The sequence below is a fragment of the Emys orbicularis genome, chromosome 2 (assembly GCF_028017835.1).
Source record: "Emys orbicularis isolate rEmyOrb1 chromosome 2, rEmyOrb1.hap1, whole genome shotgun sequence".
Lineage (NCBI taxonomy): Eukaryota > Metazoa > Chordata > Testudines > Emydidae > Emys > Emys orbicularis.
The window spans coordinates 180,095,580-180,167,668 of record NC_088684.1 but is presented as its reverse complement, the minus strand read 5'-3'; the positions used below and the strand labels follow the sequence as shown (position 1 = coordinate 180,167,668).

Sequence of the window (72,089 nt, the reverse complement as noted above, 5' to 3'; positions counted from 1 at the left end):
CACAGCAATGCCATAGAATTAACTGCTCACTTCTCAGGGAAGATGATGCTGGATAGCTAGTACCCAGAGAGAGAGTGAGAGAGAGATACAGGACAAAGAGCTTCATCGCCAATTTCTAGATGTCCAAATTCACATTTGAGATGAACTGAAGAAGGTGATACAAAAGGTCTTCTATGCAAGACAGTCAGTTTCCCAACAACTGGGCTTCACGGAGAAGCAATGTGGTTTACAGGATCAAGCACAGGCCATGGGACGAGGACTGCAATTTTGTAATCTGGGCTTTACCACTAATTTACTGTGTCGTTTAGCAAATTACATAGGACCTGATTCACTATGACTCATCACCTTGTATAGTCATTCACAGCAATGTGTAAAGTGGACATGTAACACTATCAAGCCAGAATGGTAGCATTTTACACCTATTTTGCCCTGGTATAAGTCACTACATTAGGTTCAGGGGAATAGTGAATCAGACCTTACTATCTTAACCAAGGATGTAATAAATTCAAGATAAGAAAATAATAATACCTACGTCTTACATAACACATTCCACAGTAAATCTCAAACAGCTTCATGAAGAAGTACACATTATTATCCCTCTTTTACAGATGGGAAACTAAGGCACAGACAGGTGAAGTGACTTGCCCAAGGTCACCCAGCAGGCAGTGGCAGAGACAGGAATAGAATCCAGGTTCCCCAGTCCACTGATCTATCCACTAGGCCATTTAGGAATTTCTAGTTCTAAGTCTGATGTTGATCTTCAAGGTCACTCAGGCAATATTGACTCTGGCCTTTTTCTCTCTTTTTGTCTTAGTTTCCCTAGCTGCATAAAGGAATAGTACTACAATTGGCCTACGTTGCAAAGTGTTATGAGAAATAGTGTTTGTATAGTGCTTTGAAAAGTGTTTGTGTGTCTTGACCAGAGCTGCATGTTGCTGTGAAGTGATATTACTGTTAAAAAACAAAGTCCTGATGCACTGAAATTACAATGCCAGTTTTAATTCAATGAGTAGCCTTTTTGACTTGTATACATTTCTTGTAAAATCCTAATAAAAGTAATGTAAACAGCCCCTGCTTTGAATGGTATTATTATCTTAAAACTACATTTAAGGAGAATCTTTAGAAAACTGGCAGAACATCCAAATACTTTACCCTGTGCTTGCTTCACATAATAACAAAGTTTTGATTCACTCCCTTTCTTTCAAAACCTGCATTAACTATGATTACTGTGTTACTTTGCCAAGAATCATAAAAAAAGACTTTGGATAAAAGACTCTTTAACCATTTAATCCATGGAATAGCAGCTTGGAATTTGCATGAATACGTGTACAGATCAGGTTGGCTATATATTTTACTTGGTGCATTCTATCCTGGACAAACCATACTCTGGGCAAAATCTTCCTGACATGAGTTCCTGTGAATCTCTGTTCACCAACAAGTCTGAACATCCCACCTAAAACCTTCCCGTGCCTATGTTTATTGTGTTTTGTGTGAGCATGTGTGCGTGCTTGCACTATGGGTGTTGTAGTTCTGGCTGTAGAAAGGATTTAGGACAGTGGCATTTCCCTTTCACCTAGTTAATGTTCACTCATTTGCATCAAAACAATAAACCAGCCCCCCGCCACAGTCTGCGTCCCCGGTTTAAAACATTCCCGCGAAAACAGTAAGAAAGAGAACCTTGTTCAGTAACAAAACGGAACAGATTTTATTTGTTGGGAAGGTGGGGAAGGGGGTATGTAACTTGGAAGGATAGTCAACAGTAACTGGGTAAAGAAACGGGGGCAGGTTCAGTATCTGTGTCCACAAAGTGAACAGTCACTGGAGACCCTGCTCAGTCAGGAACCTGGCTTTCAAAGCCTCCCTGATGCACAGCGCGTCCCGCTGGGATCTTCTAATCGCCCGGCTGTCTGGCTGGACGTAATCAGAAGCCAGGCTATTTGCCTCAAGCTCCCACCCCGCCATAAAGGTCTCCCCCTTGCTCTCACACAAATTGTGGAGCACACAGCAAGCAGCTATCACAATGGGGATATTGGTCTCGCTGAGATCACAGCGAGTGAGTAGGCTTCTCCATCTCCCCTTGAGACGGCCAAAAGCACACTCCACCACCATTCTGCACTTGCTGAGCCGGTAGTTGAATAGTTCTTTCCCTGAGTCCAGTGCGCCAGTGTAGGGCTTCATGAGCCAGGGCATTAGCGGGTATGCAGGGTCCCCGAGGATGACTGTAGGCATCTCCACATCCCCAACAGTTACTTTGTGGTCCGGGAAGTAAAGACCTTCCTGCAGCCGTCTATACAGACCAGAGTTCCTGAACACCCTAGCGTCATGAACCTTGCCAGGCCATCCAACGTAGATATTGGTAAAACGTCCCCGATGGTCCACCAGTGCTTGCAGCACCATGGAAAAGTACCCCTTTCTGTTGATGTACTGGCTGGCCTGTTGGTCCGGTGCCAGGATAGGGATGTGAGTCCCATCTATAGCCCCACCGCAGTTTGGGAATCCCATCTCGGCAAAGCCATCTCTGATGAGCTCCACGTTTCCCAGGGTCACTACCTTAGATAGCAGTAGCTTGACGATTGCCCTGGCTACTTGCATAACAGCAACCCCCACGGTAGACTTGCCCACACCAAAGTGGTTAGCGACGGACCGGTAGCTGTCTGGCGTTGCGAGCTTCCAGAGGGCTATGGCCACTCGCTTCTGGACAGTCAGGGCTGCCCGCATCCGGGTGTCCTTTCGCTTCAGGGCAGGGGACAGCAACTCACACAGTTCGAGGAAAGTCCCCTTCCGCATGCGAAAGTTGCGCAGCCACTGGGATTCATCCCAGACCTGCAGCACTATGTGGTCCCACCATTCTGTGCTTGTTTCACGGGCCCAGAATCGCCGTTCAACAGTATCAACAAGACCCAGTGACAGCGAGATGTCCTGGGCGCTGGGTCTCATGTTCTCAGAGAGGTCGGAGCTAGTGTCCGACTTCATGCCGTCACGGTGGTGCCGTAGCCTCCTCTCATGATTGATCTGCAGCTGCCTCTGGTACAGGTGGAGGAGAAGCTGCGAGGCGTTGAGAACTGCCACAACTGCAGCGATGGTCGCAGCGGGATCCATGCTCGCACTGCTGTGGCGTCCGCGCTGTCAGTAATCAGAAAAGCGCGCGAACTGATTTCCCACCGGCGCTTTCAGGGAGGGAGGGAGGGAGGGCGTGAGTGACGGACGGATGACGACAGGCGCCCAAAAGCACCCTCGACACATTTTTTTACCCAGAAGGCATTTGGGGCTCGACCCAGAATTCCAATGGGCAGCGGGGACTGCGGGAACTGTGGGATAGCTGCCCACAGTGCACCGCTTCCAATGTCGACGCTTGCCCCGTTAGTGTGGACTCACAAAGTCTCACAAAGTCGAATTACTGTCCTTAGTGTGGACACACACGTTCGACTTAGTAATATCGATTCCACATAGTCGAATTAACTAAAATCGAAGTACTCTCGTAGTGTAGACAAGGCCTCAGTCTGTACTCTGATGTCTGGGGGCTTGGGATAAGGTACCTTTTCTAGTTGTGACACTCAAGTATGTTGATTTCACACATAACGGCATCATAACTGGGTCCAGCCATGTGTGAAGTAGAGCTGGGCAGGAAAGAGTTTTCCCATCGTGGGAAAGTTTGAGATTTCAAAACCGTTTCTATTCCCCATCAGGATGCAACTGAGACATTTTCAAATTTTTCACAAAAAAACGAGAGACCCACCCCAGAATGGCCAATAGCCACTGTGGTTAGGACACTCACACGAGATATGGGAGACCTCAGTTCAAGTTGTCGCTCCAAAACAGGAAGAGCAGAAACCTGAACACAGCTCTCCCAGAGCACAGGTGAAGGCTTTAACCACTAAGCTATAGGCTATTCTAGTGCAGTAACTCTCAACCTTTCCAAACTACTGTACCCCTTTTAGGAGTCTGATTTGTCTTGCGTACCCCTCACTTAAAAACTACCTGCTTAAAAATCAGACATTAAAATACAAGAGTGCCACAGCACATTATTACAGAAAAATTGCTTATGTTCTCATTTTTAACATATAATTATAAAATAAATCAATTAGAATATAAATATTGTACTTACATTTCAGTGTATAGTATATAGAGCAGTAAAAACAAGTCATTGTATGAAATTTTTGTTTGTACTGATTTCACTAGTGCTTTTTATGTAGCCTGTTGTAAAATTAGGTAAATATCTAGATGAGTTGATGTACATCCTGGAAGACCTCTGCGTAACCTCAGGGTTGTACCCCTGGTTGAAAACCACTGTTCTAGGGGACAGGTGGGGTGGTGGTGTTATGGAGAAGTTTCTTTCACTTTCATTTTTGACCGGAAATTTCAGTCTAGACCTGAAAAACCTTCCTAACAAAAGTTTCATCAAAACCAACCCTTTCCTGCAAAAACTTTCGGTTTCAACAAATTGGTGTTTTCTGACCAAAGAAAATCCAAAAAGCATTTTGTCAAAAAATTCCCACCCAGCTGTAATCAGATGCTCGGGTATGTGTATGGTTATATGACATGCACTAGATCAGAGGTGTCAAGCTCATTTTGGAGGAGAGGGACAACTTTCATGTTTAATCATGGTTTGTGGACTAGGTTATAAACTCAGGACTAAGTACTCTGCACAATATACAGTGAAATGTACAGAAGTTTTCACAGAGATCAAGAAAAGAATGAGTTTTTTATATTGTAACTAAATGTTTAGTTTAGTTATTTATTATTTGTTCAGAGCTCAGTGGGAATATCTGCCCTTTTTGGGGAACTGCTATTTCAGCCCTTTGTTTTTTCTCCTTCTCCACCCTCCTTTCCCTGTATCTCTCCCCATTTCCAGTTATGGTGAGCCTCATCTGTTGTTTTCTCTGCATTTCCTTCCCCATAGTAACTCCTAACCCAGTGTGCTTCACTCCTGCCCACTACCCCCATTCCATCTGCTAAAATGATCAACAAGAAAATATTAATGTTGACACTCAATTGTCATCATTAGAGATGATACTCCACTAAGATTTATAGCAAATGGGGAGTTTGCTCCATTTCATTGTTTTAGGCTGATTGCTGACTCAGGCAGATATCACTGTATCAGTTATAGCTGGTTCCCATTTGGAAGGTTCTCTCTGCAGACATGAGGGCTGGACGAGTCTCTTCACCATAGGCAGGCCTCCTCAAGGCAAAGCTTTGCATAGTAGCCTTTTCTCATTTGTCACCCCATGCTGACAGCCATGCTGGCACTTAGCTTGTCTGCCTCATCCTGTGGCTCAACCCTCTGGCCAGGTCACTTTTAGTCCCACCCCTTCTGGGATAAACTGAGTCCAACAACACAGCAATAGTCTGGCAGCACCACACTAGAGATTCAGCCCAACTTCTTGCTTTGTAGACTTTCAAGTCCTTGGCTCCAGGGTCCTTGCACCACCACCCAAGGTGGGTGGGTAGGGGAACTCAGACCCACCCCCTACTTGGGGCTTCAGTTCAGGGACCCTGTATGAATGGAGAAGGTCTGTTTGGTCAGCTCCTCTGCTGTATCCCTTGGCTGTTTCCTACCATGGCCTGCAACTAGGCTTTTCCTACAGTCTCTTACCAGGCTGACTCTTCCATAGATCCCCAACAAGAGGAACCACACAAGTTATGGAGAACAAAAGGCCCCACACCAGGCCTATCTACCCCAAGGGGGCTCTGACATTTAGGAGTCTCTGGTTAGAGTCGGGCCCCAGAGGCCTTCCTTCACAGGGCTAGCTCAAGAGGTCCACTCCCTCTCCCAATCAGCCTCTACTGAGATGGGCTTTTCCTCTTTTAACTCCTCCTTCCAGGTTTGACACCTCATCCAGGTTTAATAGGGGTGGGCCTCATTGGGCCCACAGACTCTCATTAATCCCTTCTTAGTCAGTGTGGGATCTGTATACCCCATCACAGATGTTGGGTTATGTCCATTTTGTATGTTTTGTATAATTTCAGGAACCCATATTGGTTCCCAAAATGGAGTTTGTGCCCAGGTGACCCAGCTGATCACAGTTTTCACGCTTTTTATTTCTCCTCAGAAGTGGTAAACAACTTCTGGATAAAACTGGGTTTTTTTACTGCCTTTTCCACAGGGTTTCCCAGAAGGGGTTTTCTGCTCCTTCTACAGGGTTACCTGGGCAAGGTTAGATACGTCTGTCCTGAGCACTGCTCAGAGGCTGTCCATCTGAGTGACAGCAAGGGACTGTCGCGGGTCTGACTTGCATTTACCTACCCATCCTAGTGGTAGAGGGGACTAGGGTTTTCTTTTCACAGCTCTGCCTCCACTTGGACCTGCAAGGAGAAGAGAAGGACAGACAGCCACATCCCACTTACCATCATCCATCTTCAGCTACTGTCCCCTGACATACCATCTACTCTTCTTCAGACCCAGAGGAACATCAAGGGACTCCCTGGAGCTCCTCTCCGATGGCTTTCAACTAGCCGGAGGATTGAGGTCCCAGGCAACAATCGAAGCTTAATCTATAGAAGAAGGTTTCTATTGAGGGGTTTACTTACCTGTTTATAGGGTTTATTTTGGGGAATCACTGTATTGCATAATTTTACTGTTTACTCCCTCCTTTTCTTTGCCCTATTTATTGTACACCAATTCTTCAATACACTTTATTTGTTTTTCACCTTATCCCAACTGACTCCTTGTTATTCGAGGTGGGAGGGACCCTTTGTGGGAAAATCAAACCTACCAGTTGACAGATGCTGGACAGGGAGGGTCGAATCTAAGGAAACAGGAAGCATAGGCCCACATATATTTCTTTGTCTTTCTGTCCTTTCCTTTAAAAGTGGTGACCGCAGCAGGACCTCTCTTTAGGTTTTCTTTTCCCTGAGAGGTCCTGTGTTTTGTTTTAATTTGCAATATAGTGATTGATTAGCCCATTGGCTCAGGGTGGATATTGGGAAGGTTGGTCTGGCCTTGGGTGTGTCAGGTTCCTGCTACCTAAAATGGCTGTGTGGCCTGGACACAGTGTCCTTAACAGAGTTCCGGGTAGAGAACTGACAGTGGGTTAGAATAGCTGCTTTTCTCGGATTCTGCTCAAAAGGCCTTTTAGAATCCTGCAGCAGCTATGGTGACCGGACCCGGAGTCTGCCCCTAATTGGCTCAGGTAGCCATTTCTGCGGTACCCGAAACAGAGCGGTTAGTGATCAGCTGCTTGGTGGTCATGGGAGAGATACCTCCATATTTGTTTAAGGTTAGCTTCGGTATCTCTCCTTCGTTTCTTTTATGTTGGGGAATGTTTTCATTGGAAGTGTGAGTCAGGAGGTTCTCACAACTGGGAGTGGATTGAGGAGGCTGGACGCAGCTTGCCGGTTCCTGGTGGCAGCCTGCTGCGGCCAGTCTATTTTTATAGTAACCATAAGTGCCTGCTCTGAAACTCCAATACACCCTCCCATAGCCGTGGAGGGGCCATTTCATTTTTTGTTAGTGGGCTCCTGGAACAGCATAGTAGTGAACAGGACACAAAAGAGACCTAAGTTTTCTAGAGGATTGGTAAGGTCCTTAGGTGTGCAACGATGGGCAGAGTCTTCAGCCTCAAGGGATGGGAAGCTGAACATATTAAACTATCTGTGGACCATGATATCAATTCCTTTGGAAAAGGGTGCAACCCATGGAAACCAGGCTCTATTATCAGGGTGGAGGCTCTGGAAGTATTTAACACGCTATGGGAACGTTACAATCTAAGTAAACCTGTTCCCAAGAAAAGTGAGCGACATAGTGCTCTCCTATATGGCCTTGCCACTGTTAGCAAGGAACGTAACAAACAGATTCTCCTACTTAATCAGATCACCCTCCTGAAAATTGAAAAGGAGAAGGGTGAACAGCTAGAGAAGCAGCATTTAGTAGACCTCAACGCTGAAAAAGGTAAAATTACCTCCCTTACGCATCAGGTCTCCCAGTTGGAACAACAAATAGGGGAAGTAGGCGAGCCTCTGCTGCTGAAAAAGCAGCAGAAGTAGAAGCAATTGAGCTCCAAGAGGCACAAGCAGCCATAAGGTGGCTTATGAGGGAAGTGCCTATGCTCCTCGTTATTCGAGGTGGGAGGGACCCTTTATGGGAAAATCAAACTTACCAGTTGACAGATGCTGGACAGGGAGGGTAGAATCTAAGGAAACAGGAAGCATAGGCCCACATGTATTTCTTTGTCTTTCTATCCTTTCCTCTAACACAGACGGACAGAAACTTTTTTTTTTAAATGCAAGCTGAGACTCTGCACAATCTGGATCTATCAGGCAGGCCACATAAATACAAAATAATTAAGATGTATATCTATTTGGCCAACATTTATTCAGGTGTGTATTGAATTTTCTCTTCTGAGTCTGAGGGCTGTATTATGTCCAGCACTACATGTGTGCACAAGGGGAAGAAGACACAAGGAACCTTCCTCCTTATATATGCCCCTGTGCCAGTGTAACATTCTGGTGTGCATGTGTTGTAGAACCTTTTCTGTGCTGAATCTATATAAGTCTACTATAGCCAGGCTTGGCTCTCTCTAGCTCAAGGTGTAGCTCTTCATACTTTTAATCCTGGAGGTTCCCCAGTTCAATCCCTGGTGTGCAGATCAAGAGGGCAGCCCTCGTGCAAGGATAGGGCACAATCTGTTCCTTGTGCTTGCCTGACACAAGGCTGGCAGTAGGATTAGCCTCCCAAAACTAGAATGGGAAGGGACCAGATTACATCCCCCCAGACAGCGGAGTGAGCTTTGCCTTAAAAGTAGTGTGTGCTGGATGCTTCCAAAGCAGCTGGAGCTCTGGGAGGCACTGTGGCTATGTTAGGCTCAATGCCTCTGGGAGTTGATACATCTTCATCAGACATACAAAATGGGACTGTGCATTAAAGAGACACTAATCATTTTAATCAAATTCAGGGCAATATCTACATTTTCTCATGAAGATTTATTGATTGCAGTTTAAGGTTATAAGTTTGTGATCATCTTTTAAATCTTGTGACTGTGAGAGAAAGTTTTTCTATTATACACCTCTACCCCGATATAATGCGACCCGATATAACACAAATTCGGATATAACGCGGTAAAGCAGTGCTCCGGGGGGGGGGAGGGGTGCGCACTCCGGTGGATCAAAGCAAGTTCGATATAACACGGTTTCACCTGTAACGCGGTAAGATTTTTTGGCTCCTGAGGACAGTGGTATATTGAGGTAGAGGTGTATCTTATTTATATTTCAAAATTCTGCAGTGATGGAGACATTTTGCTTTTGTAAGTGCCTTTAAATAAATGCAGTTTTTAAAAGGTTACATTGTGAGGACTTCCCAGTTCACCATCCACAGATAAAATAGGTTGGAAGGGGGGAAAAAACACCTTACATACTTTGAATTCCATTCACTCGGTCCACTTGTTTCCCTGTCAACATCACGTTAGCTCTTGGTAATTGTCCTTTCTGCAAAGTAATTTTTAATCAGCTCTTTGGCAATTTCACATAATTATTTTCTCAAACCAAATTTCATCCCATGCTTACCTGAGTGAATATTCACTCTCCACTATCACTCTTTGAGGTCCTTTGCTTTTCTCCTGTCTATAGCAGATTGCAGTGCTTTCAGTACTTTGGCACAAAATGCATCTGAACTGGAGCTGATTGGTTATTGGCGATCCCAGTGAAGCTGATTTTGTTTCAGCTGATCTGAGTTAGCACTCCCAGAGTTTAACTTGAAATTTGGGATTAGAATGAATACTAAAATGTTTGAAAACCCCTTTGGCAAACTTGGACCATGTTCTGAAAAAAGCCTTAAATCAAACAGTTTAGAGTTATAGTGTGAACCCCAAAGGATCTGTATTACTGATCCCCACATGCCCTGTTTCTTGACTTCTTATTAAGACCCATGTCAGTAGCAGTGCGTTAGTAGTATCCCAACATGAACCTAACCAGGAATGGGAAGTAAATGGATTTTTAAGTGCAACTTGCAAGGGCCTAGTTGACAGAATTTAATCTCTGGCAAATAACTTGCTGTAACTCTCCCTGTAAAGAAAAACTTCATACAGCAACTTGATTCCAAAACTACTCCGCCATCTGCAAAGCCAAGGTCACTCAATGACTTTCTCTGATATCAACTAGAAGTTTTGGAGTGTAGACAAAACCAGAAGTCTGTACACAACATTTCATTATAAAATCAATTACAATGATTAAAAGAAAAAGTGCTAATACATCAAATGTATCACATACTTTACCAGCTAAAAAACCCTGCTTATGGTGACATATGGAAAGGTGTGTACAGTTATCTTTATTGATGGCAAAATGGATTATTATCAGTCTTTAGAAATCTAAATTAACACCCACATGATGGCATTAGACCAATTAATGACTGGACCTTGTCCCACTCGAGAAAGCCTTCTATTGTTCCTGGAATCATGCCATAGATCTTGGCCTCACTGGCCCTCCTTTCTCCTTTTATTATAAAAGGACAAAATGTTTAGGCAAGGCAGCTTTGATATTCATATGTAACCAACTTCAGTGGTTTTCTGTTTCATATATAGTCAATTTCAGGTCTTCTCCACACCCTCCTTTCCCACAATAACACTTTGGTTTCTTTCTCCCCTCCCCTGACTTGTGTGAGTATTTACATACTTTATTTTGATGTTATCCTTGTGCCAGCTAAATAGAACCTGATTCGTCTTTCATTTTGACTGATGTAATTTGTCTTGGTCAGTCCAAGTGAATGGATAGTTCCTATATTTCTTATGTTTTCTGAGGTTTGTTATCCCCTATTAAGGCCTGATTAATCTGCATAAATTAATTTTGATACTAAATTATCCATTCAAATGGCTAAAATTCTGTGGTAGATGAAATATTCCTACCAATATTTAGTAAAAAAATCAGGCAGAACGAAGGGGAAAGAATTGGATTTTTATCAGGGTTTAAAATACCAGGAATGGATGTTTTGCCAAAGAAGGCGATTTAATGTCCTGATAAGTTTTTGAAATAAAAGAGCTAATTTGGGGGAAATAAATATTTATATGATTTGAAAACAGCAAAGCCATCAGACCCTAGTCATTGTGGGTCTAAACATTGTATCACTGAAGTCTAAGACAGCTTTGCCCTTGACTTCAGTGGGCACAGGATCAAGCCCTATTCGATACCATGTTCATTAGTCTCTATTTTGTCTTAAGCAATGGGCGTTTTGAATAGTTCCTTATCAGTTTCTTCCACATTTGGTTTAATTATTTCTTAAACATAGTTTTCACCCTGTGAGTTATCGTCAATTAATTGAAAAGCATGGTATAAAGCCCTTTGTAGTTGGCAAATATTTTACGTATTTAGTCAGGATCATGAATTAAATGGCCTTCTATGTTCTTAGTGGATGCAATTGATTCTTTTGTTGCCTATACAGCATTTCTACCTATAATTTGTGGACTCAATCTCCATGTTCAAAGAAATATTGTCTAGGACTCAGAAGTGTTTCTGAACGGTAGTCATCAGAGGAATTTTGACTTTCCCTCATCTTTTTCCATGCCTTTAAAAAGAATTTAACCACTTTCTTGATTTTTCCCCAAGGACCAGATTCTGCCATCCTTACTCACACTGAGTAGTACCTTACTCAGGCCTTGTCTACACTACAAAGTTTTGTTGACAAACACTGCAATGTGACTTTTGGTGGCAAAAATGCTGTTTTGGCGACAAAATAAAACCACCCCGACAAGAGACATAAGGCTTTCTGTGCAAAACTTTTGTCGACGAAGTGCCGGTGTAGACACCACGCTTGATTTTATCACTTTAATTGGCCTCCAGGAGGTGTCCCACAATGCCCATCCTGACCGCTCTGGTCAGCGGTTTGAACTCCACTGCCCTGCAGCCAGGTAAACAACCATCTACCCCTCCCGCTTAGAAGCCCCAGGAATTTTTGGAATTCCATGTCCTGTGTGCTCAGTGTGGAGAGGTCTCTCATCGCATCTTCCCAGGTGACCATGGCAGGTTATCGCAGCAAATGCTCTCCCACTTGGACCACTGCGGAGCTGCTGGATCTGCTCAGTACTGTATATGGAGAGAGGAGGCTGTGCAGTCCCAGCTGTGCTTGAGCCGTAGGAATTGGGCTACCTACGGGCAGATTTCTCAAGGCTTGTGCGAAAAGGTCTATGATCGGGACAAACTGCAGTGCAGAGTGAAAATAAAGGAGCTGTGGCAGGCGTACCATAAGGTGAGGGAGGCAAACCATCGCTCCAATGCTTCACCTAAGACCAGCCGGTTCTATAAGGAGCTGAACGCTATCCTCGGTAGCGACCCCACCTCCACTGCCAAGAGCCCCGTGGATGCTTCGGAGGGCTTGTAGGCAGCGGAAGAGGACCTAACCTGGAGGATGAAGTCATTGATGAAGAGGTGAAGTGAGATGATGATGTGGAGCTCCCAGCGGGGTCGCTCAGTGGGGCAGGCAGCCAGGAACTGTTCACCACCCCAGAGGTATCTAGTCAGTCGCAGCAATTGCTCTCCGGTGAGCAAGAAGCAGGAGAGGAGATGCCTGGTAAGTGGCTGTGGTTTGTGTAATGCGGAGGTGGGTTCAGGATATAGAAATGTAGAAGGCTGGCTGTGTTTCTGTGTGCAGGTACTCGACAATCCTCTGCTGAAAGTTCCTTGGCAGAGCTGCTTTCTTTCTTCTCCCATTGTAGGAAATTTTCCCGCGCCATTCGGCAATCACTTGTGCAGGGACCAAAGCAGCACACAAGTGAGCAGCAAAGGGACCAGGGAGGAAGCCACAAGCGTGTAGTAGATGTACCCTTACTTCCCTGCTTACCCTCAGCAGTGAGATATCTGCTACAATGACCCGCCTGTGGAAAAGTGTGGGAGAATTTTAGATTTTTCCCCCTAGTCGGCTGCAATGCAACCCTTGCAGAGTGCTCTTTTCCCCATGTAGCGCGCCCCCACTCCCAGCCACCACTCACCATGCTTTGGGTATTCACAGAGTTGTGTGCTTGCCAAGGGTCAGTGAGAAAGTAATTGTTATGTTACCAGAGGTGTATTATATTGAAATGTTTCAATACTGTGTGTGAACTTAACAATCATGCTTCTGTGCACTGTTCCTTCTGCTTCAGCAGATGTGGCCTTCAGGAACACCCCACACACAGCAGCAAAGTGTCTCCGCCAGATAAGAAAGCGCCCAGTATGGTGCAAAGAAGACATGTTCTGGGAGGTACTGCACTTCTCCAATGCAGAGAAAAGGGAACACAAGGAGTGGAAGGAAGCCGAAAGGCAGGACAGAAAAGAAAATCAGGAGTTTGTTAAGGACACTACTGAGCAGATGATTATAGTAATGGAGGAGCAAACGCAGATGCTGAAGTCCTTAATAATGCTGCCCTCTCCTGCAGCACATCCAGAACTCTTTTCCATGCCCCCCCAAATTCCGCCCACACAGTCCTTTCTGCTTTCCGGGACTTCTCAGTTTCCCATTCACTCCACCCCCTCAGACAACTTTTAAAACGATAGCTGGACCTACGCACAGCTCTGAAAATCTGCCCTTTCCTGGTACCTCCTTTCCTACCAAGCATCTTTTTGTGGGTGGGTGTTGTTTCTTGTGCAATAAAAGCAAAGTTTTTGAATGGTAACTCATCTTTTTTTGTTTCCTACAAATTGAGATAGCAGACACTACCAATACATACACAGGCAGTTTAATCATTTGCTTACTAAGCAGTCTGCCTCAACACCCCACCCTTGAGCAAATCTTTCACCTTTAGCTTCACAAATTATGCAACATACAACACGCAGCTATGACCAGGGGAATATTATCCTCATTGAGGTCTAACCTGCCATAAAGGCATCGGCAGCGCACCTTTAATCTGCCAACGGCACATTCCACTGTCATATGGCACCTACTCAGCCTATTGTTGAACCACTCCTTACTGCTGTCCAGATTTCCCATGTAAGGTTTCATGAGCCACTGTAATCTTCTGGTCTGGAAAGAAAGTCCCTGCTTATAGCTTTCTATACAGGCCAGTGTTCCTGAAGATGCGTGTGTCATGCACCTTCACAGACCACCCCGTGTTGTTGTCAGTGAAACGCCCCCTGTGATCCATAGGCGCCTGCAACACCATGGAGAAATACCCCTTCCTATTGATGTACTCCATCACAAGGTGGTCTGGTGCCAAAATTGGAATATGTGTGCCATCTATCACCCCCTCCAGTTAGGGAAACCCATTTCTGCAAAGCCGTCCATTATTTCATGCATATTTTCCAGAGTCACAGTCCTTCGTAGCAGGATGTGATTAATTGCCCTGCACACTTGCATTAACACAGCCCCAACGGTCAACTTCCCAACTCCAAATTGATTCATGACTGACCAGTAGCAGTCTGGAGTTGCCAGCTTCCTCACAGCGATTGCCACAGGCTTCTCTACTAATAGGGCAGCTCTCATTCTGGTGTCCTTGCGCTGCAGTACTGGGACGAGCTCCACACACAGTTCCAGGAAGGTGGTTTTCTGCATCCGAAAGATCTGTAGCCGCTGCTCGTCATCCCACACCTGCATGATGATACGATCCCAACATTCGGTGCTTGTTTTCCGAGCCCAGAAGTGACGGTCCACACTCTGCAGCTGTTCCGTGAATGCCAAAAGCAATCTAAAGTTGCTCCTATCCATATCATGAAGCATGTCAGGCAACTGGGAGTCTTCTTTAGTTAGGAACTTTGTGATTAACTGCACTGCCATCCGCGACATCTTCATGACAGTTATCAGAGCATAGGAGAGCAGTGCAAGATCCATCCCATCTCACAAAGATGCCGGGGCGCACAGCAAACAAGGGCCGTTGAAAAATGCCATGAAAGAAAGCCGGAAGCCCATGGAATGCTGGGACAGAAAGCAATGCATCATGAGACATTGAGCCCGGTCCCAAGATGCGCCGCAATCCACTCCGCCTTCCCACAAGACCTAGCGGCAGAAGGTGCCAAGCTGGACTGTGGGATAGGTATCCACAGTGCACTGCTCACACTGTCGATGCTAGTGCCCCAAGTGTGCATGTGCTCTGCTGACAGAGGGAGTGAGTGTGAACATGCAAAGCGATTTTTATTATAGCGCTTTTTGAGTGTCAACATAACTTTTGTCGACAAAACTCTGTAGTGCAGACAGGGCTTCAGTGAGTAGTCCCACTAAAGTCAGTGATTTCATCAGCACACAATACAACTTTACTGAACCTACTGTTAACCACTATCATATATATATATATATATAGAGAGAGAGAGAGAGAGAGAGAGAGATACCTATCTCATAGAGCTGGAAGGGACCCTGAAAGGTCATTGAGTCCAGCCCCCTACCTTCACTAGCAGGACCAAGTACTGATTTTTGCTCCAGATCCCTATGTGGCCCCCTCAAGGATTAAGCTCACAACCCTGGGTTTAGCAGGCCCATGCTCAAACCACTCAGCTATCCCTCCCCTCTCCCTCAGATATGTTGCATTAAAGTCTATGGGATTCCTCATGGAATAAGAGGCAGAATCTGGCCCTAATTTTGAAAATTCTTTTAGAAGTTCCCCCATATTCATGTAGTTTTTGCTACTTTCCAATTTGACTTTCAGAACCAATTTCGCTGCATCTTATAAAATGTCAATAGAAGCATCTGGGGTAGAGTTAATTTCAGAATACTCTGCTGTATTTTTAACTGATTGATGACAAGAACATACTGGAGTAAAATATTTCCATTTCCAGAATCTGAGAAATTTTTCTGATTGTGCTTATTTGGATCCAGTTTGGTGCATGGCCAAATATTCATAGAGCCTAAGTTGATTAACAGATTTTTTAATTATCATCAATGAAAGAGAGAAATTTTGGAGTATGACTCGCATGGTATTTCACAATGTTTTGTAATTCATTGCATTTACTAACACTTTTAAACATTCTTCCTCCATAAACATTTGATTTCTAATACCTTATTGCAACATAACTGACAGGGTTAACAGTAGGTTCAGTAATGTTTTGTTCTGTGTGCTGAGGAAAGCTTTGACATCAGCTATCCATCCAAAAAGAGCCATCCTAAGAGTAGCTGCAGTATGTTCCTGCAAGAACTCTTGAAATGCAAAATTCCATAGAGGAACAACATGAGGACAGACATGACATCATATGGCATCACTTACAAACTGCTTGTGGGCATTACTAGTAAAAACTGGACATCCCTTCTGTAATTTTTCCTGTTATCTTGGGAATATTATATGCTCTGGGCTGAAGTCTGAAATTAAACAGTTTAATTCTCATTATTTTTAAGGTTTTCATACAGCACTTAATTTGTGTCAGGGCACCTCTAGGCTTAGCAGGTCATAGCCCCGGCACCTCTGGGCTTGCTGCATTGTTGTGAATGTAAAAAAATGGCTTGCACCCTGGCATCTCTTTCATTACAAATTAAGCACTGCTTTCATATTGTTCTCCCATAAGAATTCCATTGTTCTTCATTTAACTCTAGGCCCTTCATTCTCCACTCATCTCCAACTTTTCACCCCATTGGCTGTACAGAAGATTTGAGCCAGAATCAAGCATTTATATGGAATAATTAAGAGTTAAAGGGCCAGTTCCTCAGTTGGCATTAACTGGCATAGCTCTGTTGAAGCTACACTGATGTACACAAGTTGAGGAGCTGGCCCAAAGTCTCTAAGATTCTACTTCTGCATCCTTTGATTGGAAAGCTGTATAAAGTTTGTTTGTAACTGTAAATATTTTTTTTAAAAATCAGTGTTTGCTTTTCATTTGCTCAGAAGATATAAGTATCTCTTTGAAACAAATCCCCAAGAGCCAAGATTTCAGTTTTTATCTATTCAAATGTCTATATGTTGTTTGATCATCCAACTTTAGGCCATAATTCCTTCATTGAGAGGTCTGTCTGTACCAAGGATCTACCAGTCCTGCCTACATTCTAACTATTATAATTGTTAAAGAAAGATTTATTTCTAAATATTTTTTGCAAACTAAGGAAAGAGACACTTCTGATTATTTCAGGTTTCAGATCAGTGTTCAAAGCCTGTTTTAAGCTCTGCCAGGGGTTCATGCACACTTTCTAAGGTATGCAGCATTTAAGTGCAGCAGGCATTCCTCCTGATTGTCTAAAAAGATCCTCTACCCACTTAAAGGGCATTAAGAAATCCAGAGATGTCAACTAAAAACGTATTAGTATAGTTCTATCAAGCAGGAGAACATTATATTCTAATTAACACAGCTGACATCTCCAGAAAGGAATGGAATGTACATGTTTCTGAAAGAGTAAACAGCTCTCTATGGCAGGGATTCCTGTATTTTTCCTTGATAGACTGATTGGAAAGAAGTTTTCTCAAATTATAGGATCAGCCCTATGTGGGAGTTGGACAGCGTCTGGTTAGGGCCTATGCAGAGGGAGTTGCTGGTTAAACTGGCTTTAGGGCCTCTCTGAATGGCCATTGTGGCACAAGGGAGCCAGAAAAGAATAAAGAACCTGACCCAAAGTATAAGTAGACATGGTCCCTGCCTTTTAGGAGGAAGACACAACAAATCAAGGAATAACAGACCATGGTGGATGGATGGATGAGGGAGGAGATGAAACAACAGAAAATTATAAAGAGCTACTTAAGGATTGCAGGGAAAATATAAGAGCAGCAAAATGGCAGGATGAGCAAACAATGCCATACGGGTGTTGTTAATAGCATTACAGCACTGTGGCTAATTAACGGCTTGCATTGTGTCTTCCAGTAGACAACTAACCAAGCTGTTACCGAGCCTAACAGTGGTGCTGCTGGGTTTTTTTCTGTGTAAGGTTCTGGGTTTTTTGTCATTTCTCCTATTATACCTAGGACAGTTAAGTAATGCTGGTGACTGGTCAGTTGCTTTCTAGGTATGCAAGACAGAACTGTGGGGGGAAAAACACTACCTGAAATAAGAGAAAAACTCACTCTCCAGCATAAGCCTTAGAAAGTCAGCAACCAAACTTCCCCCTGGTATGCAAGAAAGGCATAGCATCATAAATTTATACAAAGTTTAATGAGACAAACGAACCTACTCCAGGACACATACCTGTCAACCAACTTCTGGTTCCTTTGTCACATTTGAAGCACCAATGTGGTAGCCAAAAGACCTGATTCTCCTCAAGTTACACTGCTTAAAGCAGAAGTAACTCCACTGAAGTTAAGGGGATTTCCCTGTCCCCCATTGCCCCCTCCAACCCCCGGTGGTCACCTAGTTACATCCAGTTTTGTCAATTTAGTCATTTTTCAACCCAGCCCTCCCCCCAGTAAATTCGAACACCCCTCTAATTTCAATTCCTGGGGAAAACACAACTGTCTATAGTGGTGTAAAACCAACATAAATGAGAGGGGAATCAGGCCCAGAATGTTTAAGAGTTTATAGATATGCAAAGCAAGAAGTAGACATTAATAAATAAAAAGGTATTTTTTTTTTAAAAAGGTCTTTTATAAGAACAATGAAGAGGAAAGGACAATCACTACATAATTAAGATCTTTAAGACAGCTGTTGGTAAAAAGCAGGTAAAGGAAGTCCTGGAGAAACTAAATATATATACACATCAACATTTGGGTTCAAATAATAGGTGTCCCAGGGTGATAAGGATATTATTTGAATAAGGACTCAATTCCGCAAGGGTGTAGGGAGAGTTGTGAGAACTGCCTGGAGCCAGAGCAGTTGTCTATGAAGAAATACTGGTGCATGGGTAGGGTGACCAGATGTCCCTATTTTATAGGGACAGTCCCGATTTTTGGGTCTTTTTCTTATATAGAGTTTATTAATCCCATATATAGGCTCCAATTACCCCCCACCCCATGTCCCGATTTTTCACATTTGCTATCTGGTCACCCTATGCATGGGGCTGGTTGAAAGCATTTTTTGTCTGTACCTATCACTGTGATAGCCTCGTCTCTCACTTTCTCCTAAGGTTAGCTATTCTACACTAAAAGCATTCTAAAGTGTATGCCTCAAGAGTACCTTGAAATAAGGAAAAAGGTTGTTATACAGACATTTGTGCCTTAACATAATTATACTTTAAGACACTGTGTCCTGACCATGGCCTCTGTCCACACACTGCACCAAGGCTTATTTCACTCTTACTCAGCAGTGCTTATTTCTGTGAAAACATAAATTTTTACTACATTACTTAGCTCAGTAAGTACCACGGGCCCAATCTTGCTCCTGTTGAATTTAATGGGAGCAGGATCCAGCCCTATTTGGAAGCTTATTTTTCTGATTGTGCTGAGAAAAAGCTGAGTGCTCAGCACTAGCTTCTCTACCTTTATTTTATCAACAGGCAGCAGAACTTTGAACCATAATTTAGAAATGGTTCCAACACCCACTAAAGTCAGCAGAAAATCTCCCATTGACACCAGTGGGAGTTGGATCAAGTCCTTACAGAGTATTGGGCAACTAATTTTTAAAAGACATATAGAAAGGGGGGACTGAAACAAACGTGGTACCAGTCTTAAAAAGAATAAAAGAGCTGTTCTGACAATCAATGTTCAGTAAGTCTGACTTCACTTAACATCGTTGTTTAGAGAAGGATGGAAGGGGGTGCTGATGAAAAGGCTAGCTACTTTAAGATGGTCACACACAGCTTTTCTTTTGCAATGAAATTAAAAATTTGATCAAGTAACAATTTAAAAAATTTCAAAATCTCATTTACCTAAACTTGAGACTAAACCTGTTGTTACAAATTGGAATTTAGTAAGACTGAACTTCACCTGAGGTATTCAACAAAGTAAGATTTATAAGCATTCATCTGTACTGAATTCCTAGATCATAAAAAATATGTTGAGTCACAATCATATTGTTCCAGTTCAAAATCAATGCAGACCAAAGTTAAAATATGTCTCTCATAGCAATATTCCATGGCTAATGACTTCTTAGATAGCTTATCTTTCTCTAGTGTCAACAGAGAAAATGTTTTAGGAAAATCATTTACAAAGGTTAGTGAACAAGATTGTTAAAAAATGTAAGAGCATATCAAAAGGCAGAAAGACAGAGGTCAAAATTCTTCACTGATTCACACCTGGTACTATCTCATTAAAATTAATGGAGATGCAGGGAGTGTAAGCCAATGGAGAATGAAACTCATTGTATTTCAGGACATCAGGGGGGTCAGAGGAATGAAAACAGACAACATTATTGGTTTCTGCTTTCAGCTTCTATTTTCTTTTCCTTTATTATTTGATTTTTAATAAAGGAAAGGCCCATTGCAAAATCTTAATTTTGTGTGAGCTATATTATGCAGAATTACATCAATACCTTCATATGACACTGAATTTTAGTATATTTTTTCTCATTTTGTTGCTGATATAAAGTTTTTTTCTCCATCCAAGTTGTATTTTGACAATTCTTTTAGCCATTCCAAATATGCTAGAGCTGTGTTAGATTTCTATTTTATGAGAATTTCTCATTTTGCTACTAAGAGACCTACTAGTACCCATTTCTTGGCATATGTTGAAAGATTTAATTAATCTACTAAGTCTAAGTATATAGACCAGGAGGCAGAGGAAGTTATATCTATTCATAATTGTTACCTTTGCATATACTGCTCCAGTACTTCTGTAATTTGTGACAAAAATATTATGTGGGACAGTTTTTAGTTGATGATTTGTAGCATTTGCACAGTTTACTTTGATTAGCAAAACCTGAGGTATTTTGACAGTCTGGTACCCAGTAATATCTATTTAAGATTTTCTTGTGGAAAATTGTAAAGATAATGAACTGGATGTTCTGCTATCTTTCTTCTTGATCTTCTTCAGTCAATGAAATATGTTTCCATTTTACCTTATATCTCATGTTAGTGCGTACAACAATGTGGTTTGTGTATATTGTCCAAAAGGTATCTTTTAATACCAAATTTAAGAAAATCTTTAAATGGAGACATTTGTTTGTTTTTCCACATATGGCCTAATTGCTATTATATAATTCATAAGAAAAAAGCCACATAACAGGGACAAGGCACAAATGATATATTTTGTATAAGAAATGGAACAAAACTGCCAGTAAAAATTAAAGCTGTTACTCTGTATATTTGTCTTTGCAGTCACAAGTTTGTAGTATTTGTACTGTCAACTTAAACTTTTCATTGTTCCATATGAGGCTGAATATTGAATTTGATAAACCTCAGTAATACGTTTTATAATAAAAGAGCTAATTTAATCTTTGGAATTACTAGGTTTTTTTATAGATATATTTGGGATGGTTGAGCTATCTCATATTTAATAAAATTCTACATTTTTAGTCACAGACTATTTTGTGAAATGTGTACTGTCCTAACTGTGACATTGCATAATCTAAGAAGACCATGTGAAACCGAAACCAATGTGAGGAAAAAAAGAAACAGGAATGTCTTTGCTCTTAGAATAGATGGTTTCCATCACATCTCAAGAGGAAGACGAAAGCTCTATTTTGAAAATATTGGATATTATTTCAAATTACCTAAGAGACTTAGGAAATTCAGGTTTGGCTATGTGTATTTTTTTCATCCCTGGAAACTACTATTTTGTAAAAATTATGTGTTGGTAACTCATCACTATCTGTTGTTATAAAGAATAGAAATTGATTTTTAATATAAAAATTGTCAGAGGGCAAAATTGTTTAATGGGCAGGAATGACAGTCTGAAAAAAAATTAATCAGATTTATCTTCACACACGAGGCTACTTAGATGCCCAGAAGCAGGGCAGTTATTTTTCCAACCTAATCACTGGTCGTAGCTGGACTTCCCCTTTGGATTTGGGATTTTTGTTTTTGGATTTTTTCATACTCCAAAATACTCTTTTTGGGAAGTCAGTGTTGCTCCCCCTATAAAATAAATAAGCCAATCAATGCCCAGCGAGCCAACAAGAGAAGCACAGCTGGGTAGGGGAGGTAAGGCTCTGGTCTAGGGGCTTGCTGCACATTGATTTCAATGGCCCTTGGAACAGGCTCTCAACCGGGGAATCCACAGCCCGCACCCTGGGCTACAGGCTGCCCCCAGCACAGGGTTGGGCACAGACACGTCGGGGGAGCAGCTGCAGCCCTAAGCCCCGCCCCAGCACTTCAGGGGGCTGCCGCCTGCAGCAGGCCCCACCCCTCAGCGCCCCGCCCCCGCCGCTCGCGCTTCCCCGCGGAAGCCCCGCCCCCAAGCCGTGTCTGGTTGACCCTTCAGGAGGCTATTAGCATCAGGACGTCAGGGCGCATGCGCAGTGTTTGAAAGCGATGGCGGCGCTCACGGAGGTGGCGATTCGGGAGAGAGTCAATCTGCGGCATCAGAACCTCGGTAATCAGCTCCCATCCTGGGGGCGCTGCTCCTCGAGGAGGGGGTGGCAGGGATGGTAGCCGGGGGCAGGAGCCTGGAGATGAAGACAGTAGCTTCCCTCGCTGGCGGTTAAAACCGTTAATCCGGCGGCACAAGGCGGGTTGGAAAACAAGAGGCGGGGCTTGTGTAGTGGTCCCGCCCCCAGAGCACCGCTGACCAATGGGGGGAGACGATTGACAGCAGCTGGGGCTCCCCTTTCTCGCCCTCTCCTACCCGGTGTGGCTGCCTCAGGCAGGCCGAGGGTCTGTGGGGGGCGGGGCTAAGACTCGCTGCACGCGCCAGTCAGGCGCTGCCCGACCCCTCCTATGGTGGTGTGTGAATGAGGGCGTGGCCACGCCTGGGCGGGGCTGGGGTCCCCCATCACGCTGCTCTTGCTGGTGACTGCTGGGCCCTGTGGTTGGTCAGATGCCCCCCAGCACCAGGTTAGCAGGGATGCGGCATGGGGCAAGGTCCCTGAGCAGGGACACTTTGGAGACCAGGAGCCCCCGAACAGGGACACGTCAGAGGCGGGAGCCTGCAGCTTGGCCACGACGCCCAACCCTTCTCGCAGCACTCGGCTTTGCCTGTCACAGGGCTGTGCCCATGTCTGCTGCTAGTGGCTGCCCGGCCTGTTGCTATGGCACAACAGGGGAGGGCATAACCGCCGCCCCAAGTGGTTGAGGCTTGGGACCGTGGTGATGGTGGTCAGGGTTTGATTGCTGCCTGTGATCCTGGTGGTGGCCATGTGCGTGTGTGGACGTGCTTGGTTACACAGGTATTTGCTGTGAGCCCACCCACGTGTTCAAACTGCCCTGGATTTTAAAATGGCAGCTATTGTGATCGGAGCAGCCTGAATCCCACATCGTAAGGGAGGGGGCAGAGATGACTTTATACCACCTTTAGAGCTCCCTGATTCTACACAGGGGGCTGGTCCTTTGAGCGGCAGACAGATACAGCTGTCATAGTCCAGCTGTGCTCTGGCCATGCCCCTCTTCCCTTGACCATGCTCCCTACAGCAGGGACTGTGGAGGCAGTATATTACTGGTTAGGTGTTTAACTAGGGGAATCCCCAGTTAACTGATATATGGTGATTTTACAGTAGACTGTGTAGGAGGATCTGGCCCCCTCTCATGTTTCTTGTTCCATAAATATCTGGTGGCCTCCAAATTATTAGAGCCAGAAACCATTGCTTTATGCCGTCTATTAAAGCTGCTGGGAAGCCCCACTTTCAGGCAGAAAAAAGTGGAGTATTAGGGTACATCTACATTGGAATAAAAGACCCCAGCATAGCCACAGCTGGTCCAGCTCAGCTAAATTGGGCTGCAGGGCTAAAAATTGCTATGTAGACATTTAGGCTTGGGCTGCAGCCCAGGTTTTGGGACCCTCCCCCCCGCATGGGGTCCCAGAGGTTGGGCTCTGCCTGAACCGAAACATCTACACAGCAGTTTTACAGCCTGAGCTCTGGGAGCCCAATTCAGCTGACTTGGGCCAGCCACGGGTGCTTAATTGCTGAGTAGATGTACCCTCAGAGTCCAATACTGCTGTCACTTAAACTAGTTTTAATCCAAAGTAACTTTGATAAAATTAAATGTATTACTCTGGTTATACACCAGTGTATCTCATAGCATTATATAGCTCAGCAGCTGTAGTGGCTCATGTCACGATGAGCATAATCTTCCACTTCTTTGCAACTCATAGTCATTTATTCCAGTGCAAAGCAAGTGTAATACTCTGCAAAATTGGAATCGGTAGATGAGTACATAAGATGGAGGCCCATTAGCCAGTAAAATTACCTTTCCTTTCTCACTTCACTTCCAGTCAGGATAGTGTAATCAGACTGATCTTTTTGCTTTAATTGGTATACCATCTGTGCACTTGGTACTATATGAAATTAGAGAAAGATCAGTTGCTGGTTTGAGTACCTCACAATCCTAATTAGACTAGCACGGATAAAACATAGCACACTGACTTACTAAGGGTATGTCTACACTACGAAATTAGGTCGAATTTATAGAAGCCGGTTTTATAGAAATCGGTTGTATGCAGCCGATTGTGTGTGTCCCCACATAAAATGCTCTAAGTGCATGAAGTCGGCGGACCGCGTCCACAGTACCGAGGTTAGCGTCGACTTCCGGCGCATTGCACTATGGGTAGCTATCCCACAGTTCCCGCAGTCTCCGGCGCCCATTGGAATTATGGGTTGAGATCGCAATGCCCCAATGGTGCAAAACAGTGCCGCAGGGGGTTCTGGGTACATTGCGTCAGGCCCCTCCCCCTCCGTCACAGCAACGGCAGACATTAGATTCGCGCCTTTTTACCTGGGTTACCTGTGCAGACAACATACCACGGCAAGCATGGAGCCAGCTCAGCTCAGCTCACCGTCACCATATGTCATCCGGGTGCCGGCAGACGTGGGACTGCATTGCTACACAGCAGCAGCAGCTAACTGCCTTTTGGCGGTAGACGGTGCAGCATGACTGGTAGCCTTCATCGGCGATCTGGGTGCTGGTAGCTGTGGGGCTGGCAGCCGTAGGGCTGCATTGCACCAGCCCCTTACCTTTTGCCTTTTGGCAGTAGATGGTTTATTACGACTGGTAACCGTCCTCGTCGGACAATGATGGCTATCAGTCATAGTATATTATTTTCTGCCAAGTATTGTCTGCTAAGCACCCAGAAGAGGCCGAGGGCGATCTGGGTGCTGGCAGACATGTGGCTGGCACACGTGGGGCTACATTGCTACACAGCAGCAACCCCTTGCCTTTTGGCAGTAAATAGTATATTATGATTGGTATCCGTCATCATCATACTGCCAAGCGCCCAGTATTTGCTGCCAAGCATCCAGAAAATGCCGAGGGCTATCAGTCATGCTGCACCGTCGTCTTAAGATGTAAAAAATAGATTTGTTCTGTATTCATTTCCTTCCCCCCTCCCTCCGTCAAATCAACGGCCCGCTAAACCCAGGCTTAGGAGTTCAATCTCTGGGGGGGGTGGGGGGGCATTCTGTGTGACAGTTGTTTGTATTTCTCCCTGATGCACAGCCACCTGTCTTGATTTTAATTCCCTGTACCTGTACGCCATGTCGTCACTCGCCCCTCCCTCCCTCCCTCCTTCCCCTGGTCTTTCAGATACTAGTTTCGCGCCTTTTTTCAGACCAGACGCCATAGCTAGCACTGGGATCATGGAGCCCGCTCAGATCACCGCGGCAATTATGAGCACTATGAACACCACGCGCATTGTCCTGGAGTATATGCAGAGCCAGGACATGCCAAAGCAAAACTGGGACCAGCCGAGGAGGAGGCGATTGCAGCGCGGCGACGAGAGTGATGAGGAAATGGACATGGACCTAGACCTCTCACAAGGCACAGGCCCCAGCAATGTGGAAATCATGGTGTTCCTGGGGCAGGTTCATGCCGTGGAACGCCGATTCTGGGCCCGGGAAACAAGCACAGACTGGTGGGACCGCATCGTGCTGCAGGTGTGGGACGATTCCCAGTGGCTGCGAAACTTTTGCATGCGTAAGGACACTTTCATGGAACTTTGTGACTTGCTTTCCCCTGCCCTGAAGCGCCAGAATACCAGGATGAGAGCAGCCCTCACAGTTGAGAAGTGAGTGGCGATAGCCCTGTGGAAGCTTGCAACGCCAGACAGCTACCGGTCAGTCGGGAATCAATTTGGAGTGGGCAAATCTACTGTGGGGGCTGCTGTGATCCAAGTTGCCAGGGCAATGAGAGACCTGGTGATATCAAGGGTAGTGACTCTGGGAAACGTGCAGGACATAGTGGATGGCTTTGCTGCAATGGGATTCCCTAACTGTGGTGGGGCGATAGATGGAACCCATATCCCTATCTTGGCACCGGAGCACCAAGCCACCGAGTACATAAACCGCAAGGGGTACTTCTCAATGCTGCTGCAAGCCCTGGTGGATCACAAGGGACGTTTCACCGACATCAACGTGGGATGGCCGGGAAGGGTACATGATGCTCGCGTCTTCAGGCACTCTGTTCTGTTTCGAAAGCTGGAGGAAGGGACTTTCTTCCCGGACCAGAAAATAACCGTTGGGGATGTTGAAATGCCTATCGTGATCCTTGGGGACCCAGCCTACCCCTTAATGCCATGGCTCATGAAGCCGTACACAGGCAGCCTGGACAGGAGTCAGGACCTGTTCAACTACAGGCTGAGCAAGTGCCGAATGGTGGTGGAATGTGCATTTGGGCGTTTAAAAGCGCGCTGGCGCAGCTTACTGACTCGCTCGGACCTTAGCGAAAAGAATATCCCCATTGTTATTGCTGCTTGCTGTGCGCTCCACAATATCTGTGAGAGTAGGGGGGAGACATTTATGGCGGGGTGGGAGGTAGAGGCAAATCGCCTGGCCGCTGATTACGCGCAGCCAGACACCAGGTCGGTTAGAGCAGCACAGCAGGGCGCGGTGCGCATCAGAGAAGCTTTGAAAACTAGTTTTGTAACTGGCCAGGCTACGGTGTGAAACTTCTGTTTGTTTCTCCTTGATGAAATCTCCGCCCCCCCACCCACCCGGTTAACTCTACTTCCCTGTAAACCAACCACCCCACCCTCCCCTACCCTCCCCCCTTCAAGCACCACTTGCAGAGGCAATAAAGTCATTGTTACTTCACATTCATGCATTCTTTATTAATTCAGCACACAACTAGGGGGATAATTGCAAAGGTAGCCCGGGATGGGTGGGGGAGGAGGGAAGGAAAAGGACACACTGCAGTTTAAAACTTTAAAACTTTAACACTTACTGCTTGGGAAATCATCTAGGGTGGAGTGACTGGGTGACCGGAGGCCCCCCCACCGTGTTCTTGGGCGTCTGGGTGAGGAGGCAATGGGACTTGGGGAGGAGGGCTGTTGGTTACACAGGGGCTGTAGCGGCGGTCTCTGCTCCTGCTGCCTTTCCTGCAGCTCAACCATACGCAGGAGCATATCAGTTTGATGCTCCAGCAGCCGGAGCATCGACTCTTGCCTTCTGTGTGCAAGCTGACGCCACCTCTCCTCTTCAGCCCGCGATTCAGCACGCAACTTCTCCTCTTCAGCCCGCGATTCAGCACGCCACCTATCCTCTCGCTCATATTGGGCTTTTCTAAAATCAGTAATTGACTGCCTCCACGCATTCTGCTGTGCTCTGTCAGCGTGGGAGGCAGTCTGTAGTTCAGTAAATATTTCATCACGCGTCCTTCGCTTCCGCTTTCGAATATTCACTAGCCTCTGTGAAGGAGAAACATTTGCAGCTGGTGGAGGAGAAGGGAGAGGTGGTTAAAAAAGACACATTTTAGAGAACAATGGGTACACTCTTTCACGTTAGATTTTGCTGTTCACATCACACAGCACATGTGCTTTCGTTACAAGGTCGCATTTTTCCTCTTATATTGAGACCCTGCAGGTTTGGTGTGAGAGATCACTCACGCAGTGCCAGGCCACAGATTTCAGGTTGCAGGCAGCCATGGTAAGACACAGTCTTTTGGCTTTTTTAACCTTGTTAACATGTGGGGGTGGTTTAAAACAGTACTGCTCTCATTTCCCATACCAAGCACCCGTTGGGTTGGCCATTTAAAATGGGTTTGCAATGTAAAAGGAGGGGCTGCGGTTTCAGGGTTAACATGCAGCACAAACCCAACTAACTCCCCTCCCCCACACACCCAATTCTCTGGGATGGTCACTTCACCCCTCCCCCCCACCGCGTGGTTAACAGCGGGGAATATTTCTGTTCAGCAGAGCAGGAAGGGGCACCTCTGAATGTCCCCTTAATAAAATCGCCCCATTTCAACCAGGTGACCGTGAATGATATCACTCTCCTGAGGATAACAAAGAGCGATAAGGAATGGATGTTGTCTGCATGCCAGCAAACACCGGGACCATACGCTGCCATGCTTTGTTATGCAATGATTCCAGACTACGTGCTACTGGCCTGGCGTGGTAAAGTGTCCTACCATGGCGGACGGGATAAGGCAGCCCTCCCCAGAAACCTTTTGCAAAGGCTTTGGGAGTACATGAAGGAGAGCTTTCTGGAGATGTCCCTGGAGGATTTCCGCTCCATCCCCATACACGTTAACAGACTTTTCCAGTAGCTGTACTGGCCACGATTGCCAGGGCAAATTAATCATTAATCATTAAACACGCTTGTGGTTCTCTTGCAACGATAACAGCTAGAAACTTTGGGACAAATTTTGCTTGCCGCTTAACAAATGTGCAATATGGGAAATGGCACAGAGAGCTTTCCCTTGCCAGCTCTTGCATGGTACACATAAGGATCAGGGAGAATTGCATTTGCTGTACTTGAGGGGCATGTAAGATCCCAAGGATGCATTGTGGATGGTAGACGGCTCTATCAGTGCTGTACACTGGCAAGCCATATACGAGATGGAGGAGGAAGTAAGCTGCACCCTACAAAGAAATGAAATAGTGGGCATGCAGTGTCTATATCAGAGGTGGGCAAACTACGGCCCGCGGGCCACATCCGGCCCGTGGAACCCTTCTTCCTGGGCCGAGAGGCTAGCCCCTCCCCCGCTGTTTCCCCTCCCCCGCAGCCTCAGTGTGCCGTGCCGCCGGCACAATGCTCTGGGCAGCCGGGCAGCGCAGCGGTGGTGTAGCTGGCTCCAGCCAGGTGGCGCGGCTGTAGCACCACCAGCCACTGATGCTCCAGGCAGCGCGGTAAGGGGGCAGGGAGCAGGGGGGGTTCGGGGTGGTGGTCAGAGGGCGGGGGTGTGGATAGGGGTCGGGGCAGTCAGAGGGCGGGGAATGGGGGCTTAATGGATGCAGGGGTCCCGGGGGGGCAGTCAGGAAGGATGAGGGGTTGGATGGGGCAGCAGGGGCAGTCAGGGAGAAGGAGTGGTTGGATGGGGCAGGGGTTCCGGGGGGGCAGTCAGGAATGAGAGGAGGGGTTGGTTGGGGCGGCGTCAGGGGTGAAGGTTCTGGGGGTGGACGGGGGGGGTGGATTGGGCAGGGGTCCTGGGGGGGGGGGGGCAGGGGCCGGGCCACCCCTGGCTGTTTGGGGAGGCACAGCCTCCCCTAACCAGCCCTCTATACAATTTCCAAAACCCGATGCGGCCCTCAGGCCAAAAAGTTTGCCCGCCCCTGATCTATATGCTTAGGAACTCCCAGTGGTGTAAGGGTGGTTGATTCAGCATTGCTATGCTCAGAAGCTCCCAATGTTTCCTTTAGTGTGGTATGATACCACATTTCCACTATGGGCCTATCTACACTACCGCTTAAGTCAATGTAACTTAAGTCGCTCAGGAGTGTGAAAAAATCACCCTTTTGTGACGCAGGATACATTGACTTAAAGGGTGTCTACACTGCGCTGTGTTGCTGGGAGATTCTCTCCCACTAACCTCTCGTTGAGGTGTAGTAATTATGCCGATAGGAGAGCATCTTCACCAGATGCGCTACAGCTGCGCCACTGTAGCATGATAGTGTAGACTAGCACTTAGTGTGGGTTGTACCCACAGCACCCAGTTGTACCCTCTTTTTTTTTTTTTTTTTTTCCCCCTCCCTTCTTCAAATCAAGCCTGGATTCTGCAGTATTTAATGGCTATAGAAGAGTGGACTCATTACCGATGTACCCCCTTATGGCTGGATGTGGGTATTAACTCTTTGCTCATCTAGCGCTCCCTGCGGACATCCATTCTGGCACTGCAGTGTCTCTAATGTGGCCTGGCTGGAGATCTGAGTCACAGAAAAGTCTCTCCTCTTCGACAGTATCAACATCCCAAAGGGACCTTGTCCCACACGGCACTGGTAATCAATATGACATCTCCTGCCCTTCCAGGATACTGGCCCTAGGACTTTTCCCTGGAGTATTTTAACCGAACTCAAAAGCGAAATACAAACCAAAACGAAAGCAACTTCTGCCCCTTCCCTCAGGTTTAAATTTTTAATCCATCCTGGAGTCTCCCCCAGCTTTCTATTCTTCTGGAGAATGCTCACTCTCACAAGTTACTTCCCTGGAGCCTTGCCTCTTCTTTGGATCCTCCACTTCTGTCTATCCCTAATATTGTCTGCCTATCGGTTGTTTTTTTATCAAGTCCACTCTAGGAGTTCCTCCTTTCACTCTGCCATCAGAGCCTGCCCCAGGCATATAAACTCCCTCCTGAAGTTCTTCAGTTGGGTGCCATGCTGGATTTCTTTCCTTGAGGTCCAGGTCCTGCCTCCCCCAGTGCTCACCAGCAGAGCATGCTCCATCCCAGTGACATCTCTGTACCTCCTGCATACGGTCTCTGGTCCTCAGAGAGGGACTGCAGAGGTCTTTCCATGTAGCCCCCTTCTGCTTTGGTCTTCCTCCTTTTATAGAAACCACCCAGCTCCTCCCTAGCCAAGCTTCATTTTTAAATAGGCCTAGCCCACCCTGTAGGTGAAATCAGGTGTGTTAATTGGCCTCACCAGCCCACCTTAACTGGTTCACCATCTGTGTGAGGTAAATGCCCCCATCACAATGGCATTGTGCTCCCTATCTATCATAGAAATCTTCCTGCTCACTGTTGCTTTTGTATGACTAAGCAGACTTTTTACAATAGTGACTGTGCCACCTTTTCTTTTTAACTGCAACTGCACACAGAGGAGAATAGATGGCCATTTAATTTTTTTTCGTGGGTGAATACCCACTTCGTCAGACGCATGCGAAAACTTATGCTCCAATACTTCTGTTAGTCTATAAGGTGCCACAGGACTCTGTCGCTTTTTACAGATCCAGACTAACACAGCTACCCCTCTAACATTTAATTTCTTCTTATTCAATTCTGACATCCCTGAGCCAGTGGTGTAGTCCTGAAAGGGCATCTACCAGAATGCCCCCACCAGCATGAACTCACACACATGGTGCTTGTAGGGTCATGCTGTGGGGAGGATGCCATTTTGCCCTAAAATGGCATCCTCAATGTGGGGGTGACCTTGCATGTACAATTTACGTGAGTTCTTGCTGTGCGGAGGATGCCATTTTGCTCTACCAAATGCCATCTTTCATGTGGCATGACCTTGCAATGCATCATGCTATGGGGAGCATGCCATTTTGAGAACAAAATAGCATCCTCCATGCAGCAAAAGTGCTGATCCACTCTTCTGCCGTGATCCGACCTCACTACAGAACAGCCCTGAGCACATCACTAATAATACTTTTATGTTCTTTGATCAAGGGATATCAGGTCAAGCACATTCTGTGAGGGTTTGATCCAAAAGGTGCTAAATGTCTGCAGCAAGGTGCTGAGCACCCTCATGTCCCACTGATTTCTATAGGAACAGTATATGCTCAGCAGGTGCTTACAGTCCATCACAGTCAAGCCCCACATGACCTGCAGTTGGGTTTTTTGGCCATTTGGTTATTTATCTGATGAAATATAAGCTGTTTCTGCTAAAAGAACTAGGGAAGAGGTTTTGTTTCATCACATAGACCCAGAAGACAAGTACAAAAAGGCTGCTTGGGTACATGCCAATAAATCCATTAGACTGTGGCGTAACTGTTTGGTTAGAAACTAGATTTTAGTGTAGTCATTTAGTGGCTTCGTAAGAAACTGCCACAGATCTTATTTAGTTGAAATAGGTATAATCTGTTCACAAGTTGGTATAGATGTAATCTGACTGCAAGAAACATACCGTAATTTACAGGTGCACCCTTCTTTGGTCACATGTGAATGTCATTAGAATTTTGAGAATGGAAGCGGAAGTGTTGCTTTCTGTGGGATTGTCCTCTGCCTTTGTGGCTCAATTTCCCTGCAGACAGCTTGGTGGGAAGCAATAGAGATGGAAGGTGTGTTATCTTTGTCTGGGTCCTCTTTGCAGTTCTACCAAGCAGCATATCCGCAGGCAGTTTTTAAAATCTGCCCTTATAGGCACAAGGAGGCCAATCCCTGTCATTGTTAGCTCCACTTGCCAATGATAAATATTCTCCAAGTCATTGACACACACACAATCCTAAAATCACAAAAAAAATTAAACATGCATCTTGCATTGTCTGTCACTTCAATATCAGGTGTATTTAAAAGAATTAGAATAATTTCAATAACTTAATTTTTCTTATGATCAGTATATTCAGGTTTCACATTTTCTCATTGTAGCTGATGTCCGATCATTGTCTCTTCCTGGAACTTATCATGAAAAGATTACTCATTTAGGAAATTCTCTGAAAAATTTCACTCGCCTAAAATCTTTAGACCTCTCTCGCAATGCATTGGTTAGCTTGGAGGTACGTTTTTGGTTTAATTTTTTTAAATGATCATTTAAGATGTATATAACAGGAACTGGGTTGGGTCTTGAAGTCATGGAGAAGGAACAAGAGGATTGGGGGAGTCGTATTGAGGGTTTTATGGAGGTTGGAACAATATCAGGTTTTTTTGTGCTTTGCAAACCTGGTACCTTATGGAAAAATAATGGAGGGTACAGGTGAAGGGGGAGCCAGTTTACCTTCTGATAAACTTGAAATTCAGTATCTGTAAAGAAAATAAGTATTTTGTGAGCAGGCTCACTACCTGTTCCATTAACAGCACAGCATGCAGATCCTGATTTAGTCCCTGATCCTGCAAACACTTGTGAGTAACTTTTTTTTTTCACAAGTAAATGGAGTTGGATGGCTTTGGAGGATTGGTAACAGAATACAGAATGTGTTATCTCCAAATGACAATTTTGAATCTAATTTGGATTAGTGGTCAAAAATTATTTTCTGGTGGTTGTTCAGAGCACTGTGTGAAATGATTTTGTAGTTTTAGTCTATTCCAAGTGGGCTGGAGTCCAGATTATAATTGGCACCCTTGATCATAGTCTCAGCAAAAGCTGGCATGGAGTCTGAACTAATGTATTAAACTTACAGGTTTTCTTTCTCGAAGACTGTGGCATTTCAGTGGTTTAGTATGGGGAAACATGCATTGCGAAGCCTGTGCTATAGCTCCTTTGTAGTTGAAGGAGGATTTTAGTTTCAAGTGCTATCAATTCATCACCTTTTTCAGGTTAAAAAGACTTACACTCATGCTTAATTTAAATACAAGAGTTCAACCAGTGTCATCGGGACTCTTCATGTGGGTAAAAATAAGCATGTGCTTAAATCTTTGCAGGAACAAAGTGTAAGTATGTAATCGCTTATCTCAACCCTTTTTGTGAAGAACAGCATCAATATAATATATTACTTTATTTTACATATATCTGTAACATTTCTCGATAGCTTGAAGAGCTCAAATTGATGAATGTCAATACTTAAGAGGTGCTCAGTTCACATTTAAATTTCACCACTCTTAACTAATTGTTCATCTTGCTCAGCAAAATAATGTTAACTTCAAAAATGTTTTAAGTGTCACTAGAAATTTTTAAATATTTAAAGATGCCACTAGAAGACAGAAGGGCTTTATATGCACATAACAGATATGGCATGGGCAGCAGTTATTAAGTTGTCCCCAAGTGCTCTACCACTCAGCTACAACCCTTGTCTGGAAGGAATATCTTCTTGGAGGATAGTTTTGATACAGCCAAAAAGAATAACAAATAATCTCACTTGTGATTTGTGTTTGTGAGGTTTTTAAAAATGTTCATGTGTGCACTTGAACCTGGACTGAGACCAGCAACTCATTTCACATAGGCCACCAAACAGCTACAGGCAGATGGTAAAGACTATTAAATCACTAGTTGCCTGGCTTTGATTTATATCAATGACTTAGTGTATTTCACTCTATGAAAATGTAAAGTTTATTCAAGTCATATGTGAGTACAAACTAATATGGTTTCTATTTTCTATACATTAACAGGGTATTCAGCATCTCATATTTTTAGAAAAGCTCAATCTCTATTACAATCACATTTCATCACTATCAGAAATATTTCGACTTCATAGTTTAACTGCGCTCAAGGATGTGGACCTCCGTCTGAACCCTGTAGTTAAAAATGAGTCTGATTATCGTCTTTTTGTTGTGCACATGCTTCCTAACCTTAGACGATTAGGTAAGTACAATTCAGAACTTAACTTGAGTTCTTGAAATTTTAGATATAGTATTAAGTATCTTATATGAAAGAGAAATATATATGTGTATGTATCGAGAATATGTCTGTGGCGTGTGATTTATGCAGTTTATTCCATATGAGTGCCAATGAAACCTTCATACCATGTCCACATTTATTCTTTATAGGCTATATATGTACTTTTAAGAATGTGTTTTTGGTGGTTTTCTTAAATATATGGAACAACTTTCCAGGTGGAGGGATACCTTTGTTACCATAATAATGGCTAGCTAAATGGTCAGTAGGACTTCTGATACCCTTTTTTATTTATAACTTTTAAAAAAATATGAAAGAATATGATTAGATTAGAGAGGAAGGCTAGGCCAGTGACTAAAGAGCTAGCCTGAAACCCAGGGTCAGTTTCCTGCTCTGCCACAGGCTTCCTGGGTGACCTTGGGCAAGTCACGTAGGTCCAGATCCACAAAGGTATGTAGGCTCCTAACTTGTGAAATCAGTGGATGTAAGGAATCTAAATACATTTGTGAATCCGAGCCTTAGTCTCTATGCCTCAGTTCTGTAGCTGGGAAATAGAGAGAGAATAGTACTTCTCTGCCTCACTGGGTGTTGTGAGGATAAATACATTAAAGACTGTGAGATGCTCAAATACTGTGATAATGGGGGCCATATATGTACCTAAGATATCTAGATAGATTGACTGGAAACCATCTACCTGTGCACATAGCTAACCTACATTAAAGCATGTTGTTTTTATTACCATCATGCTTGTGCTTCTTTGTGAATGCAACTTGTCTTAAAAAAATAAAAAATAAATAAAAATCCTGCTCCAAAGAGCTTACAGTTTAATTTAATTGTGTGTTGGTTCAGGAATCAGTAGGAGCCATGTGCTGTACCAATAGCATCAAGTGACAGATTTAGCACATAGCTCCAGCAGCATTCTGTGGCTGATGTGACATTACCAGTTTAGTGCATGTTAGGGTCTGACACAGAGCCAATGTCATTTATCAGCAGCAGGGCTGGCTGTTGCATGAACTTAAATAATGAAGTTCAAAGCTGATGTGCAAAAACCTTCATAACATGGTTATTTGGGGTATTCAGTACTTTGTTAAACAATTATAGATCATTCCAATATCCGATTGCAGATGTTCTTTTAGTGCAAACAGTTTTATAGAGACTTTACGGGTGTGACTTTTCTAATGTGCTCACCGCTGGTCTAACTTAGCTCCCGTTGTCTTCAGCGGTAGAAGAATAAGGCCAACACTGAGAGCTTTTGAAAATCCCACCCTATTTTTAATATGAAAAAAACATTACCAAGGTTGACTTTGTGTTTTGAAAATACTTTTTCTGAATAAAGATGTTTTGAATAAAGGTTCAGAGTAAACATTTTGTAATATGAATGGGTGCTCTATTCTGTTATGCTTTTGTATCAATATTTTCTATGAACATCTGATTTGATTAATTAGACACACAAATATGCACACAGCTACTGCACAAATTAACAGTATACGTAAATGTTTTGATAAGAAAGCTTACTGTTTCCTCCTTGCATTTATTTGTATTTCAAACTTTTTGATCATGCTTATCAAGACTTGTGCCCACAACTAACCTATTACTAGTGGATACGTAGGGAAGAAAACCATATCCTGCTCCCTGTAGGATTCTGTTAGCTTCTGTGAACCATTCCAACAGTTATACCAAAACAGAAGAACTAACTATTTAAAATATCACTCTGAGAACTTGTCTTTTCCCCTTCCCATAGAATTGTTCAGAACAGTGACCCATTTTCAGTAGTGTCTGTAGCTTTGCGTATCTTTTGCTGTCAATAGTGTAGTTTGTGGCTTTGTAAGTTAAAAGATTTAAGTATCAGGATCCTTTAAAAGGGAATGTTGGGTACATGCAGCTATATTACCAGAGCAAGATGTTAACTTAAAATATATATATATATACATGCCAAATACAAACCTCCCTTTAACTACTCAACAAAATGACAAAAGTTAATTGTCCTAATCTTCTTTGTATAATGGTCATTACGGCCATCTTCCCCTCCTGCTAGCCTTAGAACAGAGTTCACTTATGTCTATGTGAGTGGAGTTGCCAGTCAGCCCCTAATATAAAGCTCTATTTTCATTGTGGAGTCAAAGGGAGAAATCTTGGCCCACTAGAAATCAATAGAAGTTTTGCTGTTGACTTCAGTGGAGTCAGGATTTCAACTAAAAGGTTATGGCTCATGGCCTCTGGTTTCATTAACGAAAAGGTACAGTAGAACACCAGAGTTACGAACTGAGCAGTCAACCACACACCTCATTTGGAGCCGGAAGTACGCAATTAGGTAGCAGCAGACACAAAAACAAAACAAAAACCTCACAAATACAGTACAGTACTGTGTTAAACGCAAAGTATTAAAAAAAAAAAAAAAAGAGAGAAAGCAGCATTTATCTTCTGCATAGTAAAGTTTCAAAGCCGTATTAAGTCAATGTTCAGTTGTAAGCTTTTGAAAGAACTAACTTTTTGTTCAGAGTTATGAACAATCTCCATTTCCAAGGTGTTCTACTGTAATTCCAAATTCACATTACATGAACCCATGAGCGGTAGGTGGAGCCCCCCGTTGGGGAGGCTAGCCCCCAGCTCCGCCCCTTTGCCCAAGGCCCCCGCAGCCAGAGCCCTAAGGGCCCCCCCTTGTGGCCGGAGCCACGAGCCCGCCCCCCCAGCCAGAGCTGCCCTGTGCTTCCCCCCCCACCCCATAGTCAGAGAAGTCCCGGGCCAGCTGGAGCCCCCCGCCAGCACTGTGCCTTCCCAGACCCCAAGCTGCCCTGCCTGAAAATCTCTTGTTTCTTCTCTTCTGGGAGAAGAACCTTAGCTTTTGATATGCTCCATGAAGGTTCTAGGGTGGCTGAGGAGGTGGTATGTGTTACTCAGCTTCATCAGTAATCTCTCTGGAGTCCAGGGAGATTACTGATGAACCAGGAAGCTGAATAGCAGATACCACCTCCTTGGCTGTCCCGGAACCTGTATGGAGCATAATAATAAGAAAAAACTTCCCCCTCCAAACCCACAACTGGTGTCTGGAGGTCGCCACTGTGCCCGGGCAGGCTCAGCCTTCCCTGACCTATTATACCCGCTGCCACATTGCTGTTTCCAGGCTTCCTTTCCTGTCTGCCATTCTCCCTTATATCCTGGGTGGAATCTAATAAGCTATACCTGGCCCACTAAGTCAGAAGAGGCTGAACTTCAGCTCCTGATGGGGCTTCCAACACCTGCTATCAGGATGAGAAGAATCATTCCTCTCTGCTACAGTCTATTTAAATGTGATGGGGTTGTTTTCCTACAAATGAATTATGAGATAACTTGAAGATTGGTGAAAAAGGTAAAAAACCTACAAAACCCAGACATAAAACTTTAAGCCCCCGGAGAGTGGGTTGGGTTTACAAAACTTGGCTCTGGAATAGCAATTATGTTCTATAACACTAGCCTAGGCATATGCACGTGTTGCCATTAGGAGCATGTTATGTATTTTCCTTAAAACGGACATGATAAAATCTGTGCCCTCACTGATTATCAGAGGTTTATCTTCTGTAAATGAAGTCAGGTTGAAGGTGCCATGATATCGCTCTAATTTCCTGAGTTAAAAGCTATAGTGAAAAATATTAATGACATTGACTCCTTTTTGTGTGGCTTTTTTTCTAGATGATCGACCAGTGAGAGATAGTGAACGAAAAGCATCCCTTTTGCATTTCACCACAGATCATGCATTTGAATTAAAAGATTCTTCACCAACAGCAAAAGTGAATGAAATTGAAAGGTATGAACAAAGTAACAGAAGCAGTAGTTTCGAAGTGCTGGAAAGGAAATTAGGGCTTAATTCAAAAACAAATATTGCACTTAGGCAAGCTTATAAACATTCTTAGTGCAAGAATCAAAAAGTGCAGCTGTGGAAACATATGGAAAATCTTCAAGGCTCTCTTGTCCCATCAGTGTAAATCCTATGAGTTACTTTGGGGAATTACTCAAGTCTGTGTCTGACAAACCTTACCAATTTGTTACTTGTGCTTTAAATTCCTCAGGCAAATTTCTGTGTGTTTTGAATACCACAGGTCTCTGGTTTAGGAATTCTTGCTCATTACCGGTTACATGATTCCTCTTTCTTCATTTGTCAGTTAATGCTGTTCATATTCAGTTCTGTCTTTGTCGATTTCTTGCTATAAGTAAGCCTTTCTCTGTGCTGTGCCCATCAATTTGTATTTTTATAATGGCACTAATCTCTGGTATCTGAGTGTGGGATCTATGAAGGTACTTAGCCATGTAAGTTCCAGTTTGGGCTTGGCTGCAATCCACAAAATGCCTGCCAAACAGTGGAGGCATCAACTCACTATGTGCCAAATTTTTCAGAGTAAATGTCCCCCTCCCCCCCTCCCCCAGTGCTTATGTTCCTGCTTCTGGGTAGGCATGCTGCTGCTCAACTCTAAGCTCTTGGACACCCCAGACATATTCATGAACCAGGGGAAGATAGGTGTGTGACGGGTTCCCTCCCTGGTGCCACCTGATGTATTGGGGTACCACTGAGCCCGCCTGTTCCACCAGCCTGGGCTCCCTTACTCTGTCCTGCTGAGCCAGACCCTCAAGTCTCCTCCAATACACACACAGGTAGGGACACACCCAGCTACAGAAAGACACAGACACTGAAATCAGCTCTGCGTGGGTAGACTTCAGCTAGGGAATTGCCCAGCACTCAAGTGCATACCCCCTCTGGAGTGCAAACCCAAAATTGTATCATCTTGCACTGCACAGAAATCTGTACAGAGTAAGCTCATGAGATTCACTCCCTCCCTCAAAGTGGTGAAAGATATGCACAGCTTTTTTGCGCCCCCCCACCCCCATTATGAATTCCACAAACTGGTTTTAACAAAACCAAGTTTATTAACTACAAAAGATTATAAGGGTTAGGAAACAGATCAAAGCAGATTACCTATCAAATGAACCAAACACCCAAACTAAGCTTAAGATACTAAAGAAACTGGTTACAAGTAGTAATTTCTCACCCTAAATGTTGTTTTTGGTAGATTGCAGTGGTTCTTGAAGGCAAGCTGCTCTTACTTGCAGCTTAAAAATCCAGATATTTCTTACACAGTCCAGACACCTTTCTAGCCTGGTCTCAGCTCTTCTCCCCCCGCTTTGTCTTCGTTTCTTAGATATTTCCAGCAGTCATTCTGGGTGGGGATTCAGTGAAGAATGACCCTGATTATGTCACTCCCCTGCCTTAAATAGGTTTTACATATAGCAGGAGTCCTTTGTTTTCCAGTGTGGTTCCCCACCCCACCCACCCTGGAAACATACTGGTATTCTATCATGAAGTCCAGTACCAGATGACTTGATCATATGACCCGGCAGTGTCAAAGCAGCCATGAGTCAGAGGTTTTTTGTAGCATCCCAGGAAAGCTCAGGAAGGTGGGAGATTAGCATCTTCAAAGACCTATTGTTCTCCCTAATGGTCCATTGACTTGTTCCCAGCTAGCCAGCCAGACTGGTTGCATTCTGTCTGGTGGTTGTTCCCCAGGTGCAGACACTTTTGTAGTACAGATGTATTGTCAAAAGTCCTAACTTTAGATGCAAAAATGATACATTCATACAAATAGGATAATCCTATTTTGTAAATAACCTTTCCAGTGATACCTCACATGACCTATCTTGCATAAAATACATTGATTGTGTCAATCATATAATATTACTCTGAAAAATATGGGAAGCAGCGTCACAAGGTGTTCATCTGTCTAAGTTGCATGTGGAGCCCAGTAGAGCAAGCATGTTGAGAGGCCACCTACCAGATCAGGTCCCATTCAAAATCTGGTTGGAGGTGGTGGTGATAGTGTCTCCCATTTTATAATTTTTGTCCCAATAGTTAGGGTCTCAATGGGAGGCCCAGGTTCAATTACCCCCTGTGCTGGAGGGGGAGAAAGGATTTGAACTGAGGTCACCTAACTCTCAGTAGAGTGCTGTGTTATGTTCCCTGTAAGCTGCACGGCCGCACAGCAGTCTCTCAAGGCCCGCCAGAGCTGCCGCGGCTCGGGAGAGGAGCCCCTTCCCCGGCCGAGGCCTGACAGAGCTCACCTGGCCCTGAGCTGCTGCGTTGAGAGAAGGCTGCACCCCACGTTTTTTGTTGAGGTTGATGGATTTCCACTCCATACGGCTAAATTCAAAGCCTTGCATGCTGTCAAGTATCAGGGGGTAGCCGTGTTAGTCTGTATCCACAAAAACAACAAGGAGTCCGGTGGCACCTTGAAGACTAACATATTTATTTGGGCATAAGCTTTCGTGGGTAAAATACCCACTTCTTTTTTTTGTTCAAGTATGGCTACTTTTAAATCTGTTATAGAATGTCCAGGAAGATTGAAGTGTTCTCCTACTGGCCATCATATACAGCCCCCAGCTAAAACTTCTCCAGCACACCATCAAGGATCTACAACCTATCCTGGAAAACTATCCCTTACTCTCACAGACCTTGGGAGGCATGCCGGTCCTCGCTTACAGACAGCCCCCCAACCTGAAGCAAATATTCACCAGCAAGTAGACACCACACTGCAGAAACACTAACCCAGGAACCAATCGCTGTAGCGAACCTCATTGCCTACTCTGTCCCCATATCTACTCTAGCGACACCATCAGATGACTCAACCACATCAGCCACACCATCAAAGACTCATTCACCTGCACATCTACTAATGTTATATGCGCCATCATGTGCCAGCAATGCCCCTCTGCCATGTACATTGGCCAAACCGGACAGTCTCTACATAAAAGAATAAATGGACACAAATCGGACATCAGAAACGGTAACATACAAAAACCAGTAGAACACTTCAGTCTTCCTGGACATTCTATAACAAATTTAAAAGTAGCCATACTTGAACAAAAAAACTTCAAAAACAGACTTCAAGGAGAAACTTCAGAACTAAAATTCATTTGCAAATGTAACACCATTAATTTGGGCTTGAATAGGGACTGGGAGTGGCTGGCTCACTACAAAAGCAGCTTTGCCTCTCCTGGAATTGACACCTCCTCATCAATTATTGGGAGTGGACTACACCCACCCTGATCGAATTGGCCCTGTCAACACTGGTTCTCCACTTGTGAGGTAACTCCCTTCTCTTCATGTCAGTATATAATGCCTGCATCTGTAATTTTCACTCATGCAGCTGAAGAAGTGAGTTTTTTACCCACGAAAGCTTATGCCCAAATAAATTTGTTAGTCTTTAATGTGCCACTGGACCCTTTGTTGTTTTTGTGGATACAGACTAACACGGCTACCCCCTGATACTTAGCAGAGATAGGAACCACTCTACAGCCTGGACTTAAGCCTCGTCCCCTGCCCAGAGATAGGTGGCTAGCACATACCCGTCTTTGGCATCTCCCATTGGATATCTAAGATGGATCCCTGCCTAGCATGCTGGCTTTTATGGATCGCCTTTGAAGGTGCATATCTCTTCCCCCTGCATTGTATGCGGAACCTAGGTGCCTAACTCATGTTTTGCGGATCACAGTGTTACTGTGAGTTTGTAGGCGCTAAAAGTTAGGCAATTCAACAATCAGTGTCATAGCACCTAAGTCCCTTTGTGGATTCCACCCTGAGTGCTTGTTGGCTTGTCTTTCCACATCCAGAGCTGGACATCAGATCATTTTCTGAGAGTGAAAATCATTACAAATGGATTTATAGTGGAAGATTCTTGTATTCAAAATGCCTTTTGCCCTTCTGGATTTCATTTTAAAAGCCGTTCAGTTACTTTTACTTAACCTATTATGTAATTAGATTGTTAATCGGCAATCTTTTTGTTGTGTGTTTGTACAGTGCCTAACAAATGGGGCACTGATCGGGCTCCCTAGGCACATGAGAAGGAGATTCACAAAAGCCAACAAGCTGAGCAGCCAATACTGTATGAGAGAGGTGTGGCTTAACTGGGCAGGAGAAATGTAGCGAACTTTATTGGCAGAAACTTAAATACCTAGGGAATTTAGGCACCTACAGGGTTATGCAGCAGCTGCATGGGATTTTGGAGATCTGGATTTTGGACTTGAGAACCTAAAGTAGCAGTTAAGCACCTAAATCCCTTTGTGGAAATTTCCCTTTTTACTTTGGTGGCTGAGGCATCCAACCCCAGTTCAGCTGTAACTACTTTTCAGGAGCTCATGTGATTGAGCACATATCTCCAAAAATATTATTTAATTGAAAAAATTGGTTCATGGTACCACTGTTACAAACTTTACCTGTACTAGCAGGTGTTAATCTTGTCATGCTGTAAATTTCATGTGCTGTTACTGCTTTTTTAAATCTTAAGAATTGAATTCTTTCAATAATCAGTCACTAAATATTTTGAAACTTACAGCAAATTTAAAATTTGTTGTAAAAGTTTATAATCAACCTTAAATTAGCTGGGAAGTTGCATATAAATCATAGCATTTTAATTTTACTTCTAAAAATGTGTTGGAAGATTCCTTTCAACATATTATCATTCATTCTCCCCCTCCCCCCAATAATTACAATATAGATTGGAGTCAGTTGCAGACAAACACAGACAAAAGGTAGAAGAAAGACTGTATTATTCCCATTTCATAGATGGGAAACTGGGACTCCGAGATTAAGTGAATGGTCTAAAAATCACACAGGAAATTTGTGGCAGAGCTAGGAATTAAAACCAGATCTCCTGAGTCAATCTAGTGCTTTATCCAATATCTTGTAAGAAAACAACTAATCTTTTACCTAGAATAAAAAACTGGGCTGGTCCACTACTTATTTTGCTGAGTATCAATGTTAAAGTTGGTTTTTATCAACACCAAAAGGATCTTTAAATACAGGGAACCACAACATTAAAATAAGGTGACAGTGTGACAGCATATTTTCCTTAACAGATCTGGCCAGCCACGGATAGCATATATTAACTCCATGTCAAGGAAGTGTTCAGTGATGGATGAAGAAGATGAAGCAGTGCTAAACTTAATTACAAAGTGTGAATGGGACTTGAGCAAACCTCTTGGAATAACAGGATCAGCTAAAAAGGACCCTGAAGTAGAATTTCACAGTTTACAAAGTATGTTGATATACCTTTAAAAATTAGGTAATTAGTGAATAGTTTAAAAAGTAGATCTTCAGAGTTTAGGGTCCATATCTTCTCTGTCTTTGAATATTTTCAAATGCATCACTTTAGCATTTTTAAAGCAGTCTACTTACTTTGCTTGCATAAAATAAACAAAAGACTAAAATTAAAGATTTTTTTTATGTATTGAACTATATGTAAACATTGATATTCTTTGCTTACTTTTCCATTAAAATCTTTATTATGTATCATATTTTATATGAAACGTGCTATATGGAAGAGAAATTGAGTAAAACCTCCATTATCTTGTGACACATCCCTTAGTAGAAACTTCGAAAAATACTATGAAATAAAATACTCCTATAAAATAAAAATCATAATATAAGTCCAAAAGAGCTCTGTAGAGGTGCAATAGTAGTACTTTCCCTCCATGCAAGTACTATATCCAGAAACTTATATTGGAGCCCTAAGAATTCTGGGCCATGTCACCTCCCCCTTGAGCTATTTCCACATATTGGAAAGAAAAGTGTTTTGAGGGACTTTCTTTTGCATTTGGGAATGGGGTGGGGCTGGATTGGACCCCTGTAAAAGTAACAGGAAGATTGACTCCTCAAACTAGTGGATCAATCCTCCAGGATCCAGCGAGGCCCTGTGACTCTATATAACTACACTCTCTTCACATGTATATCTATTATGTTGCAACCCTATTAAACTTAGCCTGTTTTATAAAACTACTAAACTTTAATTCAGTCTCTTATTTCCCAAGGTATTCGCAATATTGAAGATAATGTTGGCATTACTATGAATAGGAAATCTGAAACCAGACCCATCAGCCTACAAATGCGGAAGCAACAAGCAAATATGCCTATGGTAAAAAAACAAAAAACAAAAACCCCAGACAAACAAACTTGTATTGTGTTGTCTTTAACTATTTAAGCCTGTAAGCTACCATACAAATGTTGGGAGAAATACTAGATACACAAGTGCAGGCTTGTAGGAATGCCCTTTCTCTGGCTGTAAATGAAGTGATCTTAAATGTTTGAATCTAGTCTTTGTCGGGTATATTCAGCTTAGTTCAGTTGATGGTATTGGTTCAAAAATGGGATGGCTACCACTATTGGATCAAAACTCTTGTGGCTACCACTATTTTAATCACATTCAGTCCTGCTCTGAGTAGGGTTAGGTAATACGATGATTAAAATGCTGGCAGTTAGACTATACTAACCCTCATACCAATGCTACCACCAGTAGAACTGCACCAGTGGTAGCAACAGTGGGAAATTTTAGGGCTCCCTTTGCATACATCTGCACTGTGATGAGACCCCCCCAGTACACCTGCAACTGGCCCAGTCAGCTGACTCGGTACTGAACTGCAGTGCTATAAAATTGCAATGTAGACGTTAAGGCTCGAGCGGGAGTCCAGACTCTGGGACCCTCCCCCTTTGTGGGGTCTTAGAGCCCTGCGAGCCAAAAAAAATAATCAGCTGACCCAGGTCAGCCATGCATCTTTTATTGCAGTGTAGACATACCCTTAGTGTTCTGTGAGTTGGTTAGTAGAAAAAAAGTTCAAAATGGAGCTCTGCTTTTATTGTGTGGTTGGTTTGTTTTTATTAATATAGTTCCAAAAGAATGTGAGGTGCTTGACAGGCAAAATCTCTTTGGCAGAAATGGGTGGATGCCGATTAAAATCAGTCATAGAATCAACACAGTATCCATTAATACATGCAATTACTAATGTGCAGGTTGGTTTCAATCCCCATTTGGCACTGACCTGGTACGTGCCAAAATCCAAGGAATTTAAATTTTAATGCTCAGAGCCATATATAATGACCACTTTTGCCTGAATAGATTTCAGTTTACATTCACAAAAGTGTCTTTTGTGTGTAGGTGCCTTTGACAGGTAATGGAAAAATATTAATCAAGACAAGTAACCTAACATTACCCATGTAGCCAAAATTAAAAAGGAAAAATAAAGATATCCTTCTCCAAAATCTTGAGCAAATAGAGGTGTTTTCAGTGTCTTGAAGGTAAACAGCTTTGGACTAATTTGGATCAGGAGAAGAGCGAGCTCCAAAGCTTAGGTTTCCTTCATGGAGAAGGCCCTGTCGGCAGCCCCTTCCCTTTTAAACCAAGGCTATTCTGGTTTTGGCACTTCCACTGCTTAGTAGTATTGCATGCAAAGAGAGGCTAATGCAGAATGAGGGCAGACTCAGTGGTATTTTAGAAAAGGACCATTTAAATCTACGCTCCCGAGACTTCATTTGCTACCAGTTTATTCTGGATACAGTTCAAGATACTGATTTTTTGCTCAGAAATTCATTATTGGTTTGGGCCCCGACTACTTTAGTAGCCACCTCTCTCCTTATGCTTTTGTCTGACTGTTGAGACCATTAAGTCTCCTTAAATTGACTAGCCCCAAATTTACATGAGGGGTCTCATGGCAGGGTGTTTTTCAGAGGAGACTCCTCAGTTATAGATCTTGCTCCCTTCTTTGGGAAAGAGAGAGCTTAAGGTTCTTAATCTTTGGGTCACATTGCAAAGCCCATCTGTTTACTCAGGGTTTTTTGTGAGGGAGTTGCTGCTTTAAGTAGGAGGGTGATTTCTGAGTCATGGAGAAAAATAGTATTTGCACATAAAGACTGAATCTGGCCCAGAATAAAATTTTTTTTTTAAAGGTAAGATATGAGTTGAAGTGAGAATAGAGTTTCAGAAATTACTCTTAAATTATTCCCTAGAATTTTGCACTAATGCAGGGTAAGGGCTTGTCTATATGAACATTTAGTTTGCAGCAAACGGGGGTGTGAATCTTCCCTGCCCTAGCCTGCCATGGACCAAATGTCCATGTGGACCCTGATGATCCGTATTAACAGTTTGTTAGTGTGCTTTGACGTAGTTCTCTGGACTAGCTCAAAGTGCACTAGCAAACCGTTAACACCCATCAGCAGGGTCTGCATGGACAGTTTAGTGTGTGGCAGATTCGCACCCCAAGATGCCATGAACATCTTGCTAAATATTTCACTGTTCTGGTCCAGTAATAATAAGCTGAGTACTGTTCTGTATCTATAAAATCTACTATTAGCTTCAGCATTTGTTTTCTATCCCCCTTTTGAAAGGGGGAAAAACTAGTGAGAGAAAAGGAGAACTCTAGACAAGCACTTTGGAAATGTTTTCTTGTTAATCTATCATTCACTTACATGTTCTTATAGGAAGTACAGTTAATTCAGGGAAGACATTACCTGCCAAAATTTCTACTGAATTGTAAACTCTAGGGCCCCAATACTGTAAAGATTTATGCAGGTGCTTAATTTTGAGCATGTGTGTAATCCATTTGAAATAAATTGAATTGCACAGATGCTTAAAGTACAAGACTTTATGGGATTGGGGTCTAAGTGGCGGTACACTTTACGTAAAGATGAACTAAAGTTTAGAAATTTTTCTTAATAAACTGTTCAACATACCAAACCAGTTACAGTGTGTGCTCGAAAGTGCAACTATCTTTGCACTTTAAAAACAATATTATTTTAAAATACATACCTCCTTTATTTACCTGTACAGAATCCTGGATTCTGTGGTTTTCCTATAACAGCTGATTATTTCATTTTAAGAGGCAGAATAAAGCTTTCAAGGCATAAGTCTTGATTTGAAGCACTTTATCAGATTTTGCAGTATAGTTTCCTGAGTGCAATGTTTTCATACTGATTATGTATTGATATTTTTAAATCTAGGATGTTAGTTCAGAAAACAGAAACACATTGAAAGTTCAGGAAACTGACGAAGGTAACAGTTGTTTGTGTGTTAATCTTGTGCTGTATATTATGTCTATGTACAAAGAACAATCTTTAGTACAACAAATGAGTAAAGATTATGTAGTTTTTAATCTCATTTGTCAATTATAGGATATTCCAATTTAATGGGGCTATTTACCATTAATTTTACTGCTACGGGAGTTTTACTGACAAATAAAGGAAAAGCCGACGGCTTCAACATGCATCGAGAGAATAATTTAATCTATTCTAGTTTTTAATCATTGACTTCATGTTTGTGTCAGATACTTTTATCAAAGATAAAATTACTCATTGTTAGCCCTGCAATAGCATTTGAAAATATTTCAGGTTCATACCTTATGCAAATAATTCAGCATCCTGTGTATTGCTATTATGTGGAGATCTACAGGAGACTCATTGCAATGTTAAATTAGAAATTTATAAAGCTATACGCACCCAGTTTCCCGAATAAAGATTCACAACTTGGATTAATTGCAGTGCAAAAATAAATAGCCATTACTTTACCATCTTTTAAAAAAGTTTATTCTGATAGAGGATCACCGAGTATTCTATGTTATAAATTCCAAGATGTGTGTTTATTATGTTACTTCCTACCATCTAATTTAAGGAGATTAAATAAATTTTTAAAACATAATATAATTTGTTTCTAGAGTACAGAAGTTTGCCTGATTGTTCACCAACTCTGCCTGTTGTACATAATACCATTAAGCAAGGGAATGAGAAAAGGAAAAATAGCACCAAAGTTACATTTTCAGACAATAAGAGTCAAGATCTTCCTAAGAGAGATCCTAATCTGAAATTTCAAGATGAGGCTGAATCTTATAAAAAAATTACAACCCATGCCAATTTCACACCCCATCCAGGTAACCAATGCAGAAGTTTTGTGCTTTTTCTTGAGTTGTTCAGATAACCTCTATAATGCAAACTTTCATTGTCCGCTGTGTGTTTATATTGAAGTGTCTGGTTACAGCAGTTCTGCTGTCTCATTTGTGGTTTTCTGAGTGTATTTCTAATCTTTTTAGTCAGACCTCTGTTAACTCCAAATGAAAAGACAAACAAACCCCAAACTGTCTACAAATCCAATTCATTTCCGTGTGTTGTGTATTTGTTAGTCAAAGTCAGATTATAAACAACTTTTTGAAATTCTAGTCAAGATGTGACTTGCGTACATTTTTATTTACTCACAGGTTGGTGAAAGACGAGCGTGTCTCCCGCACCTCACATCCGGTGGCATATAGGAATCATAATGGAACTGCAAGGGCCCCAGAGAGAATTTTCCCTGGTGCAGGACCAGCATGGGACCAACGTACATGGCTCCGTGCTGCCCCTCCCAACCTTACAGCGCCCGGCATAGGGGCATGGCAGAAGGGAGATTGGCCATAGCATTTGGAGCAACATGACTAGGGGTTGCTCTTTAACCCAAAATAGCTGGAGAGGTTGCCATAAATTAGCGAACCCCTTGGAAACCATCTGACTTACACTAGGGGCTGTAATGGCCCTTAGAACAGGTACAATCTGGTAGAAGCAAAGATGCCTGGTGGGGTGCCATCTGTGCTGAGCTTCCTGAGACATACACCACAGAATCTAGCCCAATTGCTTATTTCAGTTATTTGGGGGAGCCTCTGACTAACTCTTCCTCTCCCCCTCTTTTCTAGAGAAAACAGAGTTAGAGCTCGGTGAAAAATCATAGTAGAGACAAAGCATCGGTAGCTTTTACCTCAACGTAGCTAGTAGAGGTCAAACCTGTGGGGGCTGCAAAGTAAAGAGTAGAGCAGAGTCAATAACTGATTTTTCAGTTTAGTGACTGAAATGAAAACAAGGTTTGTTTGAGGTCAAAGTGAAATATTTTGTTACTTTTAAAATTTATTTAAACTAGTCTAGCAAAATATCAAAATGAAACTGTTTCGAAAAGTTGAAATGTCTCATTTAAAAAACATTGATATGAACAATTTTCTTTTGAATTTTTCTCATTTATTCGGCTGAAGCTATTTGCTGAAATCAACCCAAATTTGTAAATAGATTGAATTGACCTAAAAATGCATTTTTTGGCAAATAAGGTATTGGACTGAAAAATTTCACTTGGCTCTAGTAGAAAAGTACCAGTGTATTGTCTCCACTATATGGACAGGCATCTCAAGAGAAAAAGTAAATAAAACCCACACACTTTTTTTTCTTGTGCAGTGAAGACATAGTCTTAAATGGGTTCTAGGAGGACTGTGCAGCAGCCACAGTCCCCAGAAGGAATTTTGGTTGAAATCTTCTTGGAAGGTCTCAGGTTTAATATCTGGTCCATGTCAATGGCCCCACCTAGTGGATTTTTCTAATATTGCTATATAATGTTTGCCATTTGACAAGGATTGTTTAATAAATGAACTCTCCACTCATTTCCTGAAGTATGTACCTATATTCTAGACTATTGTAATGAAATACTTTTGTTCAACTAATGTCTTTCAATTTAAGCACAAAGGGCTGTTGTTGGCCACATCATAATCAGCTCTCACTTAAAGAGCACTGGTGCCAAATATTAGTTGGTTTAACTTACTCAGTCTTCATTGATTCCATAGCATATTAGGTTAGCATGAACATCAGTACTTTAAAAGTTCTAAATGATACTGTCATGAAATGACATTTGTACTAAGCCCAAGTAGTGACTCTGTGGTTAAAAAATTTTGTGCAGTTTCCCTTATAAATTTAATTTTGATATTCGATCTTCTATGTAGCTTATCATGCTTACGCTTAGGACAGAGGTGTTTTTTTGTTTCTTTTTTAATTCAGTAAATTTAAATTTGGGCTTCAATCTTAACCTGCCTCTAGTTTTTTAAACAAACATTTTATTGTAACTACTACAATAATATCTCTACATAATGCTTGCCTTTTGGTTTCAATAACATAATTCTAAGACAGAGTGGCACTGTACATAATATTGAATGACTAGTAGACTGGAGGTAAATCTGTTATTCATTTTGAAATAATTTATGTAATATATACTTAGATGTCACTCAATGAAAAACATGCTTATTTCAAAGCTGAAAAAAGTTAAAATTTCCTGACCTATCCTAGTAATAAACCTGTTCTCTGGACCAATTAACTTTATAATCTCTTTACCAGTGTTCAGAAAAAAATAGTTCAACCCTTGTTTAAAAATGGAATATTAATGTTTTGTTAATTTTGACTTTTGATGCTAATTTAAAAGAACAAGGTCATTCTGGTTAAGTGACTCTGTATTTTTTTCTTTTGGAGACTCTCAAGAAATTTCTTCTCCAGTCCTCTCCTCTCCAAAGATGCATACACAGGCTCAGAAGATTTTTAATACATTATCAGCATCTAGATTACTTTGCAATAGAACATCACATAATGGAGGAAACCAACCAGTTCAGAACCAAATTTACTCTGCAGCTTTGCAGAAAAATAATGGACAACCTAATGTTAGTGTGAATGTGTCTAAACAAGAAACAATGCAAGAGAGTGGCAGAAACCATCCTCCTTCCATTCAGGGACCTGGACCTGAAGAGCAAAGGCCAAATAGCAAAACTACAGATGTCAGAGAGGTAAACGCTAGAACAGAAGAGTTGGTGATTTCTTTAAAGTGTTTAGTTTCATTATTTATTATTAGATTGAACTATTAAAATGGACAGTTACTAAAGACAAAACAAAATAGTGTTTAGTTTTTCCTCAACCAATACCAGTTTGTTGTCGTCAATGCACTGTCTTTATTTTGCCATGAATGAGTGCCCATAACATCCACAGCCATTATTATAAAATAGTAATTTAGCTTGCTCATTATCTGATCTGACACTGCAGAATGCTAACACGGAGGAACATGGTTTAGGAGTGACTATTAGTCTCACTGATGCAGTAAAAGTCTGAGGATTGCCAAGATGATATACTGACAGTATATGGCAAGGCCCTGTGTGCTTTGTTGTATACTGGACCTAACCTTTGCAGCAAGGCCTCCTGACTTGTGTGGCATAGCAGTGCAGAATTCTGTGTTGCCCTGGAATTTCTGCAGCAGCTTCAAGTTAGTTAATAGATACTGTTAGATCATCCTCTCCAGCTCCCTAAAAATGCAGGATTGTTTTGTTCCTTACAGTAAATAGAAATTGTGATAAAGTTGTGGGAGTTGGTCTGAGTGAAGATTTGTCCGTGTATGTTTAGTAAAAGCTACTATCTCCCTCCTGAAAATTGTCCTAGAGCAGACTGAGGTGACTGGGCACTGGACCCTTGGCTAAGTTGAGAGGGTCTTAGTGTCAGATGGAGATGGAGCTTCACTAAGCTCTGCTGAAATTTAGTAGATGCTGATCTGAAAGCTCAAAAAAACCCAACTTTCAATCACTTACAACTTTTTACTTTCCCACTGCCCAAACCAAGCAGTACTGTGTGTGTATGGTGTTTCAAATTCCATTTGTTTTTGCTGTAACCCTATTAAAAAATGTTTAATTACAGTAGTTGTCCTGGAAAAAACACATTTTCTCCCTCTATGTGTATATATTACACAAGAAAAACTACATTAAAAACATTAAGCTTGCAAATTCAAATACTCAAAACGTTAGAATTAATGTTGCCTGGCCCCTTCCATGTATAGGTTATAAATAATACACAGTCTTTAATTATGTGATTAAATGCTGTTTTCCCCCCCCACACACAGATCCCTTGCCTCATTCACTGCAAGGGAGCTTGCTCTGGGGATGAATCAGGATTGTGTAGTGAAGGAGGCTGTTGTCTGTAGCACTCCTGCCTCATTTGTTGCAGAAGTTGGAGGGCGTGTAGTGAATGAGGCAGGGGATTGCAGGAAGGGAAAGGATGGTCTTGTGGTTAAGGCAGTTGAATTCTGCCCTTGGTATTGGATTCTGTCCCTGCCTATGCCTCAGAGTTCCTGTTCAGTGTTAGGCAAGTGACTAATCAAGTGATAGGGATGGTGCATGGCAGTCTGGTCAGCACTAGGAACTGAGAGAGGCTCAAGCATGCTCAGTGAAGATGAAATTTTTGGAGATTATGGTAACAGAAGTCTAGGAAGCCTCTACTGAGCATGTGCAGACTTGCATCCCCCCCCCCCCCAAAGTCTTATAAATTGGCCAGATTTGGGCAAATTTAAACAAGGGGGCAAACAATGCATTCCTGAGACAAAGGCCACATCCGTGTCAAATTTCAGGTCACCATTGCAAAGCATGGGGATGCCAGAGCTGTTCAGAGAAAAGATCGTCAGAAGTTATTAACATGGGCAAAATGTATTTTTTCCAAGCTGGGTTTTTGGAAATGACCTAACTATTTTGGCTGCAATTCCCCCCCCCCCCCCCCCCCCAAAAAAAACCAGGCAAAAAACACCCAGCATATAAAATTTCAATTGAAATGGTTAAAGTTTGGCAAAGTTATAAGCAACTGAAAACAGTGTCTTATAGTGGGAAGTGTGTCAGGCAACCTTAATAGGCAGTACTACCAGCCCTGCATGTAATGATATTTTACCCTCCCATAAATCAAAAATGTTGACAAAATTGTGGTCAGAATTTTTCCTAGACAGTTCACCTTCAGGCAGAAACCAAGCATAGGTATTTTCAGACCATAAGTTTTCAGAAATAAAAGTGTGAGAAAACTGGGAACTATGAAGGAAACTGCATCTTTAAAATTAGCTGTTACTATAAGGCCACCACCATAATATTAGTATCAGAGGGGTAGCCATGTTAGTCTGGATCTGTAAAAAGCGACAGAGTCCTGTGGCACCTTATAGACTAACAGACGTACTGGAGCATAAGCTTTCGTGGGTGAATACCCACTTCATCAGATGCATAATATTGGTGTTATTTTCTAGGTGTTTTTTTTAATAACCAACACAAATTTTGGGCCAAAACTTCCTGACTGTCCCTTTAAATTCCTCTCTTTGTTGCATGTCACATTTTTGCACTTAAAAGGTTATATGGACCAAATTGAAAACATTTGCAGTTCTAGTGCATGAAAGATATATATATATTTTTTAATTCAGGTGTCTGAAACGCATCAAGTAGCAACTCAGTCAGCTAATAAACATCTGTATGAAGCAACACCTATGGAACATCTTCTGGACTTAGTGGACAAATATTGGAATGGTTATAAATCACTCCACTGCAATGAGAAATTTCTTTGTAAGTAAGAAAAAGATATTTTAACAGAGATTAGTGAACAACCTAAGATTTATATAGAATGTATAGAAAAATCATTATTTATTGGGGCTTGCTTGGAAACACAGGAGCTTCGTGTATTAACAGATTAGTGTGTTTTCAGGTTTTGTGAGTTTGCGATATAATTCCATCTTGACTAGTGTAATTTAAATGATAGATTTTAGCCTCTGTCTATGGCATGATAATCAGTAATCAGATTTCCAGCACCTAATCCGATAATAATAATCCATTCAACACATTATGGACTGAAGACCGACATAAGCAATTCCACATCCGTGCATAAGGTGGCTTTTATTTCACTTATTCATTGGACATGAAAACCAGAAGTGAATAAAAATACAGTGTTAGAACGGTGGTCTCAGGCCAAACAGAAGTAAGATGTTGTACCACTGTTAGACCAACTAGCTTTGATCTTAATTTAGGCCTATATTACAACCCAGCAGCGCACTGGTGTAAGAGGACAGGAGGTATCTCTTTGTTTTTCTGCATCAGATACTCACATAATGGGGAACAGCACAGAAAGGGAAGCATGCTCTTCAGAACCACTATGTCCCCTGCTTTGTGCAAATGGATGGGAGGGGGAAGAGTAGGGGGAAGGCTTGTCTTCCTCACTCTGCCACATCCAGGCTAGCATAGCTGTGCTGGCATGTCAAGGAATATATGATGAGCTGGATATAAACCTGGCCCAGTAGTGAAACTCCTTCAGCGAATTACACTCTTTCCTGGGCTGTTGTACTGGCCCCTTATTCTGGGGCCACAATTGAGCCTTTAGCATTTGTATTACCCATAAGGGATAGCATTGTCTTTATGGCTCAATCCTCCCAACCCCTTTGCAGAATTTAGATTTGCCAAGATTGGACTCCTAGACCAAACTCCAGGTATTTGTGATGTAGATTTTCTCTTAAAATTTTATGTACAATTTTGAACAAAGTAAGTAGCTTTTAGAAAAGTGGATTCAAACATGTATACTTTTTTGTGGCTATTTCTGGGGTGCACGTGGCTGCCAGCCCAACTAGTTTCTCTTTAGGTTTTTTTGTCCCCCCCGCCCACTTTTGCTACAATCACCTATTAAAAAGGAAATTAATTCATACATTTTATTTTACCCCCACCTTAGGTACAGTACTGCTGTAATGGATCTACTACTATCTGTATTGCTAAGGTGTCTAAGTTATGTAACTTCACCTTTGCAGATAGAGATCTATAAAATCATGAATAGTGTGAAGAATGTGCATAAGGAAGTGTTATTTACCCCTTCACATAAACACAATAACTGGGGGAGGGGGGCATGTCACCCAATGAAATTAATAGGAGGCATGTTTATAAACAAACGGAAGTACTGCTTCACACAACACAGTCAACCTGTGGAACTTGTTGCAGCGGATGTTGTGAAGGTCTGAATCATCTGGCATTGGCCACTGTCGGAAGGCTGTATACTGGGCTAGATGGACCATTAATCTGACCCAATATGGCCATTCTTCTATAAGTAGAATGAACAATATTAAATAGGAAAGGAGTGATGCAACTCAGATATTTACAGATCAAAACTTCTGTGTTCTGTCAAATATCAGAATTTCCATGTGGGTTAGAAGTCACTTAGATCCTGATGGGTGCAGATGAAAGTTATGAGAATGCATAATTAAGCAACAGGCAGGGCTACTGAGCATGGTGCTTTTTCTAAAAAATTCATTTTGTGTATGCGACAGAATGTGTCCATGTCCACACCCTACACATTGTTGTAATAATCTTATGTACAATGTATGCCTTGTGGGGTATCATTTGAAAACTCATAATTTGCTGAGCATTATTGTCCCGATAAAATGCGTGTGGCAACATTGCATGTGAAGTTACAAGATTTCACTGTATGTTATTAACACATGTTCCAAACTGAGATTGACAAACAGCTCTCTCTCAAACAAAGGAATGTATGCTCTACTTAATTTGCATTTAAGCAGTAATCAGAGTCATCAAGCAGGAAGGGTAACAAAGGGTGCTTAAACAGGCTAGGAAAAGCAGCAGGGAATATCCTTTTCTGTAGACTCTGTCTCCTGAATCTCAGCTGGAAGTGTTTTTCAAGAGGGAGACTATAAAAAGGAGGGACAAACACCCCAAGAGGATCTCTCTCTCCCCCCCCCCCACCCCTCTACTATTGTGTTCATGGCACCAGAAGTGACAAAGGAAGCATTCGCTGGACTAGAGAAGGGATCCTGACGTAAGACATTAAGCCAGTAAGACTGCTGAAAGCATATGGTGAGAAACTTTGCTTGAACCTGATATAGATTAAGTTAAGTACCAGCAGTGTGTTAACTTTATTTTCTTGTAACCTTTTTCTGACTTTTGTGCCCCATTACTTGTACTCACTTAAAGTCTCTTTATAGTTAAACTTGTTTTATTGTTTGATCTAATCCAGTGTGTTTAAATGGAAGTGTCTGGGAAACTTCATTTGGGGTGGCAAGTTACGTGCATATTATTTCTATTAAAGCAATAACAGACTTTATATAAACTTGTAGGGTCAGGAGAGGGCTGGGGAGTACAGGACATATATTTCTGGGGGGAAATCTAAGACTGGGTTTGTGTTGGGATCACCTGCAGTATAACCAAGGCTGGTAAGAGCCAAGGTGTGCAGGTTGGCTGCAGCACGCAGACAGACATAGCTGGGAGTGACTTGCATGCTGGAGGCTACAGCAGCAAAGCATTGCAAAGGGCACCGTAGGTTAGAGGTCAGGGATGACACAGCTATCCATTAGTCTGGATTGTAGCCTGATATGTCACAGTATAGTAAACTGAAGGGAGTAGGTGCTGCAGGCTATTTGGTTTGTGAACGCTCTTTATCATATACCATGAGGAATGGAGCTGCTGCCTATGCTGGTTACAGTTTTTTCTTGGAACCCTCAATACATTCCTGTGGAAGTGCCCTGCCCTCAAGCCTTATGTCTGTCTTCAAGCCTGCCCTTGTATGGCTATCGCTTTCTCCTAAGTGCAGTTCTTGCACACACTTGAATGAGACACTGCTGCTGGTTGGCAATGGGAGTAACTGAAAATCCTAAAAATTAGCCATTAAACGTGTAATTTGCATTGGCTGGATTTTGAGTACTTGCATGATTTATGACATCATCCAGTTTTGATATTAGCTTTTCATTGCAGAAATGTAGCAGTAGGATGTGTTATCAAAAGCAATTTTCTTCAGTCCAGTTACACTTACTGAGCCAAATTCTGCAATAAATTACTGTAGCGTAATTTCAGGTGAACTCCATTGAAGTCAATAGAAATCATTGATTAGATTTTGTACCATTATCACCAACTGCAGACATTGTTTGAGACCCTTGCCTAATCTCTGTTCTGTTTTTAATTCACAGCTCAGGCAGGACCTGTTTTGTCTGCAATGCAGAAATCTGCACCTGCGGATCAACAAAAAGATTCTGCAACAATGTGTCAGGAGGTGAATAATCTGCTCCTAGAGAAAAGGGCTTTACAAAGTCACTTGTCTGAACAAGATCAGCAATACAACATAAAGATTAACAGTCTGATGTCAGAACTGAGCAACTCTCAAAAAGACATGGTGATTATGGCACTTCTATTTTCTTCTAATGATTCTGTGGTGTGGATGAAATTGAATGCACGTGTGGTAAAAGTTAAGTGTTTAATCGTATCTGAGTTTCTAATTCAAACTGGAAAGATCTTGTTAGTGGGTATAGTTAATACACTAGCTTTCAATTGTGGCGATCAGAGTTCAAATTGATTTTGATCATTGGAATATGTGAAAAGCCTGAATCTCTCTGGACTACAGAGACCTAGTTTGTCAGTCATCACTAAGAGTATGTCTACACTGGCAGAGTTACAGCGCCGGGAGTTACAGCGCCGCTCAGAGAGCACTGAAGGGAAACCGCTGTTGTGTGTTCACACTATCAGCTGCCTGCGCAGTAGCATGTTCACACTTGCAGCGATATTTGGAGCGGTGCACTCTGGGCAGCTATCCCACAGAGCATCTCTTCCTCTTCTGCTGCTAAGAGTTGTGGGAAGACGGAGGCGGTCACGTGGCATCCTAGGTCCTATCCCCTGGCCCCGTGATGCATTGCTTTGCATCCCAGCAATCTCTGTGCTTGCATCCTCATTTGGCGCCATCTTTCAACGGTTTGTGCACTGCGGGCTCTGCCTCTTTGGTCTGCAGGAACGGATCCCGAAGTGTTGACCAGTATATGCTGCTCGCTCTGACCAACACGTCATGAGTGGCAGTGGAGTTTTCCTTAAACTACAAAGGCCAGAGGAGTGCGACATGGATCTCGCCACACATACTAGCTATGACATGAGATTACTTGTGGCATTCACGGAGGTGCTGACCACAGTGGAACGCCGCTTTTGGGCTCGGGAAACAAGCACTGAGTGGTTGGATCGCATCATCACACACGTCTTGGATGATGAGCAGTGGCTGCAGAACTTTCGAATGAGAAAAGCCACATTCATGGGACTGTGATGAGCTTGCCCCAGCCCTCCGGCGCAAGGACATGAGAATGAGAGCTGCCTGCTGTTGGAGAAGCATGTGGCGATTGCACTGTGGAAGCTGGCTACTCCAGACTGCTACTGATCGGTCGCTAATCAATTCGGAGTGGGAAAGTCAACCATTGGAGTCGTGTTGAGGGAAGTGTGCAGGGCCATTAATCGCATCCTGCTCCAAAAGATCATGACTCTGGGAAACATGCGTGACATTGTGGATGGCTTTGCACAAATGGGCTTCCCCAACTGCGGAGGGGCGATAGATGGCACGCACATTCCAATTCTGGCACCAGACCACCTAGCCACTGAGTACATTAATCAGAAGAAGCATTTCTCAATTGTTTTCCAGGCGCTTGTAAATCACTGTGGGTGTTTCGTAGACATTAACGCAGGCTGGTCCGGAAAGGTGCATGACGCACGCATCTTTTGGAACACTGGCCTGTTCAGGAAGCTGCAAGCAGGGACTTTCTTCCTGGACCAGAATATCACAGTAGGAGAAGTCGAAATGCCTGTTGTGATCCTGGGAGACCCCGCCTACCCCTTAATGCCGTGGCTTATGAAGCCACACATGTGGCATCTTGACAACAGCAAGGGGCGGTTCAACAACAGGCTGAGCAAATGCAGAATGACTGTTGAGTGTGCTTTTAGTCGTTTAAAGATCTGCTGGTGCTGCCTATATGGGAAGTGCAATGGAGAGGCAAGTGAGTCCACAAATACTTCAAAATATTTGTAAACTGCATACCAAAGCCCATGCTTGGGTGTGTTACCTGAACTCTTTTGGAAATCTAGGTTTAATTACACTTACCTTCTGATCAAACTCCCAGTAGCATCCTATCATATCAAATGGTCAGACAATTCAGAGGAAAGATTCAGATGATCTTCTCTTTGCTCATTAGCATGCACTGTGTAAGCAGCTTGTATCAACTTCTTTTTCCTCTTCAAGTGAAATACTTTGATGCCAAGACTAAATAGTTACTAAATTTAAAAACAACTTCTAGTTCCCTTTATGTTTATGAAATATATTGTGTGTGTTTTAGAGGGATTGAACCACTTTCCTCCCCCCAATTATTAATACTATGATAGGCTTTCATCCTATTAAATTGAGGATTTAACAGGGATCATGCCTAATCTTTCCAATTTTGCCTAGATAATGTTACTTTGATGTTTGTGGCATTTCTTGTATGTCCATATGCTTAATACTTGCAGTACTCCCTATACTAAAGAAGGTATGGCAATTGACACATTTTTAAGCTTGACCACTGTGAATATACACACTGGGCAGCTTTTTCATAGAATCTAGAAGAGACTTATTTTCTTTCAGCCAATTTAACAGTGCCCATACTCTTATTATTAATTCAGTTTATTTTAAGTATCAAATGCTTTACTAAAATCCAAATATCTGTCTTTTTCATCCCTTTAATTTTGTAATTCCATCAAAAAAGCATTCAGGTTTGTCTGAATTTGTTCTTTTTGTGAATCCATGTGGATTATTCCTGGTTGTTCCATTATCCTCGTAAAACAATGGTTCTGAATTTTGGGCTCATGATCCAAAAGTAGGTTGCCAACCCTTCCCCTTCCCCCCTCCCTCCCCTCTCCCCCACATGACAAGAGTTGTTTTCTATATAATCTAAACTTGATGTTAAAATATTTATTGCTTGGTTGTAAAATTAGCTGCCTGAATGTAAATGGTTGCAGTAATAAGGTTTGAGTGTACAGTTTTCAGGACTAGGCAATTTTCAAAGTTCTCAATGTGCATAATTTGTACCTTGATATATTTTAAAGTGTGCCATTTGTCACCTTTGTTTTCTGAAGGTAAATATCTGCTTTGGCTCAGTATGGCACAATGAATTTTAAATTAAGTTCTTATTTATTATTGCACACAGATTTGCTTTAGTTTGGGTTTTTTGGGGAGATTTGGCGGGGTTTGGAGGTTGGTTTTTTTTGTTTTTTTTTTGCTAAAAGCACAATGAATTCTGGAATATAGGGGTAATGGAAGAAACATGGGGTGATTTTGGGGTCTCAGAAGGAAAAAGGGGTGTTGCTTAAGGTGTTATAGGTGGAGGAAGATTGAGATCTAAGACCCAAATCCTGCCTTCCAGCATGCAGCCTGAATGTTGGTCCTAGCTTTGACAGAAGGAACACTCACCTGTTCAGCAAAGTGGCTTTACAACTCCTCTGTGGCCATTATTGCATTAGATATCACAGTCATAACTTACTCTTTCCACATTCAAGAGGAATGGGAAATCCATGTAGTAACATATCTTCTGGTCCCTTCCATGGTTAGTCCATCACCTGCTCCATGCATAGTGACTGAACATTTCCCTTTGACCCCAGAGGATTTTTCTGACTGGGTGAGGCTTTTGATATCAAGTGAGGTCTCCATTTAATGGAATACACTTCCCATGTTCTGAACAAGATCCAGTGTAGATATCTAGTCTTATCAGGTGATGTGTACACCTAAGCCATTCTGTCCTAGGCCTCTCTGGGTATGTCTACACTACAATTAGACACCCTCAGCTGACTCGGACTTGCAGGGCTTGGGTTGTGGGGCTGTTTAACTGCAGTGTAGATTTCCAGGCTAGCGCCCAGGCTCCAGTCTGAACCCAGAAGTCTACTGCAATTAAAACAGCCCCTTAGCTCCAGTCCCGTGAGTCCATGTCAGCTGCCGGGCCAGCTGCAGGTTTTTAATTGCAGTGTAGACGTACCCTCAGACAGTTCCCACCTCAGTGGTACCTCCTTGTGACACTACTCATCCTGTCGTGTGGATCTCTGACAGTCAGTTGCCACCTCTCACAGGATCTGATGCAGTGGTGCTTTAGCCCTCTGGCTAAGGCACTCAAGTCCTAAGAGTTAAGAACTCAAAACAGGGTCATCTGAGAGTCTTCAGCAGGACTCTGCCCTTCTATTCAGGGATTGTCTTCAAACAGCCACTCCTTTTGATCAGTTTCCCTGGGCCCAGTCATCCCATTTGGTGGGAGACTTGTCCAGCCATCATGAGGTCCTGTCCTCCAAGGTGCTTGCATCCCCTCCCAGCTTGGAAAATGGAGTGGGGAGAGTGCTTATAAAACCTGCAGATGGCCCCAAGCTGGGAGGGGTTGCATGCGCTTTGAAGAACAGGATTAGAATTCTAAGTGACCCTGATAAATCGGAGAATTTGTCTGAAAACAAAGATGAAATTCAATAAAGACAAGTGCAAAGTACTACCCTTAAGAAGGGGCGGGGGGAATCAAATACACAACTACAAAATCAGATTACTGGTTAGGCAGTGGAACTGCAGAAGAGGACCTAGGGTGTCATAGTGCATCTCAAATATGAGCAGTTGCAGCGATGCAGTTGCAGAAAATGCTAATATTACTCAGGGTGTATCAACAGTAGTGTTGTAAGTAAGACACTGGAGATAATAGTCCCATTCTACTTGGCCCTGGTGAGACCCAGCTGTGTCCAGTTTTGGGCACCACGCTTTAAGAAAGATGTGGACAATTGGAGCGAGTCCAGAGGAGAGCAACTAAAATGAAATGTTTAGAAGAGCTGACCTCTGAGGAAAGGTTAAACTTTATCTTTAGTCTTGATAAAAGAAGACTGTGGGGAAACCTGGTAAGTCTTGAGACAAGTTGAGGTGTTACAAGAGAGGACAGTAATCAATTGCTTTCAGTGCCCACTGAAGGTAGGGCAAGTAGTAATGGACTTAATCTGCAGCAAGAGAGATTTAGTTTAAATATCAGGAAAAAAAACCTTCCTAAACTATAAGGACAGTTAAGTACTGGAATAGGCTTCCAAGGAAAGTTTTGGAATTCCTGTCATTGGAGATTTTTAAGACCAGGTTATTCAGACATATCAGGGATGGTCTGACTCTAGGTATACTTGATCCTGCCTCAGCATGAGGTTGGGGGGCGGGGCTGGACTAGATGACCTGTCAAGGTCCCTTCCAGCCCTACATTTTTATGGTTCTGTCTCTCAGACTCTTGGTTGTAACTGGGCTTCTTTCATAGAGAGAGAAGCAGAGCTCTGTTCCCCTTCCTGGTCAGCCAGGAACAGAGCTAGAATTTGATTTAACTCCACTCCACACCTGACATCTACTGCAGGTGTAGCTGGATGGGGCTAAGTGGGTCCACAGGCCCTCATTAATCTACTTGCCAGTGTGTCCCATCACAGCCTCCTATATGATCTGTATCCAACCAGGATTATTCTGTCAAGACTTCACTTGGCACTGTAGGTCAGTCCAGGATACTACCTTCCTTCCCTACTTGTGAGTCTTTCCTTTCCTGTGCCATCCTGTACCTTCATCCTCAGTGCCTGAGAGCAAAATGAAAGAACACAAGCAATTCTCTGCTATGGAGTTTATGGCCAAGAAGCCAGATTAATTATACCATGTGAGTGAATAGCACTATGGGGTTGTTGTTTTTTGGGGTTTTTTTTTTTACTTAATCCAGTCTTTGATCTTCAGCAGCGTCAGCTGTTGCTGAGCAATCCAAAACAACTTCATCTGACAAGGAATCTAGGAAGATGGATAAGTTTGGCAAAAAGTTGTCTCTTCTGCTTGGCTGTGAGACTGCCATTTCAAGGCAGTAATGGCCAGTTACAATTACTCTGTGAAATAAATTCACATCACAGCACTGTGAGCCGTGGACCCAGGAAGAAAGTAGTTACCATTGTGACTATATGGACTCTCACCATCTGGAAAATCCCTCTTGCTGTGGACAGTCAGCAGCTCAGTTACCATAAAGGCTGTGAATCTGGATCCCTGTCGATATCATTCCCCTGGGAATCCATCCAGGGGAATACCAGGCTTTCCCAAGTTCTGGACTATTGTGATTCAATGACTGCTGTAATGTTTGTTTTCCATGGAACCAAGTTACAGAAAACAAAATAAATCAGGAATACCAGGTCTTGCCTTTTTCATTTTCAGTGGTGATTGCTTTATGATTTACTGTGTTACAAAATCATGTTTAGACTTTCAAAGAATAATTTACTGGGAAACTGTTCAGTTGTTATCAATTTCCTTTTTAAGGTTTGTTCTGTTTTTCTTAATTTTTTAAATGTCACTAGGATATCTTGAAGCAACGTTTAGACCAGTTATTGGAAGAGAACACTAACTTAAAAGCTCATCTGTTAAATGTGGAACAGAATGTGAAAAATGCAGACCGTTCTAGTTCATTACATTTGCAACTTACTGGTGAGTTTTTAAAAACACTTGTTTTAATAACTGTTGTGTCAAAGGCAAACCCATATCTGTGTTCTGTCTTTAGGTTTAATTTGTATATTACGGCTAGATCATGATGCCTTTACTCACACCAAGTAGTACCTCATTCCACAAGTACTTCCATGGCAATTATTATTTGTATTACCTTAATGCCTAGGGCCCTACATATAGACCAAGACCCCATTATGATAGGAGTAGTACAGCAAACAAAAAGACAGTCTCTGCCCCAAAGGTCTTACAAACTAAATAGGAGACAATAGATGAATATAGACAGGAGTACAAGGAAACAATGAGACAACATAGGTCAGCATAATAGGCATTGGTCTGTGCACACCAGCAGCCTACCTGTTGTCAAGTTTTTTGTAGGCATCACAGCAAAGGGGGGATTTGAAGGTAGCTAATTAGGTAGCTTTGTGCATGTTTACAGTGAGTGCCTCCCAAGCATGTGGGGCAGTGTGGTAAAAGGCACAAAGGTGCTTGTTTGAAAATTTAACAAATGGGCAGTGGAGACTGGCATCATGGGCTGATCGGAGGCAAGCATGAACAGATTGACAACGAACAATAGGTAACATGGTAGTTGATTTGTGAAGGGCCTTGAAAGTGAACACAAGCAGCTTATGTTTGATGTGACAGAGAAGGGGAAGCCAGTGGAGAGATTCAAAGAGAAGGGCAACAGCAGAGCGGAGGCTGTAGCTCACTGTTTTAAAGATATAATCAACAATTTCTCAGCCAAACCACATTTACAGTGGACAAATTTTCTCTTAATGCTTACTTATTTAGTGTGTTTGCACATCCAGCATAGATTCTAAATTTGCTTAGACCAACCAGAATAGAATAAGGACACATAAGTATGGGTTAAAGTCCACTGACTGCAACCTTATTAATAAGTCTATTAGCGTTAAGATGTGGATCTTACTATTAACCTGGTGACATGATACCCTCTGGTGGCCCTATCAATAAAGTTCCAGTATGCCAAAACAAAAGATGCACTTCATCCACTAACAAACTCCACTCCCCCCCCCCCCTTCCTCATGAGTAAGTATCAGGGCAACAATGAGGCATGCCATGTAACAAGGCCTGACATGCTAGTGACATCAGTCTAGTGTCAACACATTGAAGTGCCCAGAATCTGGGATAAGGGATAAAGAACACCAGTTATACAGGGATTACCATTTATGCTTTCTATGACCATTTCTTCCCACTAGTCCCTGGGAAGCCAAGGAACCCATCCAATCAGGTATGAATGTACTAATAACCGGAGGTCTACACTTAAAATACTGCAGCAGTCCTTCAGTGAAGATGCTAATACGCCGATGGGGGAGCTTCTCCTGTTGATGGAATTAATCCACCTCCACAAGAGGTGGTAGCTATGTCCACGGGAGAGGCCCTCCCATCACCATAGTGCTATCTACACTGGTGTTAGGTTGGAGGTTAATGATCTGGAGGATGGCGTGGACTGTACCCTCAGCAGGTTTGCAGATTACACTAAACTGAGAGGAGTGGTAGATACGCTGGAGGGTAGAGATAAGAGGATTGGACCAAAAGAAATCTGATGAGGTTCAACAAGGACAAGTGCAGAGTCCTGCACTTAGGACGGAAGAATCCCATGCACTGCTACAGTCTAGGGACCGAATGGCTAGGCAGCAGTTCTGCAGAAAAGGACCTAGGGGTTACAGTGGACGAGAAGCTGGATATGAGTCAACAGTGTGCCCTTGTTGCCAAGAAGGCTAACGGCATTTTGGGCTGTATAAGTAGGGGCTTTGCCAGTAGATCGAGGGACGTGATCATTCCCCTCTATTCGACATTGGTGAGGCCTCATCTGGAGTATTGTGTCCAGTTTTGGGCCCCCCACTACAAGAAGGATGTGGAAAAATTGGAAAGAGTCCAGCAGAGGGCAACAAAAATGATTAGGGGGCTGGAGCACATGACTTATGAGGAGAGGCTGAGGGAACTGGGATTATTTAGTCTGCAGAAGAGAACGAGGGGGGATTTGATAGCTGTTTTCAACTCCCTGAAAGGGGGTTCCAAAGAGGATGGATCTAGACTGTTCTCAGTGATACCAGATGACAGAATAAGGAGTAATGGTCTCAAGTTGCAGTGGCGGAGGTTTAGGTTGGATCTTAGGAAAAACTTTTTCACTAGGAGGGTGGTGAAGCACTGGAATGGGTTATCTAGGGAGGTGGTGGAATCTCATTCCTTAGAGGTTTTTAAGGTCAGGCTTGACAAAGCCCTGGCTGTGATGATTTAGTTGGGAATTGGTCCTGCTTTGAGCAGGGGGTTGGACTAGATGACCTCCTGAGGTTCCTTCCAACCCTGATATTCTATGATTCTATAACTGTCACTCAGGGGCATGGATTTTTCACACTCCTGAGCGACTGTTATACCGATGTAAGTTTATTGTGTAGACCTGGCCTGAGTCTGCTCCACTGTCACGTTGATGAATTCTGTCCTCCTTGAAAGCACTAGAGCCAGGATAATACCTGTCACTCAATTTCACACTTCCTTCTTGCGCTTTCAGCGCAAATTCACGTTTGCAGAAGAATGTGACCTTTTTCCTTTCTGTGAACATTAAAATCATAATTTCTTTGGACAAATGTTCATAAAAAATGATGGAAGAGGATTGCAGATGCCAGGTAAGTAAACTTAGTTTTTATTTGAATGAATACTCTCGTTTACTTTTTCAGGAACCAGCCAATTAGCAAATATCAGCATCTCTTCAGGCAAACAAACATTCTCATATAGGGCAACAATAGCTGCATCCCATCAGGAAGAGACATATATAAACTCATAGAAATAACTGGTGAAAAAGGCCTGTTAGATCATCCAGTCCATCCTTCCTGGTCAATGCAGCATTGTTCACTACAATAACATTCACCAGTGCTTTTCACCGTACTTTCTACATGATGCAGTTTCCACCATTTAGTGCTCACTGTTAGGAAACTTTCCTTTGCTCGGTTTAATACTGAGGGCATTTATTACAGATGATTGTATTGCACACACCAATGGTAATTTATTAAATAACAAATGTTATAAATTGTCCCTTTAGATTTTTATGGTATCTGCATTTTGGGTCCAAAAAAGATTGACAGAGTCCCTTTTTAAAATGATTTGGTGCCTTATTGAGCCTTAGTAGTCTTCAATACATTTCTCATGCTTTTTTCATCTAGACACTTTTACTTGTTACCTACTTCAGTACCAAAGAATAGGAAACATAATTTACCTGAACACCCACCTACCCACCTCCAAAAAACAAAGCCCCACTCAGTTTGAAAAAAAATAATAATAATAATGAAATCTGAAAGCGTGTTTCAGAGAATCATAGATGTGTAGGGCTGGAGGAATCTTGAGAGCTAAACAGTGGAGTCCAGCTAAAAAGCACTCACTAAAATTATACCTCCTTTAGAAAAATTGTATTTTCACTCACGCACACATCCACAGAAGTCTGAAAGTCAACATTTGGGAGACCCAAACAGTTCCCCTGTGCCATATAACTCTTCAGAATCACAGAAAGATGAGTTTATATGGGGAGGCAGGAGTGAGTTAGGCTAGCTTCCAAGTTAACTATGGAGTGGCCACTGCCAGCATTCACCTTATCTGTAAAGAAGGGGGATCTGCAGTAAATTAGGCTCATCATCGCTAGTTCTAAAACTATAAAAATAACGTTTCCTGATCCTCTTCCTGTCCTCCCACCAATTTAATGCATTGTATTGGCATTTTGGAGCCTGAAGATTTTGGGGTGCTAACCAGAAGGCATTATTTTAGGCTTAGGGAAATAGAAATGTGTCTGAAGTTCATAATACTCTTATATTTATATAACACCTTTCAGCCTGGAAGATCCCAAAGCACTTTACAAACTTAACAAGCTACTATATTACTATAAACAGTTTAAAACAGCAGGTGAAAATACAACTTACAATGGTGTCATAGGGCAGTCCCACCTGAGCGCTGTCCTGCTGCAGGATACAGCATGACAGGTGCAACTGCTTAAGTTTCCTTTCTTCAGACTTCCCAGAAATAGTTCAGTGCATCATCCCAAGTGTAATAATAGCCCTTGTGGGGTCACTTATTCCCAAAGTCCCACGAACATAAATTATAACAAATGTCCCACAGCCATAGTCCATATTTCCCCACCATAGTCAAAACAGTACAGGCAACATACTGGTCCAGCATCCCTCACTATGTCCCAGCCATCCAGTGCCATCCTTTCCTGACCTTACACCAGGACAGCCCCCCAACCCTTTCAACTGGAGTGCCTGCTAGGGAGAGCTGGGGGAACGCCCACAGCCTCTCTGCTGGGAGCTTCCTTGCCAGGGAGCATCGTGATTGTGTGAGGGATGATCTAGTCTGACCTACACATTGCAGACCACAGAACCTCACCCACCCACTCCTGTAATAGACCCCTAACCTCTGGTTGAGTTACTCATTTTCTTCTGGGTCCAGCTCTGCAGGTCTGGAGATATCAGCAGGTAATTTGCTCCCCTGCCTTCAACCTTCTCTAGCCCGTGGCTCCAGCTCTCTGGCTTGGAGCCAGCAGGCTGCTTCTGCTTATTCTTCTCCTTCTCCTCATCCTCCCACCACCACCCAGCAAATCCCTCTTGCTGTTCTTCTGGCCTTCAGCCTTCTCCCACCCCCAAATGTACAGTCTGCAGCAGCTTACCTGCCTTCTTCTTCACTGCCAGGCAACCCTCACCTGCCCTCATCTTTACAGGTTCTGATTCACCAGCTGTCTCTCGCTCTCTGATCCTTTATAGCCCACAGGTGCTGTCTCACCCTCCTAAATTGGCAAAATGGGAACACTTGCTCTGGCACAAGGGAGCTGGACCTGCTTCATTCACAGGGGCCAGCCAGATGGAAACTGCAAGGGGAGGTTTATAGTTAAAATGTAAGTTGAAATTTGGCCAGGGCACTGGCTTTAATTTAATGCCCTTAATTTTGGAGCTCAACCCAGCTGCACTGAAATCAATGGAAAGCCTGTCATTGACTTCACTTCAGGCTCATGAAGAATATTTTGGGATCTTTAACTGGCACAAAAGGTCAGGCTCTCAACTGTAGGTCTCATCTAAGGGATGTATATTCAGTCTTATTTTATGCTACTGTACAATATTTACCCCTCTGAGGTTAGGTTGAATTTTCATCAAGAGATGTAGCCTCCTTAAGATATTTTGTCTCTTTGAATTTTAGATCTGCAAAACGAGAATCAACAGTTAAGAAGTGAAAACATCAACTTGAAACAGCGTCTTCAGCACTATGATCAGATTCAGGAGCTCACAGAGATGTTGCAGGAAAGTCACAGGTATATTGAAGATCCTGGTCAGAAATAAAAGAAACTATATTAGAAACCCTTGGCATATTGAGTACTTTGAAATTTTAAATTCATTCTATATTAATGTACCAGAGCTTCTCAGTTAAATGTTTACTATGAGTGGAAGATGCTCAATACATTTAAAATGTAAACATAGTAGGCCTTTTCGTCTCAGTATTTAATGAACAACAATGGAAAGTTTACTTGATGATTTCCTTACTGCTCTGTAGTACATTTTTAGTCCAGAGTACGGAGTTGTCTTTAGGTGCTGTGGAGGCAGAGGCAGCAGAAGATGCTGCTTAGCAACCAGTCTGCTCAGCCAGCTCTCTACCTCTTAAATTGACCATCTATAAAACTAAATCAACAGCAACATTTTAAATATTTCATTTGTTTTTTCAAATTTTAAACTGTAGATTTATACTCAGTTGAAAGTTGAATAACTTACTATCCTGGAGGAGGGTGAGTGGGATGAATTAAAATTTTTAATTACAGAAGGAAAATGATCAGATACAAATTTTCCATTCCGCTTCATGACATCTCCACTAGTGCATAATTTTGAGAAGTAATGAGCAGCAACAAATTGAGATGGGTGGGTGGGGGTCTGAATTAACACTGTAAGTCAATTAATGGAGTTAGCCCTAAAAATGTAGAATTCCTGCCCCCTATGGAAAGCAGGCCCTGGGCCTATATAAGGACCACTGCCTGAAGTATACTTCTACCAGAGGAGGGCTCTCTGGGCGGGATTGAAGTCTATCTTGTAATGTTTTATAAAAGTACACAGGGATGACTACATTGCTGCTTTTCCGATTTCTTCTGGGAGTGCAAGTGCATTCTCTACTTGTTCCTTTAGCCATCAGGTGACCATCAATCTGCCCATTGAAACTGGTACAGTGTGCTGTGACACCCTCTGGAATTAGTTGGTTGGAGGCCTTGTGTGCCTCTCTGATGCAGCACTACATCCATTTTGCCAGCGAGGTGTAATGTGCTAGATCTCATGCATTTTGCGCAGAAGGGGGGAAAAAAAGGATGATGGATTTCCTTCTAGGTTCTGTATCAATTGAGATGGAATGTTAGTGCTCTGCACGCACACCTCTCGGGGGGAAAATCCTGAATCTTTGTTTAAAGACACTAGCTGAGAGGGAGAAATTGAGGCTGGCCCTCCCACTGGAGGAAAATAGCTGGGCAGCAAGAGGAAGACAGGACAGAGCAGATGGGTTGCTAAGCAACAGCTTGAAAGGCCTCCAGTTTCACTGCTGAAAGGAGACCCCTGACTTGGGCTAACTCCCTGGAGAGGTTGTGTACAAGAGAGACTATAGACATGTTTTATGAAGGTGTAAATATTGCTCTATTTTATTATTGTTTGAATGTAAGGACTGTAATGTGTAATGAATTATTTTATTTTAATTACGTGACTAGTGGTGCTCTGTCAAATTGGGAGAACTAGAATCTGAAGGACGCTGTTTATCCCCAGAAGAGATAGCAGCAGAGGTATTGGCAGTGCCAAGTGCCATACGCACTGGCCTACTAATGTTTTATGTTTGTACAGTGTCCTGGGGATTAGATGCCTGATTTTATGAATTGAATAAATAAGTTTCAGCCATATTCTGGCGGGATCATCTCTTGGGAGCAGAAAATATCTTCGTCTCCATGCCCATTTAAACATTGCCCCCTCTGCCAAAACAGTCAGCGGGGAGGGGTTGAGTACTGTGTGGTTTTTTGTGATGTAGTTACATGCTATTTGAGGAGATGAACTTGAAACAACCAATTTATTTCAGTGTAATGTAGGCCTTCTGTTCAATGGTAATGACTTTCAGCCATTGATCAACGTGGGCTGATTTAAACCAGTGGCAGATACTGTGGCAAAAATCCTATAGGGTCTCATAGAAACAACTCATTTTAAGCAGGCCCTGCTATTCTACAGAAGCTACAGATTCTCTCTACGAGGTTGATGCAGCTGTAGCATCCCTCACAAAGGATTTGAATCTTCTTCAGCAGCCCATAGAGCCTCCCTGTTAACCACAACTTGCTGGAGTCAGAATGTCCTGGTGCGATAGGCTAAAAAACATCCGCTCCCAGAATTGTGATTAACTCAAGTCAATACTAAAGAAAATATACCTATCCACTCCGTTTGTGGTGGATGGACTATGGATTCCAGGGGCTGATGGTGAAACTCTGGCTAGGAGCCAATTCTGGCATTTTCTGGGACTGACCTTTGTCCCCAGTATAAATCACCTGAAACAAGTTCTCTTGGCCGCTAAATAGTCACCTTTTTAGGATCTGTAATGTAGCGAACAGTTTTATATTCTAAACTTGTAATACATGATATGTGATGTGATCTACTAATAAGAAATTAATGTTTGTCCAGTTATAGAATAATTCATTTGGTGAGAGGATAGAAGGGGCATGACCCCAGCCCCTTTTTGTTGTGTTTTTGTGCTTTAGTAAGTTGCTCTCTCTCTCTGTGTTCTGGGGAGATGAGATTTGGGCCTTATTTTGAGATGGCCATGGTGCATACATGCTAGAAAAAGTTCCCCTTATAAACTTTGTTTTTGTATGACTTATAATTTTTGACACTTATTCTTAGAATCAATGTCAGTATATATCTGAAAGATTGCTTTGTATAACTTCCTTTCAACATGATCTGGAGATGGGACAAAACTAGGGGGGAAGCTTCAGATAAAATGGAATGTGGATCTGATAAATCCCAATTTTGGATTTGGAAAAACAAAACATCCTTGGTCTTGCCCATCGGTGCCCTAAACATATGGGGTGAGAGTCTGTGCAGTCCTCTGAGTGGGGAGGGTTGCCGTAATAAGGTAACGTAGTACAGTATGTCTATATCTTGGCAGTTATGAGGATTTCAAAATTAACACAACAGCTTCTTTTATAGTTGTTTCAGTGGCTAAAAAATAGTTGGCCAGAACTTCCATAATACTATTTTACGTCAGCTGAGGATTTAGTCCAATGAAGGCAAACTTGTTCATATGGAGAGCACTTCTATTTGAAATGTATTATTGAGATAAATCTTTCCGCTAAGGAATGTTTACTTGGTCATAAATTATTCCTAAAAATCTCTCTTCTTTTATACATTCAAAGTGGGGGAAAATAGCTCACAATAGCTTATTCCGTAATAGAATTACAAAGAAATAGTAGTACCCAATAGAAATGTGAAAGGAAGTAAAAAGACTTTATAAAATGGTTGAAATAATAAGCACAATTAGATGTTTGGATTGTTTATTTGCAGAACTTTGGTTTCTACTAATGAGCATCTCCTGCAAGAATTAGCAGAGACATGTACACGGCACAGGACTGAAGTTGAGCAGCTACACTGGAGTTACAATCAGTTAAAAAAAACAATGGATAAACATCCTCATAGCAACATGGACAACAGCAGGTGTTAGTGACAATCCAAGGAAGTTTGTTGTAAATGATTTATAAGAGGTGACACCCTTGAGTTTATCTGACTGTGTGAGCAAACATTTACAACTGCACCATGAGTTGATGTCTTTGATACCTTTTATTTATTCAAAATTGTTTTTCTGTCTTTATGCATATAAATTGTTCAGCAGAGACTTCTCCAGAACAAATTTTCACTTTCTTTTTTACAGAAACATGGATGTGCATGATGGCAATTTAAACCCAGTCAGAAATTTTGGTTGAGCACTTTCAGTCCAGAACTCAGGGCTACCTAAAGCTAAATGTGAGTTCAAATTTAGAACTATTATTTTGAAATCAGGACCTTAAGTGCCAATGGCTGAGTTAATTCACAAGGACATAGCTCATATTTTTATATATATAAATGTAGTATAACATAAGTTGAATTATAGCACTGATCTGTACTTATGCACTGCGTACTGCTGTCCATATTATCAAATGTAACATTAAACATGGTTTAGAAGGGAAACTTTTTAGGGAAATAGAAAATATT

General features: G+C 42.7%; 1 protein-coding gene across 1 annotated transcript; it reads left to right on the top strand.

Annotated features, from left to right (window-relative positions):
* Positions 1-28,589: 28,589 nt before the first annotated feature.
* Positions 28,590-71,562, top strand: CEP72 (centrosomal protein 72). Its single transcript, XM_065398385.1, has 14 exons — positions 28,590-28,601; positions 32,245-32,403; positions 33,950-34,142; positions 37,842-37,956; positions 43,053-43,231; positions 44,004-44,107; positions 46,963-47,014; positions 47,673-47,885; positions 50,263-50,570; positions 52,997-53,135; positions 56,525-56,727; positions 62,706-62,832; positions 68,041-68,152; positions 71,406-71,562. The coding sequence occupies exons 1-14, from the start codon at positions 28,590-28,592 to the stop codon at positions 71,560-71,562; spliced, it is 2,073 nt and encodes a 690-aa protein (XP_065254457.1).
* The last annotated feature ends 527 nt before the right edge of the window (positions 71,563-72,089 follow it).

Coding starts and splice junctions, on each gene's coding strand:
- CEP72 (XM_065398385.1), top strand. Junction 34,143..37,841: donor TCCTAACCTTAGACGATTAG/GTAAGTACAATT, acceptor CTTTTTTTCTAG/ATGATCGACCAGTGAGAGAT. Junction 43,232..44,003: donor AGAATTTCACAGTTTACAAA/GTATGTTGATAT, acceptor TTATTTCCCAAG/GTATTCGCAATATTGAAGAT.